Below are 60,451 nucleotides of genomic sequence, written 5' to 3'. Positions count from 1 at the left end.
GTACTCTAGTATAAATGAGATAAAAAAAATTTGTAAAATTAATATTCTTTGCAATCGATTTTAAGTTTGTGATATGCTCTACATTATAAAATATATGTATATAGTAATACATTTTATTTTTAGTATTTTAACAAAACATATTACTTTTTAATAAATGTGATTAACTGTGTTATAGATTAAACAATGGATAGGTTGCTGGCGTCATTGTTTCTAAATATCTTATAAAATTTGTGAATTTATGTTTTATTAACTAATATTTACGTCTAAACGAAATTTGAAATAACAAATTTTTTTTTTTGAAAGAAATAACAAATTTTTAAAAAAGGGATTAAGGCCAAGTTAGGAAAAATTAGGAAAATTGTGTAAAAAGTGTTTTTTCGATTATTTGATCGAAGATACGTGAGTCATGTTAAATATGCTTGTGAATGTTCGAATTCTTTGCTACGCGGGCTAAAATCCTCTTAATTATTACTCCTTCCATCCCATAATAAACGTCCTCTTTTTTTTTCAAGTTTTTTTCACGCATTTCCAAGCTTATAAAAAACATACTTGTAGACATTATTTTCTCGTATTTTTTATTTTGTATTAAAATTTGAACTTCCTATTTTTATACAAAACAAAAAATATGAAAAAATAATATCTACAAGTATGTTTTTTATAAGTTTGGAAATGCGTGAAAAAAACTTGGAAAAAAAGAGGACGTTTATTGTGGGACGGAGGGAGTATGTTTTTTTATATTTCGGATATGATACTATTAATTTGTTTTAGTTTTACAATTAAAATATATAAAATATTATATTTATTTTTTCTGCAATTTTTCTATAAGTCAAGATATAATAAAGAAAACTCTCACAATTATATTAAAATTACAAAAATATTTATTTGAAGATTACATTAAATCAAATCAAAACTTCCACATTATACATTAAAGAAAGTACATAAAGTTGAGTCGAAAAATATGTAATTTTGCCAAAAACATAACATTCTTCAATGACAAAATGTACACAGGTCAAGCATCTATTCTTGACTAAAAACTTGATATTTCATGAAATATACAAAGTATTAATCTCCAAATCGGAAAAACCAAAAGAACAATGCTCATTTTAGCTCAAAATAATAAAATAAAATCTCCAACATTATACACTAAGCAAAAGTGAGTGAAAAGATGCAATTTAGATGAAAACATTATAGTATAGGATAGGATAACAGAAAATACAATACATAGGTCAAGACTCAAACATTTATCCTTGACCAAAGAGTAATTCTTATATGTCAGTTCTCTATAGTCTCTGATGGAAAATAATAATCTATCAATAAACTGTAAAAAACAGTAAAACTTGTGTAATGTCACTCAAAGGATGTATAAACCTTAGCACCAAAACTTTAAGCTCTCAACCGTGCACGTACAAACTCAATTGTCTTCGTAACCAGTTAAAGTGCGACACATCCAGGACTGTAAAGAACAATGAGGTTTATTATTTCAAGTTAAAACATCTTCATGCCTCCCTTTAACCAGGTGAGCTTGTTTAATATAGGTTGTAAAGTAAGAATGCAATCTCCAGGTTGTATCCGGATCACCCTCATCCTGACTCCCCTTGTTTAGTTTAGCTGTTTTGCACAAAGAGACATGCATTCTCTTACAACTGCATCACATTTTTTTAGCAGCTACATTAGCGACTGGCAATTTATGGGAGAAATCAGCTTTAAACAGTAAAGTACCTGTACTTGTGGAATGCCAAGCCATAATGGAGCAGTGCAACATATTCTAGTATCTTAGATCAGAAAAATCCGTCGCAAATGAAGCATAGAGCTTAAATGCTAAATCCTAAAACTTAAATGCATAGAGTAATATATTTAAGGTCTTCCTACATTAAAAAAATTATGGTATTTTCATATGAAGTATGCCGTATGCCATAGAATTCCACTTCTAATCTATCAAAATTAAATTAAAGAAAAATGGTGGCTGATATACCTTATCAGCAGAGGGATGTAGCACTGACCGTCTGGTTTAGGATTTCCAGTTGCAAGGCGTGCCATAAGCATGTTCTCAGAAATGCCACTTGCATTGCAACCAGTAGTATCAAATACCTCCTTCCTTATTATAGAAACTAAACATTGATGATCCTATAACTTAGAATCTGAGACATCTAAGAATCCTTCATCACAACTAACAGCCTGCATATAGCTAAATTGTCAGTTCAGTATTATGTACCAAACAACCATATCGTTACAGCTAGAAAACAAAATTAACTCGGTGTAACCTGCACTTTGTTGCAGAGTATGCCATAAAATTGATCAGCGACCTGAAAATCACTCAAAAATCTGAGACTTATACGGGGCATAGACATAGATGAAAGAACATGCTTCAAGCTCTTAGCATAAAATATGTACAGTACTACAATTGGAGAAATTATGGTATTTTTAATTATATCTCACTTTGACACATGTAATTGTTTTTTTATAAATCTCATAGCACATGGTAGGGCAACAAAGATACCTCCTCTATTTTTAAATCTCATCAAGTTCCAAATAAACTGGTGTGTCTTCCAAACCATTCCCAGTATGCCTAAGCCTGTTTTGAGCCAACCTACTCATTACAGCCAAACCTGAACAGAACACAACAATCCAATCTTTGGTCAAGAAAGTACATATACTTATTCCTAATAAGAAAGATTGTGATTAGTTCAATATTGCGATGTTTAAAACAAACTTATAAATTGTGATGATACATATCCCTATTTACAATGATATCATGATCTAAATTTCAAATTCTGATTAAATTACATTTATTGGTGATAGATATTCCATTTGCCCAGAAAAAGTTGTAGATGAATTAGAAAAAAATGTAGATAATTTTCAAATTATGATTAAATTACATTCATTAGTGCTAGTAGAATCGGAAAATAGCATCCCCTGAGCACAGAGTTTAAATGTGGTGCAAATAAATATCTGATTAGTGAATTTACGCATAAAAGAAAACCATAGTTTTGATAATAAAAAAAAAAGCACACATGACCATTCAAATAATCACCAAACAAATAAGTAAAGTACAAATGGATCATCGTATATGAGTATTGCGGATTATACACCTTCAATGCTCCAAACTTTAGATATGGACTCAATTTGATCTACAGAAACTGTATCAGCCTATAATACACGTTCCAAAAATTTTCATATAAATCTCTATAAAAACACATGATCAGTGGCTCCTTTAGGCCAAATTTTTTTAGGTTAAGCCTTAATTTACAGAGATACAACTCCATGTTCCAATTCACATCTAGCTAGAGTTTTAAAAGAAACTTACCACCTTCATCAAGCTTTCTCAGCTTCGCCTTAACTTGCTTGGAGAGCTCGAGGTAGCACTGTGGAACAGTGGTGCATTCCTTAGGAAGGGTCGCGGCCTGGAAAAAGGGAATAATCTCTTCCTGCCAGTAGATGCCTTTGTATTCTTTCTTCAAGTCAACAAAGGGATTGCTTGCTTTGCTGTGCCAGATGTATGGCAGACCTGTCTTCACTCCCAAACCCAGGTGGTCACAAATCACCTACACATGTCAAATGTTGGTAGATATTAGGTAAATACAATCTGAATATAGGTGTCTCAAGTAGTTTAAGTAGTTTAAATGCAGGTGCGGTTATATTACCAAGTTTTAAATATAACATCTAATTTCTCAGGAAACATGGAAATTAAGACTACAGATGATCAGTGTCGGCAACCAAAAAGAAAATTAAAGAATAGTGACTGCTATGTTTACATGTAACAACCTTTGAAGTCTTGAGAAATATTAATATTAAGACTTCAGACGATCAGTTAAAGGGAGATATGGGTGTAAAGGAAACTAAACAATACCTTGATGCACCAGCCAGCCCACATGTCATCGTAACGTCTAATTGGCTGACCATCTCCCATGAGTCCAAAGTATATTGCAGGCCCAATGAGTTCACGGTCAAATCCCATATTCATACCACACATCGGGAAGAGAGCTCCCTTCGGCAAGGTCATCACTGCATCAACATACCAAAAAAGAACAGATGTTACATCCAGACGTTACAATCAAATTTCAAAGTAAAGATAACTTAACTTTGTACCTAGTGTTTCTCTCACTGGGCTTCACCAGATGAGTGGGGGCATCATAATCGGGAATGTTAAGCCAAAGACCATGAGAAACAGCAGTTGGGACACCCTCACGCATACTGAACGGGTAACCTTGGACAAAGTCGGCAGGGTCATCCAGGGTGTTGAAGAACAATGGAGTTGAGGGGCTCAGCAGGTTCTTGATGTGCTGCTCAAGTGCATTGATCTCCTTTCCTGATGGATCTTTGGCACTTGGCTTGGCTAAAAGCAGTAAAACACCTGAACTACAAATGTTCATCAGTGACTCCATAATTCTTAAATGGTTGATCTAAGGTGCACAAATTCTCTGCACAATTAACTCCAGTACAATAACACATTAGCATTGTTTATACTTTGATGATCCTCAATCTTAGGATCTGGGACATCTAAAAATGCTTCATCACAACTAACAGCCTGCATATAGCATAAAACTGATCAGCACTTTGTTGCAGTGCTTATGCAATATGCCATAGAATTGATCAGCGACCTGAAAATCATTCAAAAATCTGAGACTTGTAAGGGGCATAGACATAAATGAATGGACATGCTTCTAGCTCTTAGCATAAAATATGTACAATACTACAAATGGAGAAATTATGATATTTTCATACCTTTGACACATGTAATTGTTTTGTATAAACCCCAGGGCACATGGTAGAGCTAGTTAGAATATGCATACCAGAAAAGCCAAAACAAACATCATTCTGAAATAAGAACACTAACTTAAAAATGAAGAAACTTACCTAATATATAGACCATCAAGCCACTATTCTGAAATAAGAACACTAACATAATTGATCTTTACCTATGTAGAATATGAACTAATTATATTTCACACTTGGTCTTATTCCAGGCTTATTATTTTTCTTCCTCTATGCTGCTAAGACATCACGTGCGATATTGGAATTTTCATAAAGTTGATCAGAGACTCGAGACAATTCCCCCTGGAGAGTCATATAAATTGCATAAAGTCCTCCATTGCCAAGCCTATTTCTCTTACTATTTCTCAGATCCATTATTCTTGTGCATAACGGATCTGATTAATAGTAAGAGAGCGTAGTCTATTTCTCTTACTATTTCTCAAATCTGTGGAAAGAAGGGATTTTAGAGGTTCAGGTGCATGCTCCTCATAGGGGAGAACGACATATCCATTTTTGCAGCACAATGCAAAGGTGGGTGGTGCATTCATATTAGATTTGTTGTTACGCTCCTGATTCCACATGACAAAATAGCACTTGGAACACAACACGGATGGCGGACCTAAAGAGAGATATCCTTCCCAAAGATCAATGTTGTTGTCTTCATAGATGTGTTCACCTGTGAATACATAGTATATTTCGACATTAGTACAACATTAACAATATTTTTGACTGATTAATCCCGTCTTTAACCGATTCTTTTAGAAAAATATTTTTTTCACCGATTAACGCTTAATCGAGACGGTGACCAACCCAACAGCAATTAATCGGCGATTAATCCCGATTAATCACCGACTTTTAGAACAATGATCCTTATATCATACTGAACACCTATCAGTCATAGTGAGGTGGAGAAAACGCACAAAAATACCACATGCCTGTGCTCCAAGCCTCCAATGCAAAGAGGTTCTTATTCTTAAATTTAAAAAGCAAATGCAAAAATAGTGCTCAACGTTCTTTAAAAATTTTGAAAACTCATCATCTCTCTCTTTTTTTTATAAAAAGTATCAAGTAGCTTTTAACATTTTATTCAAAAATATTATATTTTATTTTCCTCCAATTTTACATCAATTTTTTTTCTATCTTTTCATCTTTTTCTCTCATTTATATGAATAAAATATTAATAAAAATCAACTACAAAGAGGAGGAGTATTGGAGTTTTCATTTTTCATTTTTCATTTTTCAACGTGTTAAATTAATAAAAGTCATATATTATATTATATTTAAAAAAATGATTTCAGAGGGCCATTGAAAATCCTCTAAGCTCCTAGTCTCCTACTCCAAGTTGTTGAATATTACTATACTTGTGTCTCGAATATTATAAATATATTGTATATGTACATTAACCGATTGTTTAGTATTATAAAAATTGGAATTGGACATAATAGATTCAGCTGTCGATTCAAGATTGATTGAAAATCAGAGATTAATTAGAAGAACTAATTTAACTGAAAATCAAATGTATTTTAATATTAAAATATTATTTAATATTTATTATATTAATTATTTATAACAAATATATATTTATTATATCATAAGTTCTACAATTGCTCATATTTAAAGTAATATATTATTTTAATTTTAATAAATTATTATACATACCTCAATAAATAAAAATTTAAAAGAATCCATCCAATTTCAAAAAATTGAAACAGTCGGCAAACTTATAGGGAATTAATTCAGGATTAATCGGTCAAATAAGGATTTTTTTTAAACAGTGATTATATTATTAAATTTTAATGAAATGGGGAGTATAATTGTATAACTACTATTAGTTTTATTATGCTAATTTAATATCTATGTTGGATTTTTAATTTTTAACTTAGACGAGAAGTTCCACAATTATATTATTGTTAATTAATGGATATACTTCCCTTCATTGTGTATAGTGCTGTAATCCGATCCGGACAGCTCGTGAGATCGCCCGGCTCGAACTCGTTTTGATGGGCTCGGTTCGGCTCGTTTAGTTAATCGAGCTCGAGTCGGGCAGAGGCTAAACGAGCTGGCTCGGCTCGACTCGTGAAAATTAACGAGTCGGATTCGAGCAGCATTTTAGGCTCAATTGAGTGTTAAATTAAATGAGCCGGCTCGCCCGACTCGTTAAACTCGGCTCGTTTAGTTAAACGAGCCAGCTCGACTCGACATGTGAAAATAAACGAGTTGAGTTCGGACAAAAATTTAGGCTCAAAACCGGCTCGGCTCGACTAAATAAAACTCTGCCCGAATTATGTCCGGCTCGAAACTCGGCTCGCCCGACCGAATAACAGCCGTAATCGTGTATATAGTATGTGTTATAAACCAGACCGTTGTTGGTTAAAAGAAGGCTTCGTGCTGTGTCCTAAAGCGTGAACTCTATATATAGTAAACTCTACTCCACCAACATTCTGACTCTCAGGGTTTTGCCCACTCTTCTTCGCACATTCTCACTCTTAGCTTCGCTTGCTCTTTTTAGCTTGCTCTTCTTCGCTTACTCTTCTTCACGATGTTTTCACCGATCTTTCCCGAAGTAGCGATTTTCTCGGAGGTAGCATTCGATGACTCTCTGCTCTTATTTATCTATACATCTCTGTATGATTTCGTAAGTTGTTTGAGATTTGATATGTATGTGTTGTTTGCTTTCGTTGCTTCAATTTCATGTTTAGTGATTATTCGTGAGTTTCCGTAGTGTTTATTACATTTTGATTTTGTAATATTTTGCTTATGTATAAGGTATGTGAATATACATCTCTGTATGATTTCGTAAGTTGTTTGAAATTTGATATGTATGTGTTGTTTCCTTTCGTTGCATCAATTTCATGTTTAGTGATTATTAGTGAGTTTACGTAGTGTTTATTACATGTTGATTTTGTAATATTTTGCTTATGTATAAGGTATGTGAATATACATCTCTGTATGATTTCGTAAGTTGTTTGAGATTTGATATATACATGTGTTGTTTGCTTTCGTTGCTTCAATTTCATTTGTAGTGATTATTCGTAGTTTCCGTGGTGTTTATTACATTTTGATTTTGTAATATTTTGCTTATGTATAATGTATGTGAATATACATCTCTGTATGATTTCGTAAGTTGTTTGAGATTTGATATGTATGTGTTGTTTGCTTTCGTTGCTTCAATTTCATGTTTAGTGATTATTCGTAGTTTCCGTGGTGTTTATTACATTTTGATTTTGTAATATTTTGCTTATGTATAAGGTATGTGAATATACATCTCTGTATGATTTCGTAAGTTGTTTGTGATTTGATATGTATGTGTTGTTTCCTTTCGTTGCATCAATTTCATGTTTAGTGATTATTAGTGAGTTTACGTAGTGTTTATTACATGTTGATTTTGTAATATTTTGCTTATGTATACATCTCTGTATGATTTCGCAAGTTGTTTGAGATCTGATATGTATGCGTTGTTTCCTTTTGTTGCTTCAACTTCATGTTTAGTGATTATTCGCGAGTTTCCGTAGTGTTTATTACACGTTGATTTTGTAATACTTTGCTTTAAAGTGTTGGTTTATAGGACACTTTTTAGTCAATTATATATGTATAATGTATGTGAATATACATCTCTGTATGATTTTGTAAGTTGTTTGAGATTTGATATGTATGTGTTGTTTGCTTTCGTTGGTTCAGTTTCATGTTTAGTGATTATTCGTGAGTTCCCGTAGTGTTTATTACATGTTGATTTTGTGATATTTTGCTTTAAAGTGTTGGTTTATAGCACACTTTTTAGTCAATTATATATGTCTTTTGCTACACCAAGATATAGCTGTCAAGCCAAGTGTAAATATGTATCCAGTAGTTGAGCGTCGAGTGTCACAGTCACCTGAATAATCTGCATCGCAGTAGCCTACAAGCTCACAATCCTCATTCTTCTTGTATAGAAGACCATAGTCAATGGACCCCTTGATGTAGCGAAGTATTCTTTTAGCTGCTTCAAAATGTGGCTTTGCTTCAAAATGTGGCTTTCTAGGATTCTGCATAAACCTGCTTATCACACCAACGGCATATGATATATCAGGTCGTGACAAAGTCAGGGAGATAAGACTACCCACTAATTGTCTATACACAGTTCCAAATTTTAGCTCCTGCCCTTCTTCTGAACATAATTTACTATTAGGAACCATCGGAGTAGGGACTGTCTTACATTCCAGCATTCCAAATTTTCCCGGTAGATCTCTTGCATATTTGAGTTGACAAAGAAATAATCCATTTTTTGTTTGCTCAATTTCAAGCCCAAGAAATGCTTTAATTCCCCTAATCTTTTAATTTGAAATCGCACTGACAAATTGCTCCTTGTGCGTTCTATTCATCTATGTCATCACCAGTGATGATTAAATCATCTACGTACACAAGCAAAATGGTAAGTTTGCCTTGTTTCAGTAGAAAATTCAGTGGGTTCCTGGGCACCCAGACCTCAAGCTGTAGGTCCGCCCATGTGTCTTCCAATCTCGATAGTTATAGTGAGTTTCTCCATTGCACTTGTTGTATGGTCCACCATATTGTGTTGACAACGTTCCTGACTGCCTGGCTCTGATGCCAAATTGTTGAACAAAGTAGACACTTGCAAACACTAACAAGATTGATACACTACACACAAGAGAACTTTATTGAAAAACCACTCCTTTTACTTCTCTTTTCTCCTCCTCTTCTTTCTCTCACTTACAAAACTGCACTGGTTTACAGATTTATATATTGCTTCTGTGAAGCTTCTAGTACATTAGTAATAACTAAAAGTGATTGTGCTTAACAGATGGATATTTTAATGCCTAGAAAGCACTTATTTAATTATTTCAAAGAGTAAGCTGGAAGCTTCTGGATAGAGAAAGAGGTGATGAACTTTAACATTTTTGTATGCAGGATATGCAAGAGAATATTGCATTTGTGCCAATGGCCAGAAGTGGCTTGGCAACGAAAGGAAATATCGTTCAGCTTTGTACAAATCACCTTAAAGTCGATGTGACTAGTGCTGATGAATATTTTTATCAATACAGAGTACGTAAATTTCTCTCAATTAGCATACTGTGCTTCCAATGTTTTATTTTCTTGTTTCGTTTTGATTTGTCTTACAGTTAAGTGTAAACGGTATGCATATGTACTTCTTCAGGTTGCCATTTTTTATGGAGATGGGCGTCCACTTGATGGTAAAGGTGTAGGGAGAAAAATCCTTGATCTTGTTCATGACACATACAAGGCTGAGTTGGATGGGAAGGATTTTGCGTATGATGGTAAAAAGAGTTTGTTTACTGTTGGAGCTCTTCCAAGAAACAAGCTGGAGTTTACTATTATAATTCAAGATATCTCATCCAGCGGGTTCTCTCTTCTCAAATCCGTATGGAGGCCATTGCAAAGACTGAGAAATTCTTATCCATCAAAGACTTACAAGGTGGAGATATCTTATGCTGCGAAGATTCCAGTGCAGGCCATTGCAAAGACTTTAAATGGTCAGAATTTGGAGAAATCTCGGAAGGCCCTAAGGGTTTTGGATATTATCCTCAGGCAGCATTTAGCTAAAAAGTATGTTCTTGTTCCTTTTCTTTCGTAGATCTTGTCATTCATTATTGATCACTAATACAGAGAGCTGCAGGGGATTCCTCCATGTTTGTGGACTTCATTCGAGTTTCTGTACCTCGCAGGGAGGCTTATCATTGAATATAGGTATATTTGATTATGTTTCTATATAAGAAATAGCTTGTACAACAGATTATATTATTAACTAGCTTTGTTTTGTGACTATCAGATGTATCCACCAAGAAGATTTTCGAGACTCGGCCTGTTGTTGATTTCCTCACAGCGAATCAGAATGCTAAGGATCCACTCTCTCTTGACTGGGAAGAGGTAACCCAAAGTTCACTACATTCTCTAGTTCTATAACTAATTATTTGTGGATTCTTTATTTCCCCCTCTGTCCAGGCCAAAGGAGTGCTGAAAAATTCAAAGGTGGAGACCAGTCCAACTAACACTGAGTACAAGATTACTGGACTGAGCGATAAAATCTGCAAAGAGCTTGTGTATGTTTCTGTATTTCCATCTTTTATGTGAACTTTTCAATAGATGATTTATGTTTGTTTCGTGATCTTCTAGGTTTCCAATGAAGCTTAAAGGCAAAAAAGATGAGAATGGGGAGCCACAAATAATTAGAATCAGCGTGTATGATTATTTTGTACACATCAGAAAAATTCCACTAAGTTACTCTGCTGATTTGCCATGCATTGATGTTGGAAAACCTGATCGACCAACATATATCCCTCTAGAGGTAAATCTTTTCCCCTCTTTATTATTTACAATTTCAGTATATATGAATTTCTGACATTACATTTGGCTTCAATTTTTCTGTAGCTTTGTTCACTAGTTTCCTTGCAACATTATACAAAAGCTCTGACCACTTATCCATGCGCGTCGCTTGTGGAAGGATCAAGGCAGAAATCACAAAATAGGATGATTACTTTGACAAATGTAATTCTTTTGTATCAACCTTTTGAGAGATCATATTGGTGCTGTTTATTTTCCACTAATTTCATGTTGTCTGCAGGCTCTAGGTATCATGAGCTTTGCTGATGAGCCTTTGCTGCGTGCTTGTGGTGTTTCACTTAGCAATAACTTTACTCAAGTCCAAGGGCGCATTCTTGCAGCACCAAGGGTACATCCTCCTGGCCCCTGTATCATGTACTTTTATTGATCTGCAAGAGTTGGTTCATTCACTTTCTTACGTGTAAGTTACTAAGTGTTTCTTATGAGTTAATGTTAAGTCTATGTAGGAGATCAATAACATCCAAGTAATATGTCGTACTTTCTATTGAGATATATTAGACAGTAGTCTTAGGGTACCTTAGCAATCTTTATTAATTAGTTAGTAATTAGTCGAAGGGCGCATTCTTGCAGCACTAAGGGTACATCCTCCTGGCCCCTGTATCATATACTTTTATTGGTGTCTTTGGCTATGTTTTTTTTTTATAGAAGGTATATGAGTTAATGGATTCTTGGGGTATATTTTATTACAGTTGAAAGTGGGAGGTGGAGATGATATTCTTCCCTGCAACGGGCGCTGGAATTTCAACAATAAGGTTTGCCTTACTGTAGAGTTCTTAAAGGTTTATATGTGTCATTCATATGGCGCAAAATTTATGTGAGTTTGATGTGCAGAAACTTGTGGAGCCCACAACAATAAACTATTGGGCTGTTGTTAACTTTTCTGCTCGTTGCGATATTGATTGTCTTATAAAAGACCTCATCAGATGTGGTAATTTGAAGGGAATGGTAAGTACAGTTCTTTAATTAAGACTGCCATTTATTTATAATGCTCTGATCTTAACTGCTAATGCTAAATATATTCTTCTTTATTTTTGTTTCTAATAGAACATTGCTCCTCCTATCGATGTGGTTGAGGAGAGTTCAGAGCATAAGCTCTCACCTCCTTTTGTGAGAGTTGAAATGATGGGGCAATCATTATTTTCGAAGATCAAAGAAAAGCCACAATTTCTCCTCTGTTTACTTCCTGAGAGGAAAAAGTCCCCTCTTTATGGTTTGCCTCCCCTTCATTTATTACTCTGGGCCTCATAATTTGTTTAAATTTTCTCCCGATGTTTCAAATTTGCTAATCCATCTTGTATTGTTCTGAAAGGTTACTGGAAAAGGAAGAATCTGACTGTGTATGGAGTAGTTACACAATGCCTTGCTCCTAAAGAAGTCAATGATCAATATTTGACGAATGTTCTTCTTAAAATCAATGCAAAGGTTTTCTTTATTGCCGGATTACTGTTGTGATATTCTGCTACAATCAATTTTTGCACTCACACACTTTTGAGTTATTTTTCTGACATTCTCTTCATCGTCTGGGAAGCTTGGTGGTTTAAACTCAAATTTATCAGTTGAGCTTTCTCCTAGCAATCCGTCTGAATCAGAGGTCCCTATGCTCATTCTTGGGATGAGTGTCTTCCATGGCTCTCCTGGGCAGTCTGATGTTCCATCCGTTGCTGCGGTTAAGCACTTCTTTTAATTATTTGCTATCTTCTAGTCTCCTTTTAAGTAATTCTATTGTTCTAGGGGTGATATCTTCTCTTCTATGTATTATTTAATGCAACATTTGTGGAAAGGTCTTTTTAGCTTTGGAATTTGAAATATAGATAATGGGAATGGAAGATGTGAAGTGTGGGATCTATTTTACCGACCATTTGAAATTACAAGTTGGGTTCAGTTAGGTATCATTTTATCTATATTTCTTTCTTAATATTTACACAGGTCGTTAGTTCAAGGTGTTGCCCACTGATCTCAAAGTATAGGGCATGGGTTCGTACTCAGTCCCCGAAGGTTGCAATGATTGACTCTTTGTTTCAAAAAGTTTCTTACAGAAAAGATGATGGGATTATAAGGTGGATTTATTTTTTGATTTTATTATGTGTTTATTAATTGAACTATTGTATACAAGCCATTATGTGATTTAATGCCAGCATTGAGTATATTAGGGAGAATATGTAAGAGAGAAAGCTTCTCCGTAATTGCAGGGAACTTTTAGTGGATTTCTGCACAAGTTCGGGAGGCAGAAGACCTGATCAAATCATTATTTTTAGGTACCTTTTATTTAATCAGGATATCTTGTTGTGTATTTCATTGATTGGATGATTGTCCCAGATTACTTTCTCTTGCTTCGATTTAATTTACTTTAAATATAAAAGATTTGTCCTCCCTTTCAAAAACATGTCGAGTAGGTTGTGATGAACTCTTATTTGCTCAGTAACAAAAGTTTGTTTCTCACTTTCATGATTAGGGATGGCGTTAGCGAATCTCAGTTTGACAAGGTTTTGAATGTTGAACTGAATCAAATCATCAAGGTGTGTGTATTAATATTCACTTATCTGTTCTGTGTTTTATTCTTCTTGAAACGGGTCTTCTAAAATATATTTGTAGGCCTGTAAGTTCTGGGATGCAAATTGGTCCCCGCAGTTTGTTGTTATTATCGCACAGAAGAGTCTCATACCAGGTTTTTTCGGCCTGAATCTACTGAGCATATTGACCCTGGTAAAATGTTCAAGATTCTTAAATAGTCCATAGGCTTTAATATCATGGTTTGTTGCATAAAACACTAATCTCTCTATGTGCAGGAACTGTGATTGACAATACGATCTGTCATCCCCAAAACAATGACTTTTACTTGTGCACTCAGGTTGGTATAACTTGTGCTCCCTGTACTAGTTTCAATTGTTTTTAAATTGTAGTTTACTGATTCCAAGTGCGTCAGATGCATGAGTATATCTAATTCTCTTTATTATAATTTCGTCATATTTTCTGTGTACACTCTTTGTGTTGCGTCTTAACATTATCTTTCATGTCAATAGGGCACTACAAGGCCAACCCATTATCATGTTCTGTTGGACCAAGTTGGTTTTTCCCCTGATGATCTGCAAGAGTTGGTTCATTCACTTTCTTACGTGTAAGTTACTAAGTGTTTCTTATGAGTTAATGTTAAGTCTATGTAGGAGATCAATAACATCCAAGTAATATGTCGCACTTTCTATTGAGATATATTAGACAGTAGTCTTAGGGTACCTTAGCAATCTTTATTAATTAGTTAGCTGCTCTATATAACCTCATTTCCCATTCCTCTTGTAACTAACTTTTACACAATGTAGTTTCTGTGAGTACATACACTTTATTGTATTCTTCTTCTTCATTGCAATACAAGAGTTTGCTCATTTCTTCTTCATTTTAGCTGATAAAACATGAATTGTAACACTTTCAGGTCCCAGAGGAGCACAACTGCTATCTCCGTGGGTCTGTACATATAACATATTAACCCAGTGCATTCACTTTCTCAATTTGTATTTAAATGCAATGTTTGGTGTATCTTCATTCTGGTACTGATGTTGATTTTCCCTTTGCTCCAGCTGCTCCAGTATCTTATGCTCGCTTGGCAGCTACTCAGATGAGGAAGTTCATGCCTGAAAAATCTTCTAGCCAAATCCCCCAGTTGCCGCGTTTGCATAAGGATGTGGGCGAATCAATGTTTTTTGTCTAAAGATTTTTTCCAACTCCGGGAGATGAAAATATAGGACCAGCTAAAAACCTTCAAGTTTAAACCAATGCACAGTATAACAGCAATAGCATGTAATCTGTAAATATCTTGTCCTAAAAGCTTTACTACAAATTTGCACACATGGCCAAAACACTGTAGATGCAAGCTATACATTTGAAGTTGCATAATCCTTAAAAGCATGAAGACCAATAATATTTGTATGCTGTAGAGTCTTCTCCGGTATATAGCTGCTTCATGTCAATTCTAATACTACTTAGCTGCAGCACAAGGAAATACCCACCCCACCAGGTGTGATCTCTGTGGTTGCTGGTGTCTCCATTGCCAAGCCTGAAAGCACAGAACTAATAGGTAAGCTTTTTATGTGGTATCAGATCTTATGATGCTAATTACTTGAATACTTCCGATATATACTACCGGTTAAGAACAATGACCAAGCTGCTTCTTTCAAGGACGAGATTTACAACCACAACGAAATTGACAAAGATATTCTCTATACAAACATAACACTATATATAAAAGGATCACAAAGTGTCTCTTTAGCACCGTTTGTCAGCACTCCCTACCGAACTAAATTGAATAAAATTTAAGATAGAACTATGGACTCGTATCAATATCAAATAAACTCGGACATGCTTTTACAGTCAGTACCTCCTTAAAGGGAAATGTAGGAGTCCTCCAACAGTACACCTTGGAATCTTTCCTTCCTCGACTTGAATTTGCAAATTGACCAGAATTATACAAGGCAGCAATTGATTAAGACGGACAGTAATCATCTCAGTAGCAACTTACATGCCTGTTGCCTGATGTGTGTGTGTGTAACTTCTTATGTAGATTCATTGTCCTCGGAAAACAGCCCGGCTGCTTCTCAGCAGTGTCAGAGTATACATTCCGAAATTTACAGTTCCTTTCGTCTCCATTACTAACAATCATCTTTACAATATTCCGGTTTTGGTGTATTCTCAGGCAATAATAACCTATATAACGTAGTCGTTTCAACACTTATAAGTGCATTTCCATCACTATCCCGCAGAGTTTTTACTGTTTCTTGAGTTTTGAGACCCGCAATCAGAGGTACATGTTTCAACTGATTTTTCCTTTATAATGGCCTTTTCAGACAATGATGTATAATTTTTAGAAGGATCCCTTCCAGGTTCGGTGGTAGAGTGTTGGCAGGGCCGGCTCAAGAGACTTTGGGGCCTTAGGCGAATCAATAAAACGAGCCCTTAATTTTTTTAAAAAAATAATATTTAATTAATAATATAAATACAAAATTTTCAATATTTAAATATTACAAACATAAAAATACCCACAACACACTACTATATATAATATTTTATATTTAATTTTATCGATTATGTCTCGTAGTATATAAAATTAATATTTTAATCTATAATTTGAAATGTAAAAATGATTGAAGTAATATATTAGAATTAGGCATTAATAAAATCAATAATTTATTCTAAATAAAAATATATAATTATATTAAACTTAGAAGCAAACACAATTAAATACTATATCTATTAAAATTAAATTGAATATATAATTTGTATATATTTATATAATTTATTTAGAATTCTATTTCAAAATAAGAATTCATGAAAATCAGGTTAGAACCGGAACTTATATTCACCATATATATTCAATATAGTTACATCTCATAAAACAATCATTTACATATTTTTAAGTTTTGAATTCAAGTCAAGTATTTATAAAGTTAGTAAAAAAACATGATTAATACTTCTAATACTAGTATTTTAATTATTTTTTTGATAAAATTGATCACACAAAAATATTCAGTTTTTCTACAAGATTTAATTATTAATTTTAATTTTTCAATTCATATTATGAAATTATTTTTTTCTTACATATACTTATACATATACATACTGATAGAAATTAATTTTGGGGCTTTTTACTCTGGGGGCCTTAGGCGATGGCCTAAATAGCCTACGAATAGCGCCGGCCCTGAGTGTTGGTTAAATTCTGCGTGAACAACTAAACAAGCTGAATGATGATTTCTTCACTTTCTTGGACTTGGTCTCAGAATTGCTACGCATAAGATTAATCCTCATCTCAGAATTCTACTGCAAAAGAGCTACAGTAAGCCACGTGGTCTGGTTCTTAGATGTCCTCAGTTGAAAATTTACTTTTTTTTATCAAATTTATAAAAAACCCAGATATTTCTAGTTTTAAATTTATCAAATGTACTTGTTTTTATCAAACTTTTTATATTGTTGGAAATCAGGTTGAGTTGTCTGTGAAACGTGAACAATTAAATTCTGAGTTAGGTCCGATTTACTTGCGATTAATGATAAAAAATTTAATAAATTGTTTCGAGCAATTTTATTTCTTGAAATATATGAAAGTACTGTTTAACGATAACTTAGTCCAAACAAGAATTTCTCTTATCATTAAGCAAAACCCCAATTATCAAAATATCAAAATTTGATTATTATTATATAATTTTTTTATTTAATAATAATTACAATATACAACTATATTACGAAAAGACTTATATTGATTAGAATAATTTTTTATTTTAATAATAATTATTATTATTGTTATAGTATTATAAAAAGATTTCTATATTGACTAAGATTTTGTGGTGTATAATAATTATTTAATTATATCGAGCACAAAATATATTATGAAAAAACTCAAACAATTTAATTTACAAACAACTCTATATAAATATTATTATATATTATGAAACAACTTTGATATTGACTAAGATAACTTTTCAGTATTATTATTATATTGATATGAAAAGACTTCTAATTTATTAGACTTTTGTAATGTAATAATTATTTCACCAACAAAATTATTCAATTTAATTAAAAAATTTAATTTATGAAACAATTCTATGAAAACCCTATCATATTTCAGAATTCAAATAAACAAAAAGTAATACCGAAATATGATTATCATCATAAATTTTTTTAAAAAGAATTTATATGTTAGTGATTCCAAAATTGTTGGTAATTTATATCGGGAGCAATCAACATCATAAATCATTAAGGTAATAAATTACAAATGTGTACTTCATATTATTTAAAAAATTAAAAAGATAGGTAAAAGCCAGCTTTTCTCTGTGGATATCACAAAGTCGATTTCATTTACCTAGTCATCTGTGATTCGAATATTACAAGTATTTATCTTTAAAAAATTTCTGAGAATTTTTAGATTAGTTAAAACAATGACAAACGACAATAACAGGTGATGAAACCAATTGCTGAAGCAGGCTGTCACTCTTGTTTGCTCCAACGACTAATGTATAAATTCTTATGCACAAGTCATTAGCTTCACTTACCAAAATCTTCGAAAATGAAGTTTCTACTTTTGTTTGCATGTTTGGCTTTTCAAGCAATCTTGATTTCTGGAAATGGAAGGTCCACTTACATTGTTCACATGGACAAATCATTGATGCCAGAGGCTTTTGCTAGCCATGATCTTTGGTACTCAAACACCATTCATTCTGTCAAGGCTCAGGATCTCGAATCGTCTCCATCTCTGGTCTATACTTATGATCATGCGTTTCATGGCTTTTCTGCATTGCTATCGAAAGATGAATTGGAAACACTAAAGAAGTCTCCAGGGTTTGTCTCAGCTTATAGTGACAAAAATGTTACACTTGATACCACTCATACATTTGAGTTTCTTTCTCTTAATCTTGTTACAGGTCTATGGCCAGCCTCGGATTATGGGAAAGATGTTATTATTGGTGTGATTGACACGGGTATTTGGCCCGAGAGTGCAAGCTTTAAGGATGATGGAATGTCTGAGGTTCCCTCGAGATGGAAAGGGACTTGTGAAGTTGGACAAGAGTTCAATGCTTCAAATTGTAATTTGAAGTTGATTGGAGCTAGGTACTTTAATAAGGGTGTTTTTGCTGCTAATCCTAACATTACTCTGAGTATGAACTCTGCTAGAGACACCGAAGGACATGGGACACACACGTCCTCAACAGCTGGTGGAAACTATGTTGAAGGGGCATCATATTTTGGCTATGCCTCAGGAACTGCACGAGGGATGGCTCCGAAGGCAAGATTGGCTATGTATAAGGTTATTTGGGATGAGGGGCGATATGCTTCAGATGTTCTTGCCGGTATGGATCAGGCTGTTGCTGATGGTGTTGACATCATTTCAATTTCCATGGGCTTTGATGATATGCCTTTGTACGAAGATCCTATTGCTATAGCTTCTTTTGGAGCCATGGAAAGAGGTGTGCTTGTTTCTTCTTCAGCAGGAAATGCTGGCCCTGATCCTGGATATCTGCATAATGGTATTCCATGGGTCTTAACAGTTGCAGCAGGCTCCATTGATCGAACGCTAGGCGGAAACTTGATTTTGGGAAATGAGTTGAGCCTCACTGGCTGGACCATGTTCCCTGCAAAAGCCTTGGTGAATGATATCCCTCTTTTCTACGACAAAAATATTTCTTCTTGCGATTCTGCTGAAAAGTTATCAACAGTTCCTGCTAACGCTATCATCGTTTGTGAAAATAAATATCCGCGGCTCTTGAGATGTTGTCTTATGTTGCTAGCGCAAACGCGGTGGCTGGTGTCATTATATCCGACGATCAATCCTTATTTGAGTTTAATGACTTCCCCTATCCTGGAATCGTTATTACCCCGAAGCAGGGACTTGATGTGATCAAGTATGCACAAACAACTTCAAAACCATCAGCTACCATCACGTTCCAACAAACATTTGTTGGCACAAAACCTGCTCCTGCAGTTGCTGCATACACTTCAAGGGGTCCTTCATCTAGTTATCCGGGTATTTTGAAGCCGGACATCATGGCACCGGGCACATTAGTCTTAGCAGCATGGAATCCAACTACTCCAACATCTAGTATTGGAGCTAACATACAATTGTCAAGTGATTACACTGCAGTTTCAGGAACATCTATGTCCTGTCCCCACGCGTCGGGTCTTGCAGCTCTTCTAAAAGGCGCGCACCCTGAATGGAGCCCTGCAGCAATTCGTTCTGCAATGATGACCACTGCAAACCCTCTGGACAATTCACAGCACCAGATCAAGGATATAGGCTCAGATTTCAATATTGCAACTCCCCTGTCAATGGGAGCTGGTCAGGTTGATCCTAACCGTGCCCTCAATCCAGGGCTTATATACGACGCCACAACACAAGACTATGTCAACTTACTCTGCTCAATGAATTTTACCATAAATCAAATCTATACCATCACAAGAACCAATATTAGTTGCTCAAGCCCATCTTCTGATCTAAATTACCCGTCCTTTATCAGCTTGTATAACAGTACTCTGGCTACTGGAGGAATAACAACGGTACAATATTATTCAAGGACCGTCACAAATGTGGGAGACGGTGCAGCAACTTACAAGGCTAAAGTGTCCGCGCCAAAGGGTTCAGTTGTCACAGTTTCACCAGATACACTAGTATTCGGCAAGATGTACGAGAAATTAAGTTACTCCGTAGCAATAGCTTTTACAGGTGACAAGAACGGAACTGTTACATTTGGTTCACTCACCTGGACTGACGAGAACTCGAAATACAGTGTCAGGAGTCCGATCGTGATATCACCGATGGTGAATGCGTGGGAATAAGAAAGATGTCAAGCTACATTTCATTGCAAGTGCATTTCATATTTTTCGCATTTATGTAGTTTGTTTCTGGCTAAGGTACATCAGTACAAGCCTTTAAGAATATTACTTTATTTCGCATTTATGTAGTTTGTTTCTGGCTAAGGTACATCAGTACAAGCCTTTAAGAATATTGCTTTAGAACTGTATTCACTGTATCGAATTGCTAGTATAAGATCAAGATTATGAATCTGGTAGACAAGGAATCTAACAGCATAGGCACGAAGAAAAAAGAAGAATCATATAAGGTGTCGTAAGCTACAAATCTCTACAAAGAACACGCAAATTAATGTTTTGAATCTTCTGATCAGAACAGCAAAAAATGGCAAAAGAACCAAACCATTGCCAATAAAGTTCCTTACGGTTGTGCGATTCTAAAAACGTTGTAACACCGTGAATTAGCGAAAAAAAAAAAAACGTTGTAACACCGTGTCCCAGGTCATGGGTTCAACCTGGCTGAACATGAAAAACTCATTTGTAAGTCTAGTCATATTAGTAAAAAAAACGAGCAATTGAAAGACAATTGAAAGAAAAAGGTAGGCTACGGATATTCAACCGAATTAAATTGAATACCTTTTACCGAACCCATTTTTTAGATTTGATTATGAGTTTGGTTTTTACTTTTAAACATTGATGGAATTTGATGTTTTGATGAACCAAAATATAACTCAAATATTCAAAATCTTGATTCGAATCCAAATCAAACCGAAACTCGACCAGACCAAATATTATAAATATTATTCAAAAATGGTTTTTATTGCAAGATGGCAAAATGTGTGTGATAAAAAAATAATTATATTGCTATTTTTTTTATCACATATTGTTTTTAATCAATCACATATAACTAATCAATTAAATATTTTTATTTTTAATTAGAATTATTAATATTTTGTATTTTATTTTATAAATTAAAATTTATATTCTGAATTTCAACATTTTATTAAATTTTATAATTTACACGTAATTTGTGAGTGAAATGGAAAAAAATATAGACATAATATTAAATATGATATAAATTTATTTTTAAATACAGAACATTTATCTTTTTATAATAAAATAAGACATAAAAGTTTCAAAAAAAGACATAAATCTAATATTAAATAATATTTCTAAGAAAGGAAAAGTATCATCAAAAAATTTGTTTGTTCAAATAATTAACATAAAATCCATACAATTTTATATTGAAACATGATGCTTTTTTCCTTGTGTGTAAAAACAAATAATACATTTTATTTTTAATAAGCTGAATTAATAATTTTTTTAATTATGAATTATTGTAATTTTTAATTCAATCAATCATACTTTAATATATTTGTAATAATTTAAAAATATGTTAAGTTGGTGCATCAACTCCAACATTTGTGACAGTTCTTGAATAATATTGTACTCGTGCTGTTGTAATGTTGTTATTCCACATCCGCAGTAGCCAGAGTACCACTGTTATACAAGCTCATAAAGGACGGGTAATTTAGATCAGAAGATGGGTTCAAGCAACTGGAATTGCTTCTTGAGATGGTATAGATTTGATTCCTCGTAATATTCATTGAGCAGAGTAATTTGACATAGTCTTGTGACAAGAAAGATAAGGAAAATCATTAAACTCTTTTAGTTCTTGATCGACTGATATAATGATACCAGCAACCGCGTTTGACTTGGCAACATATGACAACATCTTAAAAGCTGAGGAAAATTTATTTTTACATACAATGATAACGTAAGGAAAATTTATTCCTTACGTTTGACTTAGTAACGCTAATCTCTTAGCAGAATCGCAAGTAGAAATATTTTTGTAGTAGAAAAGAGGGACATCTTTCACCAAAGCTTTAGCAGGGAACATGGTCCAGCCAGTGAGGCTTACCCCATTTCCCAAAATCAAGTTTCCTCCAGATGTTTGATCAATGGAGCCTGCTGCAACTACTAAGACCCATGGAATAACATTATGCAGATATCCAGGATCCAGGATCAGGGCCATCATTTCCAGCTGAAGATGAAACAAACACACCTCTTTCCATGGCTCCGAAAGAAGCTATAGCAATAGGATCTTCATACAAAGGCATATCATCAAACCCATGGAAATTGAAATGACGTCAACACCATCAGGAACAGCCTGATCCATACCAGCAAGAACATCTTCAAGAAAGTTCAGTCCCCTTACACACTCCATTTTCAATGAATTTGGTAAGTGAATCTAATGCATTTTGCACAAGTGCTTATAGTCTGGCCGATGAAACAAACAAAACAGGCCTGCTTCAGTACTCAGTAGGATTCATCACCTGTGACTGTTGTTTGTCTTTTTCTACCTACAAGAAAAAAATTTGAAAATTTGTTCTAATCATATAAATTCTACATTCGGAGTATATGACTAGGTGAAGAAATCACCACATTAGGACAGTAGTAATAAGTTAAAATCAACTTTGTGAACAGATATAAATGGCTACTATTTAGATTTTCTTACTAATGGCAAATAAAATAAGGTGACTATTCTAACTGATAGATAATATAACAAATTTATTGGCATAAAATTACTATACGTAATTCATAGAATTATTAAAGAAGTCATACAACCTTGTAAATACAAGTTTTTTGTTTAAAAGAAAAACGAGAATATTGTCCCATAATTACCACAGCATCATCTGCTCGTCAGTCGGCATGTGTGTTTACTTTCATCAATCGAGCCCATCTATCTGTTTGATGTGTTGGATTTTGGACCATTCCGGGCCACTACCCTTCCTGTATCTTTCTTTTATTATAGGACATCCACCTATCCACAGGAACTGCAAGTTGTCATGGAAGTTTGGCAAGCTTTCCATATTTTCACACTTCACAATAGATAACCTCTCCAGAAAAGGAAGCTTCGCTAGTGAAATGGGAAGAGATTTCACTCCCTGAAACCAGTGTATATGTAATTCACGCAAGGAAGGGAAGATGGAGGAGAGATAATCATCAGGTTGCTCTTCATCCACTATCCACTTTAGCTTTTCCCACCCCCACACTGTGAGCTCGATTACATTGGGAAAAGAAAAGGATAAGGGCCATGGGAATTCATCTAAATCCTCCGAGAAGCCTCCCAATGTCAAACATTCAATTGCTGAACTCACACTTTGGGCAAACACCTCATAGTTCGGACACCCCCAAATAGAAAGATCTTTGATGACATTAATAGTATTCAGGTCAGGCAAATCAATCACTAGTAAGCTCTTTAAACCTACGCCGAGTGTCAAATATGTCAATCCCTGTAACTTTCCTACACTCAAAGTTTTCAAAGACACAGAATTGTTTTCCAAGAGCTCGCCCATTATGCAGTTCATACTTGAAGAAGAAGAGCACCCTACTCCGCCACTGATATTCTGCAGTTGTAGATATGTGAGACCGCATGCCTTTTTGCTCAATGATTCCAGTAGCTTGCTGCTGTCCAAGTCTCTGATATGCAGTGTCTTCATCAACGGATAACAACTACCCGGAATCCTTCTCAACTTTGAACATCTCTTAATATCTAACACCTCGAGTTTAGGGAATGCTAGCACATTGTTTGGGTCTTCACCGCTTGTATCCATAGCTGGGTCTACCCATTCTTCTAGCTTTGGCGAATTGCGTAAATAAAGATGTGTCAATGACGGATACATTGTTGCAACTGTTTCTTCTGCCCCATTTTCATTTAATTCACCACTAATGCCACCTTGACTTCCACATAAATGGCTGCTTATAACCTTGACGTTATCCATCCCCTTTATAAAAATCTTTCTCAACTTAGGAAGATGACCCAGCTGTGGAAACTCTTCACATCTTTTACAATTTCTGAATGTGATAAATTCCAAGTTTGTCATGATTGTAATCCAAGTTGCAAACTTCTTTCCCGTAAAGTTCTCAACAGTCAATTCTTTTAGATTTGCATGAGGTTGTAATCCTTCCATCACATCCTCATGGTTGTATTCTTTTTTTCCCATCACATCTTCATTCTTTTTCCAGACTAACTTTAAATGCTCAATATTCGATTTTGTATGCAAACTCGTCTTACTAGCTTCTTCCATATTCTCTACATCACCAAGGGCAAAAAGCCTTAGAGTACCTTGAAGATTTTTGAAACTTCCCAGTTGTCCAATAACACATTGATGATCTCTACTCACAACAAAATGAGGCAGCGTTTGAAGACAACTTAACCTCTCTATCCCAGAAAACATGTCCGAACTCTCAACGTCATTGTAATAACTATCAAAGACCAGAATATGTCTTAAATTGATTAAGTTGCAAATATTTCTAGGAAGCTGTGTTGCGCTCTGGACGCTCAATGTCTGCAAGTTATAGAGTCTTGCAATGTAATCAGGTAATTTATTCATATTGTAGCATCTTGAGATATCCAAATACTTAAGATACTTCAGATTGCTCAGTGAATTTGGCAACTCACCTTCGTAGCTATGTTTTAGAACCAAACCAATCAAGTGCCTCGGGTAAGGCACCAAGTCCCTAACGATGCGAGACTCTGCATATAATACTTGTACTTTCTCAAAATTTCTCCTAAGAATGGGTGGCTTAATATTTGAAATCCCTTCATCAACCCTCACATATATGGCCTTGGAAATATCGTTTAACTCATGATCAGCTTTGACAGTTACCGAATGATGTTTAGATAGATCTAGTGCGAGATCGTGCACTAGATCATGCATCTTGTAGGAATATATGCCGCCTTCATAATTCCTTTCACCATCTTGTAACAAACAATTCCACAACAATATATTAAAGTATTCGCTCCCTATATCTTCCATCAGCTTATTGCTACCTTTAGGGGGCAAAAGGAATCCTAATGCCATCCAGATACATACCATTTCATCTTTCCAGATTTCAGAATCCTTTGGCAAAATTGAACAATATGCAAAACATTTTTTTAGAGAAGAATGAGGTAGATTATCATAAGACAACCTCAAGGAAGGCAATACATCATCATTCGAATCCCACGTTGCACTATCTTGAATCCGCAACCACTCTTGCTCAGACTTCTTAGAGTGCAGTAAACCCTCTAGTGCTTTTATGGCCAAAGGCAGGCCACCACACCTTTCCACCATTTTTCTTCCCATGGCTGCAAATTTCGCCGTCTCTAAAACTCCTCCTCGTGAAAATGCTCTTCGCTTGAACAATTCCCAGCTATCTTCTTCTGATAATTTCTCCACCCTATGAGTAATAAGACATCGCATGACTTCAACGACTTTCTGTTTGCGAGTCGTAATTAAAATCTTACTTTCTCTCGCCCCACCAACCCCGAGCAAGGAATTCCTTAAGTTATCCCACTGTTCTGGTCTCTCGTTCCAGACATCATCTAGGACGAGTAAAAACTTTACCCCCTTAAAGAGTTTTGAAGAATTTTGATGAGTCCTTCTGTATTTTCCAACACGGAAGCAGTTGAAGTGAGTGATGCTACCATTTGATTTAAAATCTTCATGAAATCAAAATCATCTGATACAGTGACCCACATCCTCTTCTTGAACGTATCGGTGACAACATCACTATTGTAAACCATACGAGCAAGAGTTGTTTTGCCTTGACCTCCCATCCCCATGACAGCAATGACTGGCAAATCCTCCGCATGATTTGTGCACACTGCATCGACTAAAAATGATATTTCATCATCTCTTCCCACTATTAGCGACTCGTATTCAAAGGGGGGAGTATTGCGCATTTCCCTGGGCTGCACAGTAGTAGTTAACTGCGCCACAGGCTGAAGTCCGAGATCTCTGGCCAATTGAAAAATATTGTCGAAAGAAGTATGGATAGACTTGATCTTATGAGCAACCTTAGAACGATAAAGTACGCTGTTTTTAGTAGAAAAGAAATGCCCTAACATACCGCGATTTTCAACCTTTCGCCGAGTGACTTCATAAGCAAGTTCATCCATGAAAGCATCAGCTTCACGAGCAACATCCTCCAGCTTGTTGAACCAGCTCTGGACAGCAGACATGTTAAGCTTTTTGCTATCAGCATCAGACAAGAGAGCATCAATAGTTTCCAACCTTTCTCGCAGCATTACCAGATTTTCCTGAAGATTCCAAGCCTGGATCACTTCTTCAGCCGCAAGTGAAACAAGCTTGAAAACCAGGCCACTGGCAAGATCAGTTACAAATGCATCAGCCATGTTTATGAGTATAGGAAAACAAATGTTTGTAATGTATGGAGATTATAATTTGATACTTCAACAATTACACTACGCAGAAGTAAAATAACATGGAAATAATTTGATTCTTTGCCCGAAGAGGGTTCTGCAGACAAGAGTGAATGATGGGTACTAAAAAATCAATTTGTATCAGCAACAACACGGCCAACTCGTCAACTTGGCCGACTCTGTCAACCTTGGCAACTTGTCAACTAGGCCACTTTACACCTACCATAATCCAACAATTTCATGGATAAATATAAACTATAATTTATAACAGTCTCCGATCACCATGACAATAATTCTCAACTGTTTAAAATGAAGTCGAAACATAAATTAATCGATTATTGATGATTTAATGTTATTGAGATTATTAGTTATCGTTATTATTAGACATTATCAAACTAATCTCTTGAAGCTCAAATATAAACAATTGTGATTCCACAGGGCCCAGTGAGAATTGCAGAGATCACAATACCGGCATATTGGTGAGACCTTTGCTGAAAGTTGGTTAAAGACACATGTGCTCCCGTATCACCGCCGAATCCCAGCTTACTCCGCCACCGTCACCGTCTTTGCCGCCACTTGTACCAGCTGAACAACCCCGATTTATGTATATGAATGTATCAACATTCACAAACCAAACCAACATACACAATCAATTGATTTCGATCCCCGCAGTTTGATGAACCCTAACTTCGATTTGTAGAGCACCGACTGAAACCTCTTTTCCAACCGACTCATGTAGTCATGTGTTCTTACGTCTGTTTTTAGTTTTTACTCCCTCCGTCCCGGTTGTCACCGGTTTCGTGCCGAAATTGACCAAAATAGAAAAATAATGAAAAAATAAATTTTTTTACCACCCAACTTATTATTTATTTAAAAATATACAACTGAAATATAATTTTTTCTTTTTTTTCATTAATCTTAGGTTCAGATTTTTTTATCACTAACATTAAGTTCGAACATTATTATTAACATTATGTTATTCTTTTTAGCATCATTGAAATATAGTGTTAGTCTGGAATATCTTTATACGAAACTATATTTTATAAGAGTATCAAAATGCGTGCAAACAGTATACGTAGACCATTGAGTAGAATAGAGGGAGTATGTATTACTACATATGTGTCCTGGGTAGTTTACTATGGAGGACGAGAGTTGGACACGCATTTTGAGTCTCCTAAAAATTTTGGTTTCAAAAATTATTTTATTTTATTTTTTTCTGAATAATATTTAACATTTGAATTTAATGTTGGGTTTTTTCTTTAAAAAAATGTTGGATTTTTTTGGTCACTGACGTTAGATTTTTATTTGATTAATAAAAATATGTAATTTTTTTAGCATTATAACAATATATTGATAGTCTGCAATATTTTGATGATATGATATGTATCTATAACACTATATATAGTCATGTATACGTCCTCTGGGTAAAAAAAATTCTAAGTAAAAAAATTCAAACTCTCGTCCCCCAAAATAAACTACCTAGGACACATATAAAGTACTTGTTAGGTCCTGGAACGATTGTAGAAGGGGGATTGAATACAATCGTCACTTAAAAATAATCGCGGAGGAATAAATCTGATTAGTATACGACTTGTTAATCAGATTAAGATTAATTAGTATAACAATGGTTAAGTCGTTATATAATTAATATGATTCGTTTTAATGTCCACTAGTTCGTAGAATAAATTCGACATGAAGTATTCTAACTTAGCGGTATAAAACAACCGAGTGATCAAAGTACAGAAAACTGTGGATATAACAATAGCAAGTTACAAACAACTTGAAAACTTTTACAATGCTTGAACACTTTACAAATGAAGAAGTGAAGCCATATTTATAGGCAAATCACTTGGAACTAGGTATGACATTAATAGGATTGACATTCTAACTTAAGAATGACATTACAAAGCAAAGACATGCCAAAAGAAGAGAAGGAATGACATATTTGAAGAATGTCATACTACCAGGCGCGATATGACCTTCTTTTCTGGGCCTTCAAGGGTCAGTTGGCATGACATATTCAGACAAAGCCATAAGACAACAGGCGGTATGACTTTTTAAGTCATACAGTCACAAACGGTATGACATATAAAATGTCATACAGCAATACACGGTATGACATGTGGAATGTCATATACCAATACACGGCATGACATATTCAATGTCATGTGGAGAATGTCATAGAAGAGGACAAGGTATGATTTTGTAAAACAAAGTCATATCGACTGCTAAAGTCGGTATGATTAGCACGGTATGACATTATTTAATAAAATCATACCGAGTTATAAAATGTATAAAACCATATGTTTTTAATTAAATATATATTCAATAATTACTCAATTAATTATATTAATCATATAAATTCATAAATTAAATCAATTTGAAGGTGAATCAATTTAACAAATAAATTATACAACTAATTTAATTAATTTGATAAGTGAAATAATTAAATAAATACTTATAAAATCATTTTCCTTCAACAGCAGGGACTTCAGACTTTGTTGAACGTTGTAGATCTTTGTCTTGATTAAACGGCCACCTATAGCTGGTGCAGAACATTTAATCTGAGTAGCTGACACATAAGTGTACTGTCCGGTTCATCTGTGTCTAGCTGAATCAAATATTCTTTATCAAATAAACATTTGAGACGTGGCTTGTTCGTCGAGTCTTTGTCTTCGTAGTTCTTCTTCATAAATAAAAATAGTATGGAATCTTCTGTATAAATAAAGTATTAAAACTTTATATCTTCTAGACTTCTGAACATGCTACAAAAAATTATGTTAGGAATCAATAATTTTTTATGATAACATAAACATTTTGTAACATGTCTTACTTAGAATCTTTATCGAATTTCAGTTGTAATTGTTATATTTCTTGTCTTTGGGAATTATCAACGGATGGGTAGAATAGGATGGCTAATTGTAAATATCCAATGCCATGTAATTTTATCTAAGTGAAGGATATTCAACTGATGAGATGTAACTATTCAACTGATGAAGACTGGATGATGTTTCAACTGATGAAAATCAAGCATTCAACTGAAGACAAAGTGTTCAACTGATGATGCTGAGGAATTCAACTGATGAGACTGGAACAGCATTCAACTGATGGAGTTTGTAATTCATTCAACTGATGAGCCGGGCATTCAACTGATAAAGTCAAGAGCAGTTGAAAGCAACCAGAACTTTCAACTGATGAAGCAAAGAGCAGTTGAAAGTGACTAGAGCTTAAGTCTGACAAATCACATGGATCGAATTACACTAAAATAGACATGGAAGCCTAATTAGGAAAATAAAGAAGAAGCAGAAACATACTTATCTCATGCAGTGCAATCTAGATCAAATCAAGATGATGGTCAAAGATGAAGACATCTCAGAAAGCATGCATAAGACAAAGTTGTGCAGCATTGTTTTTAGATTAGAGTGCATTTTGTAATCTATCTAAAAGCTTTGTAAAACTTGGAGTATATAACCAAGTTAGAAGCATCAGTTGAACTTGTTCAAATTACTTGAGAGAAAAATCTGAGAGTTAGAACTTGTTTGAGTGATGAACCAGCAGCTGTGCGAATTGTAATCAATCCACAGATTCTTCCATATAAAATCTCACGGGTGGATCATTCAATCCACCCGTATTTTTAAATACTTGGTGTTTTCTGTTTTACTGTGATTTAGTGTATTGCATCTTGAATCTTTTAATTTGTAAAAGATTGTATTCAACCCCCCCCCCCCCTTCTACAATCTTTCTTATAGTTGGTGTAAAATAACAAATTATTTGTACACTGAGGTTTGAACATATTAATGAACCTCTTTCAGTAGTGTGCAGCAACAGCATCCTGAAATTCTTCAGACATATAATTTCAATAAATCACTTGACGTTCTTCGTACGGATTTCTTCAACAGTACTTGCTATTTAACTTGCTTTCTTATCAGAGTTGAGTTAGTACCTCTTTAATTACAAATAGGCTAAACATGTGCCTTTGAGTACTACATATAAGGATATAGACATATATCACCACCATTATATTGCAGACTACCACTATATTTTAATAAATCTAACAAGAATAATATAGTGTCAATAATCAAATCCGAACTTAACTTAGTAACAAAAAAATCCGAACCTAACATTAGTGATAAAAAAGAAAAAAAATTATAATTCAGTGGTAGGTTTCTAAATAAATAATAAGTTGGATGGTAAAAAAAAATTATTATCCCAAAAATAAAAAAATATATATCACTGGAAATAACTTTTAATCTACTGATTTTCAATTTTTTAAAATAATGAAAAAATGACTTATAATTTTTGATGAAAAATTAGTTAATTTGATCCACAAAAATAGAAATGTGGCAATTTTATTCCCCAATTGCGGCGCATCACTTGCTAAAAAAAACAATGGTAATAAATGATTTAAAAAAGTTACTGATATATAACGATCTCAGCCTCGAATTTCGAAATAAAACTATTCTGCGGTTAATCAAATTTTGGAGCCTAGAAATATTTTCTAAATTAAAATTTCTAAATTGTCCAATTATACAATATTTCTAAAGATAATATTTCAAACCATTCTAGATTTTTGTAAATAATTTCTGAAAATTATTTTTAAAATGGCAAATGATTGAAATAATCCTTTAAACTTTTTAAATATTTTTGAATTCAATAAAAAATATATAAATACCGAAATACTTGAATATATTGATAATTTCAATTAGATAAAAAAATTTCGAGCTCAGATAAATACAAACTTTGATTTTGAAACCAAAGGACAATATTAATTTATTAAAAACAATAAAATAGCTGAAATTTTAATTTAATCGCTCAGACAGAAAATAAACAATTAAAACTGCACTTTCAACACGTAACATAATTAAGCCAAATAATCATATAACTGCAATAACTTACAAAATTATTTTTCAAAATCCAACAAATTGAAATTAAATATAAAATTTTATTTCTTCTCTTTTATAAAATTAATAACATACTAATAAATAATTACTGAAAAATTTGAGTCGATTACGATCGTGACAGTATTATCACTACCTTATTTTTCGTCTTTATCACAATCTTATGAAAGATAAAATTTGTTAAATTATATACTAATATGAATTTGGTAAAAATAATTGAGCTCTTTATTTATTTGAATTCTAGAACTTGATAATAATTTTTAATGAGTCTTTTTATACTTAAATTATTTGAATTTTAAAAATCAAAATGTACAGTTTTGTTTCAAAATGTACAGTTTTGTTGGCGATACAATCATGCTGATGGAAAATGGTTTCAAAATCTAACGGGGGTGTATTCGATTGGGATTTTGATGCATTGTTTTTAGTTTATGGATTTTAATGGATTGTATGGGATTTTGATTTTGTGCGGATTCTTGACGAAATGTCACAGAGTTGATAGGATTCAAGTACAATGCTTCAAAATCCCATTGAAATTGGTGGGATTTCAAAAAACTTAAAATACACTGAAGAATGCCACAAAATCCATCATTTTATGAAATGAAAAAAAATCCATCAGCATTTGAATACCATCAGATTTTAATGGATTTCAAACAATCCCAATCGAATACCCTCAGAATTTTAAAGCATAATTTAAAATCCCAATTGAATACCACCAGATTTTGTAGCATAATTTAAAATCCCAATTGAATACCTCAAGATTTTAATGGATTTCAAACAATCTCAATCGAATACCCTCGGATTTCATGAATGCAAAAAAATGCTTTAAAATCCCAATCCAATACACCCCTCTAAATCAACATAGAAGTCTTTTAAAAAACTTCTAAAGGGGGTTTCACAAAAAATCAAGTTAAGTTCTAGGTCAAAAACAGATATAACATTCAAAAGGACATCAAGGTATTCTACCCCTAGCCAGTCTTTAGCAATTTCTTCCTGGCCTTCGTTGGTGATCCGCTGTTTGAAAAGGCCATACCTCTACCTTAAACCATATCAGTATATCACCATGCTGGCAAACTTAATGTTGCCATGGAGTCTATAAAACAAGATGCAAGTCTTCCTAGACCACCATTTCCGAGTGCTGCATCTTTTTCCTTGCAAAATTCGATTTTATTATCAAAGTACACTAAGCACACGCGCACACACACATATCAGCTTTATTAACGTTCGAGATGTTTATGAGTTGGATTACCCGTTCAACAATTTCTTCAAGTTCATGACCAATTTTGTTTAAAGCATCAGCATATGCATCTTGAATGGCCAAATTAATTTCCTATTGCATTGGTCAAAGCTCTGTCTCGGAGAAAATGGACAGATACAAGTCACACACTTCCGACCTCTTACACACACATGATATCAACTAATCTCCGAGACCATTAATCTGCAAAAAAAAAACAAAAAACATTATGATTATTAATGAAAAGTGAACAAAAGTAACAAAAGAGAGAGACAGCTTTTGATTTTGCAAAGGAAGAGCTGAAAATACAACAAAGAAAAGTAACAACAAATAAGGAAAATTCTAGGGAAAATTAATTTAAAGGTCCCTGAACTATTGGTGTTTTATTGTCTGGGTCCCTGAAATAAAGATTCCAATATCCGGGTCATTTATGTTTTCAATTTTCTTGTTTGAGTCCTTCCGTTAATTGAGATTCTAACGGACGTTAGAATCTCGATGACGTGGCAGGATTGTTGAAACGTGTATATGAATTTTATTTTAAAGATCCCTGAACTATTAGTAATTTTCTTGTTTGAGTCCTTTTGTTAATTTAAAATTTATTATGTATTAAGATACTAACATTTAATCGACTTGTAAGCTATTCAATCTTTAGTACAAATTAAGTTTTTTAATTTGTAAATTTTTATTTCGTATATTAATTAATTAATTAATTAATAAACATTAATTTATTTATTGTGTAAATAAACATTAATATATTTATTGTGTTATATTAATAAATATATTAATGTTTATTTTACTGTGTTATATTAATGTTTTAACTCGTGTTTTTATGTATCTTAATCTTAATTTATTGTGTATTAGTTTTTTATATCACAGAATAAATGACATGTAAAAGAGACTTGCCAAGAATATTGTCATAACAAACGCAAAGGTTCTGTTAAAAAAAACGCAAAGGTTATAGTTATATTGTAAAAAAAAAAAGCTCAGAAGACATTGTCAAAAAATCTAATAACAAATCAATTTTGAATTTATTTAACTTAAAAGCTCTGTAACAATTCAATATTAATTTGTCAAATAACTATCAATATTAATTTTGCAAAAATTCCAATTAGTGTGACACATAATATTATCTTTTAGACGTCTAAAATAATTACGAATTAAAAAACTTAAGTTGTACTAAAGATTGAATACCTTCTAAGCCGATTAAATGTTAGTATCTTAATACATATAAATTTTAAATCATTGAAAGGACTCAAATAAGGAAATTACTAATAGTTCAGGGATCCTTAAAATAAAATTCATATACACTTGTCATTAATTCTGCCACGTCATCGAGATTCTAACGTCCGTTAGAATCTCAGTTAACGGAAGGACTCAAACAAGAAAACTGAAAACGTAAGTGACCCGGATATTGGAATCTTTATTTCAGGGACCCAGACAATAAAACACCAATAGTTCAGGGACATTTAAATTAATTTTCCCGAAAATTCTATAACAAAAAATAAAAACAATACAATTTCAAGAGAGAGTCACCTTCTCCTCCTGCAAACAATTTAGGTGTAACTAAAACAATTGCCAACCATTACACACTACAAGTTGCAGGGGAAAACACTTAATGATGAATTGATATGAAACTGATAGGAATTATTAAAAATTATTGGCACAAAATTACTGTACAGTAGTACTCTAGTCTCTAGAGTTATTAAAAACCTCATACAACCCAGCATATGCAAGTTAATTATTTAAAAGAAAAAAGAGATTAATGTCCCAAAATTAATGTGGCATCCTCTGCTCGTCCTCCAGGTGTCATTACTCTCGTCAATCAAGCCCAACTATTTGTTTGATGTGTTGGATTTTGGACCATTCTGGCCCACTTCCCTTCCTGTATCTTTCTCATATTACTGGACAACCAAATATATCTAGGAACTGAAAGTTGTCATGGAACTTTGGCAAACTCTCCAAATTTCCACAACTCCAAATAGATAACCGCTCCAGAAATGGAAGCTGTGCTAGAGAAATGGGAAGAGATTTCACTCCTTGAAAATTGATTATGTCCAATTGACGCAGGGCAGGGAAGATGGAGGTGAGATAATTATCAGGTCGTCCTTGATCCACTATCCACTTTAGCTTTTCCCATCCCCGCACTCTTAGGTTGATTACATTGGGAAAAGAAAAGGACGAGGGCCATGGGAATTCATCTAAATCCTCCCAGAAGTCTCCCAATTCCAAAGTTTCAATTGTAGAATTCACATTTTGGGCAAGCACCTCATAGTTCGGACACCACGAAATAGAAAGATGTTTTAGAGCATCCGACCCTTTGACAACATTAATTGTATTCAAGTCTGGCAAATCACTCACGCTTAAGCTCTTTAAACCTTCGCCAAGTGTCAAGTATGTCAATCCCTGTAACCTTCGTACACTCAAAGTTTCCAAAGACACAGAATTGTTTTTCAAGAGCTCGCCCATTATGCAGTTCATACTTGAACAAGGCAAAGAGGAAGAGGAAGAGCACCCTACTCCGCCACCGATATTATCGAGGTCTAGGCATGTGAGACCGCATGCCTTTCCGCTCAATGATTCCAGTAGCTTGCTGCTGTCCAAGTCTGTGATATGCAGTGTCTTCATCAACGGAAAACAACTACTTGGAATCCTCGTCAACTTTGAACATCTCTGAATAACTAACATCTCGAGTTTAGGAAATGCTAGCACATTATGTGGGTCTTCACCGCTTGTATCCATAGATGGGTCTACCCATTCTTCTAGCTTTGGCATATCCCATAAATAAAGATTTTTCAATGACGGATACATTGTTGCAACTGTTTCTTCTGCCCCATTTTCATCTAATTCACTCCTAATGCTACCCTGACCTCCACATAAATGGCTGCTTATAAACTTGACGTTATCCATCCCTGATATATAAATACTCCTCAATTTAGAAAGATGACCCAGCTGCGGAAACTCTTCACATCTTTTGCAATTTTTGAAGGTGATAACTTCCAAGTTTGTCATGAATGTAATCCATGCTGCAAACTTCTTTCCCATAAAGTTGCCAACATCCAATGCTTTTAGATTTGCATGAGGTTCTAATCCTTCCATCACATCCTCATCGTTGTATTCTTTTTCTTCCATCACATCTTCATCCTTTCTCCACACTAACGTTAAATGCTCAATATTCGATTTTGTATGCAAACTCGCCTTCCTGGCTTCTTCCATATTTTCTACATCACCAAGGCCATAAAGCTGCAGAGTACCTCGAAGATTTTTTAAACTCCCCAGTTGTCCAACATGACACTGATGATCTCTACTCACAACAAATCGAGGCAGTGTTTGAAGACAAGTTAACCTCTCTATCTTAGCGAACATGTCCGAACTCACCAACTCAACCTCATAAGCGACAAGAATATGTCTTAAATTGATCAAGTTGCAAATCTTTCTTGGAAGCTGTGTTGCACTCCGAACGCTCAAAGTCTGCAAGTTGTAGAGTCTCGAAATGTAATCAGGTAATTTATTCCTAGTGAAGCACCTTGAGATATCCAAATACTTAAGATACTTCAGATTGCTCAATGAACTTGGCAACCTATCTAATTCATTACTTCTTTCTAGAACTAAACCAATCAAGTGACTGGGGTAAGGCACCAAGTCACGGACAATGCGAGCATTTGCGTATAATACTTGTACTTTCTCAAAATTTCTCTTAAGAATGGGTGGCTTAATATTTGAAATCCCTTCATCAGCCCTCACATATATGGCCTTGGAAATATAGTTTAACTCATGATCAGCCTTCACAGTTACAGAATGATGTTCGGACAGATCTAGTGCAAGATCGTGTACTAGATCATGCATCTTGTAACAAAAGTCGCCATTCGAATCCCTTCCTCCATCTTGTAACAAACAATTCCACAACAATATGTTAAAGTATTCGCTCCCTATATCTTCCATCAGCTTATTGCTACCTTTAGGTGGCAAAAGGAATCCTAATGCCGTCCATAGACGTACCATTTCATCTTTCCAGATAATAGAATCCTTTGGCAAAATTGAACAATATGCGAAACATTTCTTTAGAGAAGAATGAGGTAGATTATCATAAGACAACCTCAAGGAAGGCAATACATCATCATTCGAATCCCACGTTGCACTTTCTTGAATCCGAAACCACTCTTGCTCAGACCTCTTAGAGTGCAGTAAACCCCCTAGTGCTTTTATTGCCAAAGGCAGGCCACCACACCTTTCCACCATTCTTCTTCCCATGGCCTCATATCTCGCCGTCTCTAAAACTCCTCGTGAAAATGCTCTTCGCTTGAACAATTCCCAGCTGTTTTCTTTTGATAGTTTCTCTACTCTATGAGTAATAAAACAGCTCATGACATCAACCACTTTCTGTTTTCGAGTCGTGACTAAAATCTTGCTTCCACCCGCCCCACCAACCCCGAGCAAGGAATTCTTTAAGTTATCCCACTCCTCTGGTCTCTCATTCCAGACATCATCCAAGACGAGTAAAAACTTTACCCCCCTTAGAGAGTTTTGAAGTTTCTTAATGAGACCTTCTGGATTTTCTAACATGGAAGCAGTTGAAGTGAGGGAAGAAACCATTTGATTTAAAATCTTGATGAAATCAAAATCATCTGATACAGTGACCCACATCCTCTTCTTGAACATATCAGTTACAACATCTCTATTGTAAACCATACGAGCAAGAGTTGTTTTGCCTTGACCTCCCATCCCCCATACAGCAATGACAGGTAAATCCTCAGCATAATTTGTGCACACTGTTTCGACTAAAAAGGATATTTCATCATCTCTTCCAACTATTAGTGACTCATCTTCAAAGGGTGGAGTATTGCGCATTTCCCTGGGCTGCACAGCAGTAGTTAATTGCGCCACAGGCTGAAGCCCGAGTTTTATAGCCCATTCAAAAATTTTGTCGAAAGAAGAGTTGATAGACTTGATCTTATAAGCAACTTTAAAACGATAAAGTATGCTATTCTTGGTAGAAAAGAAGTCCCTCAACGTACTACGATTTTCAACCTGTCTTCGAGTGACTTCATAAGCAAGTTGATCCATAAAAGCATCAGCTACACGAGCAACAGCCTGCAGTTTGTTGAACCAGCTCTGGACAGTAGACATGTTTAGTCTTTTGCTATGAGCATCGGACAAGAGAGCATCAATCTCTTCCAACCTTTCTTGCAGCATTACAAGATTTTCCTGAAGATTCCAAGCCTGGATCAATTCTTCAGCTGCAAGTGAAACATGCTTGAAAACCAGACCACTAGCCAGATCGGTTACAAATGCATCAGCCATCTTTATCAGTATAGTTGTATGAAAATTATAATTTGATACTCCAGCAACTCCACTGCGTACAAGTTAAATTACAATGTAATAATGCAGATTCTTGGCCCGGATAAGGTTCAGCAGAAACGAGTGAATATTGATCAGTTCATCTGCAACAATACAACATCGTCCTCAATGACCAGCTACCATAATTATTGGTTTGTGCTTTGGTCATACTTTTTATTTCCGTATTTTTTGTCTGAAAACTGAAAAGTACTTGATTTTGGAAAAGAATTTTTGAAATTGAGATCCTCAACAAATAGTAAATATTTTATTTTCTAGGAAATCATGTCATTTCAGAAGTCCTTTCTGGTCTTTGTGATCATGTCCCTACTCACATGTTCACGGCTTAGCGTTGTCCAAAGTGGAGCATTGCTGTCAACCATAGCTAATGAATGTGATCAAGGACGTGAAAGTGGAGCAATGCTGGTCTTGTAGTAAAAGGGGTAAAGGTCAATCATATATGCACAACTTTTCTTTCTCGTCTTTCTCCATATTATTATCCCCTCGCCTGACTTTTATTTCAGTCCCTTTACACACTCCATTTTCGATGAATTTGGTGAGAAGATGTTTAAGCACTGGAATTTTGTTTACCCCTGAACACAATTGTAAAACCAACTTCTTCTTTGAGTCGTGGCCAAACCTGCATGAATTTGTTCGTTTTTACTTTACGTATATGGGACTTGAGTTAACACCCGTATTGCAATACCCACTCTGCAATACTTTTTATAACCTATGCAAATTATATATTTTGGTATTGAAATCCTACATATTAGCGTGCGAGGATGCTTGCATTGCAGCCTAAAAATAATTTTGAGTGTAAAATGATCGCTCTGCAGAAACGAGTCAACAACCGATCGATAATGACCATTAAAAACTCCAGAAAAATGACAAAACTCTACAACTTATGATTTTCTGCAGAAAACTTATACATGTGATAAACTCCAGGTCAGTCAACACATATTATTACCTTCAAAATCCATTTGTTTCTTGCATTGTCACATTGTGAGCAGGTTTTTGAAGATGACGAAGGTCGATATTGATAAATTATTGCTGGATAAATTTTATGACCATGGATTCACCATCGGTGATATCACTATCGGACTCCTGACACTATATTTCATGTTCTCTTCAATCCAGGTAAGTGAACCAAATGTGACAGTTCCGTTCTTGTCACCTGTAAAAGCTATTGCTATGGAGTAACTTAATTACTCGTACATCTTGCCGAATACTAGTGTATCTGGTGAAACTGTGACAACTGAACCCTTTGGCGCGGACACTTTAGCCTTGCTGCACCATCTCCAACATTTGTGACAGTCCTCGAATAATGTTGTACCGTTGTTATTCCACCAGTAGCCAAAGTACTGTCATACAAGCTAATGAATGACGGGTAATTTAAATCAGAAGATGGATTGGAGCAACTAATATTGGTTCTTGTGATGGTATAGATTTGATTCATGGTAAAATTCATTGAGCAGAGTAAGTTGACATAGTCTTGTGTTGTGGCGTCGTATACAAGCCCTGGATTGAGGGCACGATTAGGATCAACCTGGCCAGCTCCCATTGCTAGTGGAGTAGCAATTTCAAAATGACTTCCAATATCCTTAATCTGGTGCTGTGAATTGTCCAGAGGGTTTGCGGTGGTCATCATTGCAGAACGGATAGCTGCAGGGCTCCATTCAGGGTGTGCGCCTTTTAGAAGAGCGGCAAGGCCAGAAGCATGAGGACATGCCATTGATGTTCCTGAAATTGCATTGAAATCACTAGACAATTGTATGTTAGGTGCAATACTGGGTATTTGCCCGAGTGGCCTATCGGGATTCCATGCAGCTAAGACTAATGTCCCTGGTGCCATGATGTCTGGTTTTAAAATACCAGGATAACTTGGTGAAGGCCCCCTTGCACTATATCCAGCAACCGCAGGAGCAGGCTTCGTGCCAACAAAGGTTTGTTGGAACGTGATGCTAGCTGTAGGTTTTGAAGTTGTTTCTGCGTACTTAATCACATCAAGTCCCTGCTTGGTGCTAATTACGACTCCAGGATAAGGAAAATCATTGGACTCGTATATATGATCGTCGGATATAATGATTCCAGCAACCGCGCTGGAGTTAGCAACATATGACAACATGTCAAGAGCTGCAGAATATTTATTTTTGCAAATTATGATGGCGTTGCTAATCCCTGATAACTTCTCAGCAGAATCGCAAGTGGAAATATTTTTGTTGTAGAAAAGGGGGACATCTTCCACCAAGGCTTTAGCAGGGAACATGGTCCAGCCAGTGAGGCTCACCCCGTTTCCCAAAATCAGGTTCCCACCTAGTGTTCGATCAATGGAGCCTGCTGCAACTGTTAAGACCCATGGAATACCATTATGCATATTTCCAGGTTCAGGGACACCATTTCCTGCTGAAGAAGAAACAAGCACACCTCTTTCCATGGCTCCGAAGGAAGCTATAGCGATAGGATCTTCATACAAAGGCACATCATCAAAGCCCATGGAAATTGAAATGATGTCAACACCATCAGCAACAGCCTGGTCCATACCGGCAAGAACATCTGAAGCATATCGTCCCTCATGCCAAATAACCTTATACATAGCCAATCTTGCCTTCGGAGCCATCCCTCGTGCAGTTCCTGAGGCATAGCCAAAATATGATGCCCCTTCAACATAGTTTCCACCAGCTGTTGAGGAAGTGTGTGTCCCATGTCCTCCGGTGTCTCTAGCAGAGTTCATACTCAGAGTAACATTAGGTTTAGCAGCAAAAACACCCTTATTAAAGTATCTAGCTCCAATCAACTTCAAGTTACAATTTGAAGCATTGAACTCTTGTCCAACTTCACAAGTCCCTTTCCATCTCGAGGGAACCTCAGACATTCCATCATCCTTAAAGCTTGCACTCTCGGGCCAAATACCCGTGTCAATCACACCAATAATAACATCTTTCCCATAATCCGAGGCAGGCCATAGACCTGTAACAGGATTAAGAGAAAGAAACTCAAATGTATGAGTGGTATCAAGTGTAACATTCTTGTCACTATAAGCTGACACAAACCCTGGAGACTTCTTTAGTGTTTCCAATTCATCTTTCGATAGCAATGCAGAAAAGCCATGAAACGCATGATCATAAGTATACACCAGAGATGGAGACGATTCGAGATCCTGAGCCTTGACAGAATCAATGGTGCTTGAGTACCAAAGATCATGGCTAGCAAAAGCCTCTGGCATCAATGATTTGTCCATGTGAACAATATAAGTAGACCTGTCATTCCCAGAAATCAAGATTGCTTGAAAAGCCAAACATGCAAACAAAAGTAGAAACTTCATTGTCGAAGATTTTGGTAAGTGAAGCTAATGAGTTCTGCACAAGTGTTTATACATTAGTTGTTGGAGCAAACTAGAGTGATAGCCTGCTTCGGCAATAGGATTCATCACCGGTTAATTTCGTTTCTATTTGTCTTAACTAATCTAAAAATTCTTTACGGTAAGTTCATGTAATATTCGAATCCGCATATGACTAGGCAGGTAAATTCATGTATAGAAGACGTGATACTCCTGTCAACAAATCACTCAAACACTTGATACAGTGAATTAATTTTTTTTCTGGAAAATTATTATAACACTAAAAAAATCACTTAAATTATAAATTCTTATTAGAATAAAAAATATGTTGGTATTTTGTAATAAACTTTTTTAGCATACGTGTATAAACGATAAAAATATTTTTATGAATTTTGTGTTTTTGCAATTTAATCTAAATTTTATTACAATGCCTTCACCATCGGTGATATCACTATTGGACTCCTCACACTATATTTCGAGTTGTCGTCAATCCAAGTGAGTGAGCCAAATGTAACAGTTCCATTCTTGTCACCTGTAAAAGCTATTGCTATGGAGTAACTCAATTTCTCGTACATTTTGCCGAATACTAGTGTATCTGGTGAAACTGTCACAACTGAGCCCTTTGGCGCGGACACTTTAGCCTTGTAAGTTGCTGCACCGTCTCCCACATTTGTGATGGTCCTTGAATAATATTGTACCGTTGTTATTGCACCAGTAGCCAGAGTACTGTTATACAAGCTGATAAAGGACGGGTAATTTAGATCAGAAGATGGGCTTGAGCAATTGAAATTGGATCTTGTGATGGTATAGATTTGATTTCCTGTAAAATTCATCGAGCAGAGAAAGTTAATGTAGTCCTGCGCTGTGGCATCATACACAAGTCCTGGATTGAGGGCACGGTTAGGATCAATCTGACCAGCTCCCATTGCTAAAGGAGTAGCAATTCCAAAATTTGTGCCGATATCTTGAATCTGATTTTGTGAATTGTCCAGAGGGTTTGCGGTGGTCATCATTGCAGAACGGATAGCTGCAGGGCTCCATTCAGGGTGTGCGCCTTTTAGCAGAGCTGCAAGACCCGATGCATGAGGACATGACATCGATGTTCCTGAAAGTGCATTGAAATCACTAGACAATTGTATGTTAGGTTTGATAGTAGATGATGGAGCATTTGGACTCCAAGCAGCTAAGACTAACGTCCCGGGAGCCATGATGTCTGGCTTCAAGATACCTGGATTACTAGCTGAAGGGCCTCTTGAAGTAAATTTAGCAACTGCAGGTGCAGGTTTTGTGCCAACAGAGGTTTGCTGGAATGTGATGCTAGCTGATGGCTTATAACTTGTTTCAGCGTATTTGAGCACATCAAGTCCTTCCTTCGGCCTGATTAGAACTCCAGGATACGGAAAATCATCACTCAAGACTGATTGTTCATCGGATATAATGACAGCAGCAACAGCATTTGAGTTTGCAACAATAGACAACATATTGTATACTGAGGAATTCTTATTGTCACAAATAATGATTGAGTTACTGGAAACTAGCGATATCTGCTCTGCTGAATCGCAAGTTGAGATCGTTTTGTTGTAAAGAAGAGGGACATCTTTTACGAAGGCTTTTGCGGGGAATGTAGTCCAGCCAGTGAGGCTTAACCCGTTGCCCAGAATTAAGTTCCCGCCTAATGTGCGATCAAGTGTTCCTGCTGCAACAGTTAGGATCCATGGAAAACCATTGTGAAGTGACCCGATATCAGGTCCTTCGTTTCCTGCAGAAGAAGAAACAAGCACACCTTTTTCCATGGCTCCGAAAGAAGCTATAGCTATAGGATCTTCATACAAAGGCATTCCATCAAAGCCCAAGGAAATTGATATGACATCAACGCCATCAGCAACAGCCTGATCCATACCGGCAAGAACATCTGCAGCGGATCTTCCCTCATCCCAGAGGACCTTGTATATGGCCAATCTTGCTCTTGGAGCCATCCCTCGTGCAGTTCCTGAGGCATAGCCAAAATACGATACACCTTCAACATAGTTTCCACCAGCTGTTGAGGACGTGTGTGTCCCATGTCCGTCTGTATCTCTAGCAGAATTCATACTGATGGTAATGTTAGGATTTGAAGCGCGAAGACCCTTATTGAAGTACCTAGCTCCAATCAACTTCAAGTTACAATTTGAAGCATTGAACTCTTGTCCAACTTCACAAGTCCCTTTCCATCTCGAGGGAACCTCAGACATTCCATCGTCCTTAAAGCTTGCACTCTCGGGCCAAATACCAGAGTCAATGACACCAATAATGACATCACTCCCATAATCCGAGGCTGGCCAGAGACCTGTCGTAGGACTAAGAGAAAGGAAGTCAGCTGTACGCGTAGTATCAACTGTGACCTTTTTGTCACTATAAGCTGAGACAAACCCCGAACTCTTCTTCAACACTTCCAACTCATCTGCAGATAACAACGCAGAAAAACCATGAAATGCATGATCATAAGTGTAGAGAAGTGACGGAGAAGATTGATGGTTCAGAGAATCGACAGAGTTTATGGTGGTGGAGTACCAAATGTGATGGCTAGCAAAAGCCTTCGGCATCAGTGACTTGTCCATGTGAACAATGTAAACAGACCTATCATTTCCTGAGACTAAGATAGCTCGAAAAGCTAACCATGCAAAGAGGAACAAAAGGCTAACTCTACTTACAAACCACATTTTTGCAGATTATAGTGAGTGAAACTGGTCTGTTTTACACTAGTATTTATAGATTACTCGTTTCAGATACCGAACAAGATCACACTATCCGTATTGTTGCTTACTCTTGTCATCACTCAGTTTGAACCTCGATTAAGTAATAATCAATAAAGTAGTATCCTTACCAAAGTATCAAGAATCAGTAAACTATGACTAAAATATCTTCAGAGAATTGTTCAAACACATAAACCGAAAATGACATGAATATATAAACTACGTTCTGCTAGAGAAATTTTTTCGCTACATGGTATGATTTCGGCATATTGATCGTCAATCAAGCATCAAGGATAAATGTACGAACGGCTAGTAGTATAAAATGCAGTTTAGCTTGTCGTTCCCTAGGGAAGACAAGAATACAGATAAAGCAAAGGGAAATCTCAGCTTCGAGAAGTATAAACAGCCGATCAATGTTTTATAAACTCATCACAATAGCATCGAGCTGCTGAAAAATGATTTCAAGAACGCTTATTACTAAACGAAATTTGAATGCCCAGAGTAATCAGAGAAGTAAAATGCAAAGCATTGCACGATATATAACATAACATGACAGATTACTACTGCAACCTTCTACATGAAAAGCACCATGCAAAGCATTGCACGATATAACATAACATGACAGATTACTACTGCAACCTTCTACATGAAAAGCACCGGAAACTTATGTACATGGGTCTCGGTACCAATGTGGAACAGCAATGTGGAACGCGAAAGGAGAACTTAAACCCAATTATTTGACGACCCAGGGGAGGGGGTGTTTGATCCCTTTGTGATCAAGAGGACTTGTGACCAGAATAAAGCTAAACAGTAAATTAAAGTAGAACCTTTCAATTAAAGTACAATTCTATCTTAACATAAAATATATAATAGAAAATAATTCAACTTTCTACTTATCTTAATAAATTTAATGAACTCTCCACAACGGAGATGAATACAGCAAGAAACTAAATAGTACATGAAGACTTTAACGAAGGTACAAGCAGGCAATTCTGCTTGGGTAAACATATCATCCACCTAGCTGATTCAAAGAACCAAGCAAGTGAAGATGTGTGTTCAACCATAAAAACTTACACAGATTGTATAAACCAAGGTCTATGACTCTATGCCTTATCTTTACTACACATTGCTGTTGTCTTGCATATGGGGCACAAATTCTTGCACACCAGCCATTGTTTGATACACTCTGCGTGAAAACCATGTCCGCAGTCCAGCTCTCCAAGTTCATCTCCGGTAGTGTACTCATCCTGAACATGTAGACATCATGTAGATGACATAAGCATAGATATTGCACAACATAATAGTAGATACATACATATGCCGAGAAATTATGAAGAAGGTAAGAAAGATCAGTACCTGACATATGCAGCACGGTTCTGGCTCCTGTGATTCTGTTGTTTCTGATACTGTATACTTACTTTGCTTTAGATGACTTGAAATGGTTTCCTCACTAACTCCGGTATTCACATTCCCAATGCGCTCTTCAAGAGCCAATAATTCCTTAAAACCATATAGATTCACTGTCAGGAAATTATAGTTAAAGAACTTTGATGGAAAAGGTTTGGATATTATATGCTACCTCGTATGACATGTTATCAACATCTAGCCTCATGTCCCTATGCCTGTCATGATGATCACCCATCCCAAAGAAGACAGACTGATCAAGGATCATCAAATCCTAAAACAATTATTTGAAGGACCAAGGAGTTATGCTTGGATTAATACCAATATAATGACTAATGTGATGCAATAAGATAAACAAGATTGGTAACGTACCTCAAATCTGAAGCCCTCCCCCCTGCGCATGAGATCCAAGACATCGTGAATCTGCATACAAGATATAGCTCTTAGATACAGTTTTCCAAACTTCCACTTGCTCCAATAATCGAAAAATATTTCTTGGTGAGAGAGAAGCAAGGAAAATTGAAATCATACACTTGAGATGAAAGCAAAAGTTGCTGTAATCTGTAGTAAACGATTAAATTTAATTATTATATCTGTATGGGAAATTAGTCTAAAATAGCAGGACCATAGAAAAGGTACCTATGGACTGACACAGCACCAGAGATTACATTTGTAAAAAACAGATTAGTGCATTTTCTGTCTGTAGGTTATAAGGAAACCATATATAATACTTTTGGTCCACTTTGTATGTGAAACGTATATTAGTATAAAGGCCAGTGTTATTAAATGTAATATGCGGACAGAAGCGCAAAGGTCCCCTGGAGCATAAGCGCAATGCGCGACGTGAAATACGCGGATTCAGTGAAGACAAATATATATACATATAAATGGTATATAATATAGAATATTGTTAATTTATAGATAAGAAGACATTTAATTAATAAAGCAATCAATTCATTATCATATAGATCCAAAGTAGCACAATTTAAAGTCAATCTAACAAAGAAAAGCAAAGGTAGTCCATTATTCTTCTTCCTCTTTGTCATCAAGATTCACAAAATTATCTTCATTACTAATATGATTCGGATCCTCAACAAAGTCTTCTTATTCATCATCGTCCTCATATCGTATGTATATATACAAAAATTGTATGTATATATAAATCAAGATATGTGTATCGGTATATGAGCGTGTATCTATGTAAGATGAGTTAAATCTTTCTCTCTTTTGGTACTTCTCGTTCTTGTATGTACATCTGGTTTGTATCTATTTTGTTGGCTGCTTTAAGGGCGTGTAGGGTTTTTTTTTTTTGACCAATTTCCTTTAAAGTTGACCCATCTTCACAGAAGAACGCTTATGTTGCACTTTTTGAACTGCGAATAAGCGCTCATGACACATAAAAGCGAGCGCACCATTGAAGGTGCATCACATCTCTAAAGCGATATGCTTTAGGTGCGCATCACATCGCATCTCGCATATGCGCACTTTTAATAGCACCGATAAAGACTGGAAGTGGACAAGGCACTGGTCGGTGTGCAACTGTAAGGCACGTTAGAGATTAGATTGTTAATACAATTATCCTCAACTTTCAAAAAAAAAAAAATTAAGACCACTCTTCATAACTGTAAACAGTTAATACGAGATAGTAAAACATAAAGGTGTTGGGCTCAGGTAGCATGACATATCTATTAATCTGAGATCGTACATATGACCCTCAAGACAGGAAAGTAAGAACAATAACAGTAGCTACCCAGGTAGATGACTGGTTAATTACCTTCCTTTCTATATGTAATTTACTTATATATTTGATTCTTTTCCCAATAGTAGATAACATAATTATTATGGCAATTTTTTATATATACATCATTTGTTTGCAATGAAAGGTATACGAGCCTTCAGAATAGTTAGAATTAAATAATAAAAAGAATAATCAAAACAAAGTTGACTACTAAAATATTGAAAGGAAGGATATCAGCTACTCTCTATTGAAAAAATAAATCCCGGGGTAAGCCTATATATATAGGAGCGCACACCGGAATAAATCAGCTCTTTACTTTTTAAAATGTGTTAACTAAAAACCAAAATCTAATTAATAGGAAACTAACTTTGCAATAATGTAAAAGAAAAACAAAATTCAATTCACATGGAGACATTGACACTAAGGTAAAGAAAGTAGAACAAAGTATCAGGAAATAAATTTATGACAGAATATGAAAAACACTAATGAAAAGATAATGTAGCTGGCTCTTCTAATACAATTACTTTATCTGAAAAATCAACCAAAATAAGCTGATATTGGATTGTATTAAATGCAACGTATACAAGGACTGAAAGATCACATTGATGAAAAACTCTGCCATGGAAATATGTTAATGTGCGTGTGTGCGTGAAATTGAGGGTTATGGGAATTTAGCACTTCCAGAAAAAAGGTTAAATGGTAAGATATATAATAACTTTAGGACACACCTCAGTAATGATCCTGCTTCTTCCTTCACTTGCAGCAGCCAAAGTTCGGAGTGAACGGGATAGTCCAGAAGCACCATCAACATGTCTGTCCAACAACATTGCTGACCTTGAGTGAGACAAGTGACGTTCCTGGCCTTCAGATGGCATCTCTTGGTCGGAATCAGAAGTGTGTGAATGAGGTGGAGAAATGTTAACGTTCTGGCCACCAGAATCAGGACCAGAAGATGATAACAACGATCGATGAACTAACCCTGAGAGACTTCGCGGATAATGTGGAGAATTTCCATCAGGAAACCAGTTGTGCCTAGAGCCTTGATGACTACCAGCTGCTGAGCCACCCCGAGAAGAAGAAGCGTCATTTCCAGAAATGCCATTACTTCCACCACTGACATTCAAGTCAATTGGGCTTTGCACTGAACCTCTCCACCTAGAAGGATGTCCTCTCCACCTAGAAGGAGCTCTAAGAATGGGATGCTCCAATCTATTTCTTAACACAATTCCTGTGCTCGATTCTTCAGGAGATGCACCATTTCCCTCAATCGCAGAAGTTGATGAGCTTCCAGCTCTTGAGCTGGAACTTCTGGTCCACCTGGAAGATTGCAGATTCCGACGCATGGCAGGAACATGATCCAGAAGGGACTGAAATTGGGAATTTGAATCTTCTTCTGGTTCCAAAGAATTGCCACCAGGAAGAAGCCCCGGTGCCTGACGGGAAGCAGAAGTGCTAGATGACCCAGCAACAGTTCCAACTGTGAGCGCATTAGAGGGTAAAAAATCCTGTTGCTGTGAAGAATTGATCCTTAGCCGGAGATTTCTACGAGATATTTCGGTGTTCCCCGCCACATTTATAGCAGGAAAGCTTTCAGATAAAGCACCTCCAACACCAAGTCCTAGTCTTGGGTTTACCTGCTCAGACTGATTGACACCAGCAGTGTTTTCTGAAGGATCTGATATAGTTAAGCCGTTGCTGGTATTACGGGGAGCAGGAATAGCACGCCATACACTACTTTCTGCATGCTGAAAATAATTTGAACTCCCACTACCAGAAGATTCTCCAACATTCTCTTCCGTAGCTTTTCTTTTGCGAAATAAACGACGACCCTCCATTAAAGAGCTGGAGCCTATATCACTGCCCTCCACATGTTCACTACTTTTCAAGTCAGATGGGCAAGAACTGCTACGGTTAGATATCGGTAAACTTTCTGAACCAGACCTAAATACAAGAGGACGTTCCACTATCTGACAATCATCAACACCCTGTCCCTCAGATCCTGCATTTATGTTAAGATCTTGAGATACGAAATTAGAACTAGAGCTCTGCATAAACAAAGGACCATTAGCAATCTGACTGCCACTTAGATTTACATTATTTAAAGATAGACCAATGGCTGATTCATGGTGTCGGTTTTCTAAACCATGCCCAGTAGATACCCAGAAATGTTCCGCTTTTTGTTCATTATGACTAATCTGATTCCGTACAACACTTGGACCGGGCTCATCCATCCTCCGTGATCTCAAATTTCGTCTGTCAGAGACTACGGAATTCGCATACAAGCTGCCTGTATTACTGGGCGGGACATATTCTGAAAGCTGATCTGGCACAGAATTGCGCACATTATTCCAGTAAATCTGCTGATCAATCCCTTGCTCGCTGGGTGTAGACCCCTGATCAAAGCTTAATGATTCCGTCAGAGAACCAATAGCACTACTTTGCCCTTGCATTAGGCCGATTATTTGTTTTACTTCTTGAAAACTAGCAGGAACCTTTTGGCAGTTCTGTGAGTCACTAAATAATGACGAAAGAACTCAATATATTTTGTACAAGAATGTCAAGTCAAATGGTAACTAAAAGTAAGTCGGTCTTCAACTATACATGTCAATATAAGCACCGAAACATCACAAACATCAGAAGCACAAAACAAAAACCAAAAATTTATAAACAATTGCCAACATAAATGAGAAAAGTTGCAAGTATTCAAAGAGTCAAGGTGTGCTTCTCCTCCAATCGAATATCGAATCTATTCTACTAAAGCAACAAAGCCCACAGCACTATTGCATTCATTAAAAGAAAATCATATGCACCAAGGAGGATGACTGTGCCATCCACTATAAAAATCGTGAATCAAGATGACCTTAAACTAAAACTATATAACTTAAATTCATCTTATTCCATTTCATGATTGTCATCATCTAATGCATCAACTGTGTACAAGTGCACAAGATAGTTAAGACAACTCTCCCCATTTCAGTTTCAACATTCCAAATCCTCATCACTAAAATTTTCTTTTGTAAAATTGACATTACTAAAAACTACACACTCATAAGCACTAGACACAAAATGGCCTCTTAATAGAATGATAAAGATGCAGATTAGCCCATTGCTACAACCTAAAACACAATCAAAAACCAATCTTTTCGAAACTTCTTGATAAAGCTCACAACTTTAACCACCATCAAGACTGAAACACTAAACAAAATCCAATCATTACCTCAAGAACACCATCACCCACCTTCAAACCACAAGAAAACCATCCAAAACCCAAAATCGAAACAAAACAGCCAATTTTCATATCAAGAACCATGAATTAAACAAAATTCAAGAAAACCCGCAAACAAAATTACAAATTTATCACAAAGAAATGAGTATAAGATCATACCAAGATCAAATGATAGATCTACTGTCTGGACATGAGATTAAAATCCATAAAAACCCAGATAAACACCTGCAAATCACAATCAAAAACACCCCTCCTATCTCTCCTTGCTCAAAAATCTCTCTGATCAAAGAGACATTGAAAAGAAAGATGTGTAGAGAGGAGAAGGGGAGGAATTAATAAAAGATGAGATGAAAATGAAATGGTAGGTATGGGTTTGTGACAATAGGGCTGTGAGATTAAAGGCAAGGCAGTGAAAATATTTAATTTACCACATAGCCCAGATGAAATTATGGGTTATTTAATGCAAAACAGAGGGTTAAATGGGATTTTTTAGCAGATTTTTTTCCAAACGGGAAGAGATAAAAATGAGATTGTGTTTAGAATCTAATCTAGAGTATAATGTATTGGAAATGTAGTTGAGCATGTGGGTAAATAATTCAGTACGAGTCATTTGACTATTTGGTTTTGCTTACATATACACAATAAAAGGAAATATATCCATAACAATAATTGTTGAAGTTCTCGTCTAAATTAAAAATTAAAATTTAAGATTATTGATCGTTTCAATAAAATTTAACAATATTATCGCTTTCTAATAATTTCCGATTTTACCTATTGATTCTCCGATCAATTAGATTTTTAAAATTGATAAATTCTTATAAATAATAATTAATTGAAGTATGTATAATAATTTATTAAAATTAAAATACTATATTATCTTAAATACGAATATTAGTAGAATTTATGATATAGCAATAAATACTTCCTCCGTCCGAGCAGATTGTTTACAATCTCATGTAAAGGTATAGTTCTATAATTTTTTTAATTATTTTTTAAATAAAAATTTAAATAACAAACTTTAATTCAAGAAAAGATTAAAAATTATTATGAAACTATATTTTATAGGAATCTCATAATGCAAAAATCGAGGTAAAAAACACTTGCGGGGACAGAAGAAGTATTTGTTAATGATAATTAATATAATAATAATTATTATATGTTGAAATGTATTTAATATTAAAATATGTCTGATTTTTGATCTGTGATTAATTTTTTCGATTTTGAATTAATTGTAAATCAATAGTTCAACTGATTAGGTTTGATTTGCAATCCCGTAATAGTTACTACACATATATAATATATAATATATTTATAATATTCGAGACAGTAATTTAATAGTAGTATTCAACACCTTGGAGTTGGAGCTTAGTTAACACAGCTATGTTGTATTTTTTCTGTCCACCCCACCTTGTTGAAGGATAGCTGTTCAATATGATATACGTTCATGAAAAGAGTTTTTCATTTCTTTGAAGCTTCGTGTTCTTTATCATGTCAAATAAATGAGACTCGTTACATAAAATTATTTCTACCAATTGCAATTTTAAAAATTTTTGAAAGCGGACAACAAGATTTTGGATAAACTTCTGAGAAATTGAGAATTAAGCTAAAGAAAAGGGGTGACACTATAAATTAAACAAAATGCCTCTTCAATCTCAGACAAACACTAGATAGATATATGAGATTCGTCCAACTCCATGCTCATTCCACCAACTTATCCAGCGATCTTAGTGTGCAAGTTTAGACTATAATCTGAAGTTAGAACAGTAAAAACACAGATTTAAAGTACAACTTTTTCCAACTCTCTGTAGTGTAACGGGCTGCGATATTAAACACTCCGTGAAGTACAACTTCCGCGTGTTATTCAGAATACCTCCATCTGATACGAGCTTTTTATACCCACTGCAAGTGAGGCAAAATTACCATTTTTGCATTCAGGTTTCAAATGCGAAATGCTAAACTTTGGATCCTAGTCGCAAGAGCAAGTCCAGCAGGTCAAATGTGATAATTGTATGAACAATAGTACTCACTAATCACTATATAGCAATTGTTAGAACTTAGAATACAATATGATCTGGATAAGCTCTCCGTACAGTATGATCCGGATGAACTCTCCATACAAGATGATCCGGATAAGCTCTACCCCTACCGCCTTGAGGTTTTGGGAGAAATTTTGTATATATAACAAATGAGGTTTTTTTTTAACGAATGACATGCTTATTTGTCACTTTTAACTGAAAAGAGCAAAGCTTTATAATGCAACACCACAATCCCCCAGCATGGTATTTACCGGAACGAAGTTTAATCACTGTTAAGAAGAAACGCAAACATACATACATACATCCAAAGATTACTAGAACTCTTAGAAGTCTAGAACCAAAACTAGAAAACAACTATCTTTTCGGAAGAACTGTTCATTCACGAAATGACAGATGTTTTCTCGTGTCTTACTAGTGCACTGAAAAGCCAGAGATTGATAAACATTTGAAATAAGTGTGCTGCTCAATCAACAAAAATATTGAAAGGACTTGATAACTTGGCTCCTAGACATTGCTGAATCCACATATGGAATTACCACTGACCAATGCATTATGCTGAATGCTGATTATTAGCTGATCTGATGCCCTATAGAGAAAGTCGCACACTTCATCCACAAATGCACGACACCGCAGCTCCGTTAATGGCCTAGATTATTAGAAGATTCAGAGTCAATACCAATTCATTTCAAAATGCAATGATTTATGCAAGACTTGGTTTCATCCTAAACTAATATCAAGGGTCATGACTTGTGAAGTCAAGGTACAAATTCAAACATATACTCTTTAAGACTAGTTGTGCCTTTGATTATTAAAGTAAGAACTCTGGCTACAATAAATAAGAACTCTAGCTACCTAGGATAAGATATCCTCCATTTATCGTATTTCATTATTGATCTGATCAGAAAATCTAATCATGCATTTATGAAATTAATCACCAGGTATTTACTATTAGTTTGTTAAATCAGCATGGGCATTATAAGTTAAGACGATCTATCAGCCTATAGGAAAACCCAAATGAAGATAATCATATCTCAGCCAAAAAGTAAAAGTGGAGCTTGATGTTTAAAATTCCGATAATTTGAATATATGTAAGAGTTAATTGCAAAACGAATCCCTTTGGTTTGGACAAACTGCACTTTATTACCTAAACTTTAGGTAATTGCACAGTGCATCCTTTAACATATTTTAGCGCCACATGTTGAACCCTTTTTGCCCCATTTTCGTCTACTTTGACCTATCACTGTGTTAAATTAGAGTAAAATAGCCTTAAGAACATATAACATATCATTTTAGTTAATTCTTAAGTCTATTTCATCTTTTTAATTTGCACGGTGATAGGTCAAAATAGACGGAAAAGGGCCAAAATGGTTCAAAATGCAGCGCCAAAACATGTCAAGGGATGTATTGTGCAATTATGTAAAGTTTAGCTAACAAAGTGCAATTCGTCCGGACCAAAGGGATGTGTTTTGCAATTAACTCTATATGTAATGAATTTATAAAGTCGAGGTCAACTGAAAGTATGAAACACAAAGTTAACATGGTGATAGAATCTTACATTAAGCACGGAAAGATGGATGATGCCCTAAATGCTATAGTGCATGGCAGGTGAAGCAGCCACTTAAAGAACTAATCTGGCGAGTCCTGCGGAAAGATATAAGCTTATGGGAAGTTGTGGAAGCTTGCTGGGCTGAACTGACTACATCAGAGCTCCTCATTTTCCGGGCTTTCTTCTCAGCTGCTTTGAACTTTTTCATAATCTTCTCCATAGATGATGATCTCTTCTTTTCTAGTTTCATCTTAAATAACCCGCTTTGTGTTAGAGAGCTAGCAAATTAAATTCCTTGTCGTTCACTTTTTAGTTTTGTCCATGTACATAATGGTTTTTAGCATGTAATATAATAATACAACAGAAAACACATAACCCGAAACTTATTGGTCTACAGAAGCTGATTCCCAGCAGATATTAGAAATTTGGAAAAGTACCTCCAGTTTCCGTATTGCTGCCTCCGCTTTTGCCTTCTGCAGGTTCTCCCAGGCAGCAATTCTGGCTTCCTCTCTCTTACTACTGAAATAATTACATTTGCAATTATGACAGAACTCGACAGACTTGCAACATATTAATAAGAGGAAACAGTTCTTGAGGATAAGGGCAATGTTTTGATTCTGAGTGTTTCTTTAATTAAATATAAAGGTATGGGAAAGCAATATCTATACATACATGGAATTGTTGCTTGCAGTATCTGAAACTTCCCAATTTGTGGACTGGATTTCTAAAGCTTTCTTTTTCCAGTCATCACAATGTCCTGAGCCTTCTCCAGTAGTGTGAAATTTACTGTTCTTGCACCACTGACTCATGGTGACTCTTTCATCAACCTGCACATCCCTGACGTGTTTAGGGAAATGGGAATCCTGCCACTCCACAATGGGTAACACACCGCTAGTTGACGAAGCAAAAGAGTGCCTTTCTTTGAGAGATGAGTGTGGACTTTTCTCGGGGCTCATCTGAGTTGCCATATCCCTTTTTGAAACATCCCCTGAAATGTTCTTGCCCTCATCTTCAGCAGTGTCATGTTTCCTATCTGCATTGGATTCGGGCAACAAGTTACTGTAAGAAAACTGGATACTATTTGTGGAATGTGGACTTGAAAAATCACAAATCCTTATTTGTGAGAAAAAACTTGTTATAATGGCAAATACAAAACCGAACTGCTTTGTTTTAATCTACTTAATTGATGTGATAACTGATAAACAAAGAAAGTTATGAGTTCTAAGCAGAAGCCGAAGCCCTCATCAGTTCTAGGTGAATTGACAATACAGACCTTTAACGTAGGGGAATGCACGGGTAAAAAATTGTATGCAGCTAGTGGTGAAGTACAGATCATATATATATAAAAACAGATAATCAAATAAAAAGTAAAACAATAAATATAGTCCTCTTTCTTCCATAATTTTATTTCTAACAGCAAGTCTGCAACCTATCATAAATTTGAAGACTCATTTAGCTCTTTTAGCATCAAAGGTGAATAGGTGATATATACATATCAAAAATGACATCAGGCTTGTTCTTTAACATATTGTTATCAAGACATGAGGCAAGTTGCAATAGTTTTGTGGCAATTCTGAAATACACATCGTATGTGAGACAAGCAAACCAAGTCACAGCAACTATTACTTAATCTCAATGTCACTTTAAAAATGGTCAAGTAAATGAATCCATCACATCTAAATTACAACTAGTTTCATAATTAAAAACAATGAAAACCACTCGAGAATTTATAGTTTCAGATGTTAAATCGAATATAACTTGATACTAGTACTGAAAGATAAGAAGATAAATGCTGTACAACAAATTATATATGATTTGAAAACCAAATTTTGATGTTTTAGTAATTTTAGAAGCAAAAGATATATACGAGCAGTACCGTCAGAGCTTCGCAATGGTGATTGACATAGTGTTCCGGAGCAACCATGTAGACTGACTGATCTTCCTATACAGGGTTCCATACGATCATAGAAGGTTTCATTCCCTCTATACCCTATGTCACGTTGAACCGACAAACTATCGGCAGCAATCACTCCAGGTGTGAATGGAGAAGCCACCATAAAATTTTCAACTATCCCTCCATCAAACATGTGCACAGCTGGAGAGTACATTGAGTAGTATGCAGTTCTAGGAGGACCCAAAGGTCCACTCTTTGCTTTGGGCCGTCTATGTGGCTGCGTAAACGAAGGCCGTGATGAGCTATCTCCTGAAACTGGACTAAAGATCCACCTCTCAGCATCTTCCCATTTGGAAGGCAATGTCCTTACATTATTATATGGCAGCAAGACATTATTAACGTGTCTCCTGTTCGTGCTTGTAGGCAAAGCTACACGTTCTGAACTCCATCCTTTCTGCATTACAGTGCTTGTCTGACTAAAATTGGGTGCCCCGGGACTAGGAAGTGTACCAGTTGGTCGGGTCACAGCAGGACTTTTTTTAATGACTCCGATTCGCGGGGAAGAGCTTGTGACATTTGTCAAGGTATTGTTCAGATCCAGCGAAGTAGGTGTTCGCCTGTCTGATTTCTTTAACAAAGCCTCAAATTTGGACCTTCGAACTTGACAGTCTGAATTTTTCATCAACTTCAGTAAGGAACTAAGACTCCCTAGATTTTAAAAAAAAAACAATTATTACGTATTTAGGCATTTTTACCTTTTAGTGCTTGAGAGAAGGAGCTTCGTGCTGAATCTAGTACTTGATTTTCATCATCGGTTTCTACCTTTGTGTCTTTTCTTTCAACTGTGCATTCAAAATAGAAAATAACACCAAACGAATAAGTAACAAGTTGAACTTGATAGGCTCGCAGACACAAATTCAGCTGCGATGTGATTAATTACCTTTACTTTTATCGACTTCTCTGGACTTGAGACTATTCTTATTAACCGTAGATTCATTTGGATGTAAATCTGGACCACTAGACGAACTCTCGCCACATTCATGTACAGCCAGATGCTGCTGGTTCAAATTAAATAAATATATATACATATCTTAGTCGACAAAATTGGAATTTTGGCACTAGATATGCCTTGGATGTTCTGTCTATAATTAGACATGAAAATCCAACTGCTCAATTATTAACAATCTAATCATTTAAAAAAATTATTTCTACTTTGATGTGATGTCAATTCAATTTATCACATATCATACATACACATACCAACAAAATGTCATAAATCATATATGCATGAAGCAGAATTAACATAAAAGAAACGCGTTCAGATCTATATAAAAGCATAGACAAAAGTTCATATACAACACACACATATATGCAACTCGAAATGAGCTATCCAGTACCAAATCTACACTAAATCATCAATTCTCTGAGAGAGAGAGGGAGCGAGGGAGGGAGGGAGGGAGGGAGGGAGAGAGAGAGAGAGAGAGAGAGAGAGAGAGAGAGAGAGAGAGAGAGAGAGAGAGAGAGAGAGAGAGAGAGAGAGAGAGAGAGAGAGAGAGATGGACATGAACTATCGAGTACAAAATCTGAGCTAAATTATCACTTCTCTCACGATATATACATACACAATATATACATATATAGGCGCCAAAGATAATCGATACTCCGAGATGCTAAAACAACAAATGTGAGCTCAAATTGTCACAAATTTACCGAAATTGGAGATAGAACAAGCAGAAATTAAGTGTGAGTGTGTGTGTTTGGGAGAGAGAGAGAGAGACCTGAGACGATTCGGAAGCGAACGAGCAGCGTTCAACGCTACAAGAAGCGGAGGAGAAGAAACTTGACTCGGCACTGAAAATGACCGAGTCAGGACTCACATCGCGAGCTCCACTGAGTCCCGAGCTCGCCGAGTTGCTGTGATGTTGAAACCCTAGCTCCGGCATTGTTGATCTGTGTGGTAATGCTCGCCACATTTACAGTCTGTTATATATACACACACTACACACACATTAACCAAGTTGTTAGCTTTCGGAATTGATTATTTGTAATTTATACGTGTTCTGTACCTGCTTTCAGCAGTTATAAAGAAACATTCCTAAATTACTTTATAAGAATGCACTTTTTAGTTTTTTAAGATGATATTAGAATAATTGTTAATTATTAGGAAAATTTAGTCGATTTAATGACAAGAAATTAAAAAAGATAAAATAACTTGAGCAGAGGAGTGATTTATGTGGTGTATAATTCATGATGTCCATAAATTTCAATTTTTCTGTTATAAATAAATAAATTTGAAAATCTTCTCACCTGCAGAGACTAATCGATTACGAGAGACACGTGTCCTTCTTAAAAAGAAATTATATCTTTTTATTATTATATATTTTAAAGTTTTAAAAATACATAAATATTTTTAAAAAATTTGTTTGATGATAACACCATAAATTGGGTGGAGTGAAATAAGATGTATTTTACTTTTTAGAGCATGTCCAATGGTACTCTTAAATCACTCTTCAAAATATAATATAACATTTGGCTCCTAGTGAGTTAAGACATTGAAAAACATTTCAACTCCAATGCTCCTCTTTATACTTGCTCCTTATTCATATTTTATTCATAAAAAAGAGAGAGAAAGTAAAAAGAGAATATTGTTGGAGGTAAAGTTGGAGGGAAATCAATATTATATTCATGAAAAAGAAGTTAAGAGCTCTTACATGCTCTTTAAAACAAAGGAGAGATGGTGAGCTCTTAAATTTTTAAAGAGCTTCTAGGAGCCCATTGGAGCTCTAATCTTTGCTTTGCTCTTTAAATTTGAAGTTAAGAGCTCATTTAGAGAGCCCCTTGAATATGCTCTTATATGAGTAATGTCATGGCTTAAATTCGCAAGAAAAGGAATTTATTATCAGACAAGACTTATTATAACATGTCCCTATAATTAAAATGAATTTATATATACTAAAAAGAAAAGTCAGCTAGTGAGTGAGATCTGCATGTCAAAGGCAACATATATAGAATGACAGCTTGTAAACCCCTGCCCTCGTGCAATTTAACATGGACACCTTGTGTGTGTCATATTATTGGCGCCATGTTATTTGACGCGGTTTTTAATCCTCTACTTCTTCTCCAGTTTCAAAACATGATACATATGTGTGTCGAGTCTATCGACTACCGATGTCTTAATAAAATGTTGGTTGCAGCTGATTCGGAACTTAAACACTGTTTTATCAAAAACAAGTAATTAAAATTATATATACATATATGTATTTTTAAGAATTAAAGTAATTATATTTTATAACACGTTTGATATGTATGATTTTATATTTAACGTAAAAATCATCGATTCTTTACTTTTTTAGTAATAGTTGAATTCCTTTTATCAAAATCTAGATCCGTTTTGGGAAGTGGAAAATGTTAAGTGAAGTTTTGCATTTGAGTATTTTATTCTAAAAATATTATTAAAAAATTAATTTACTGAAAAAAATATCTCAAAACTATTTTTGACTCTTACTCAATATCTCATTAATATTTATTTTTAAACCGAATTCTGATTTATTATTTCAACATATTTTGCGGTTTAAAATCAAAAAATACCGATTTTAAACCCGCGCAAACAGCCTCCGGTCATATATAGGGGCGGATCTAGGAAGAGGTACGGGGGGACACGTGCCCCCCCTAAAAAATTTTTTTATATTTTTTTCACCATTCTAAATTTTACAAAATTATAGAAGTGCCCGCCAAATTTGAAAATATATAGGTGTTTCGAAAATTTGCTTGGTGCCCCCCTAAGATTTTGTGTCTAGATCCGCCCCCGTCGTATATACTCATAATTCACATGCAGACTAGTCGTGATAGGTTCTATATCAGACTCGATTATCCAAAATATTAATATATCGAGATGAACCGAGCTCTTAAAATTCAAACTATGATCTGATTTGGGAAACGCAAAATGAATTTGAATATGAGGTCAGATAAATACAGTCTGGCCCGTTACAGCCTATATGGGCTGAATTATCAAACGTGACAATCAATCAAAGGACAGCTAAAGTATGCTGTGCTTGCGGCCCGACAATCAGTCACTAGTCATGTAAAGGCCCAGTATACAATCACTACTCATGCAAAGGCCCAACCAAAAAAGTTCTTTGTTTGTGTCGGGACAAGCCAGCTAAACCCATTTCCACTCGATCTGAAATTAGTTTTGTACTTCTTCTAAAAAATAAAAAAAAATTGTTTTGTACGTGATGAGAAATTGTCTAACAACATATCCGTTTGCCAAATAAAAATTTATCATAATAAGAGTTTATTTTAAGATAAGAATGTGTTTTTTTTGTTTTTTTTAAAAATAAATATTAAGAAAGTATCTGAAATTCATTATTTAAAAAAACAAGTAATTATTCTTAGAAAAAAAATTATATATAAATATCAGGTTTACATATTTATTTTTAGAATTCTTATATCCTTTTCATAGTTATTAAAAAGCCTGTG

At 35.3% G+C, this 60,451-nt stretch overlaps 6 protein-coding genes and 2 pseudogenes across 11 annotated transcripts; 2 read left to right on the top strand and 6 right to left on the bottom strand.

Annotated features, from left to right (window-relative positions):
• Window positions 1-9,441: 9,441 nt before the first annotated feature.
• On the top strand, window positions 9,442-15,265 carry LOC108213339 (protein argonaute 4-like; annotated as a pseudogene).
• A 2,878-nt stretch (window positions 15,266-18,143) lies between these two features.
• Window positions 18,144-20,601, top strand: LOC108212009 (subtilisin-like protease SBT3; annotated as a pseudogene).
• Window positions 20,602-22,067: 1,466 nt separating this feature from the next.
• LOC108214444 (putative disease resistance protein RGA1) lies at window positions 22,068-25,637 on the bottom strand. The gene is made up of 2 exons (XM_017386438.2): window positions 23,074-25,637; window positions 22,068-22,751 (listed from the first exon to the last, which is right to left on the bottom strand). The coding sequence occupies exon 1, from the start codon at window positions 25,635-25,637 to the stop codon at window positions 23,118-23,120; it is 2,520 nt and encodes an 839-aa protein (XP_017241927.1). The 3' UTR covers window positions 22,068-22,751; window positions 23,074-23,117.
• Window positions 25,638-25,777: 140 nt separating this feature from the next.
• Window positions 25,778-27,385, bottom strand: LOC108214445 (putative disease resistance protein RGA4). Of its 3 annotated transcripts, XM_064090485.1 has the most exons (3): window positions 27,069-27,385; window positions 26,287-26,818; window positions 26,008-26,174 (listed from the first exon to the last, which is right to left on the bottom strand). In XM_064090485.1, exons 2-3 carry the CDS (start codon window positions 26,570-26,572, stop codon window positions 26,143-26,145), a joined length of 318 nt encoding a protein of 105 aa, XP_063946555.1. In that variant the 5' UTR covers window positions 26,573-26,818; window positions 27,069-27,385; the 3' UTR covers window positions 26,008-26,142. The 3 variants fall into 3 exon arrangements, with proteins under 3 accessions (XP_017241928.1, XP_017241929.1, XP_063946555.1); XM_017386439.2 differs by having other exon boundaries at window positions 25,778-26,818; window positions 27,069-27,378; XM_017386440.2 differs by having other exon boundaries at window positions 25,778-26,540; window positions 27,069-27,377.
• A 7,113-nt stretch (window positions 27,386-34,498) lies between these two features.
• On the bottom strand, window positions 34,499-38,164 carry LOC108214443 (putative disease resistance protein RGA4). Its single transcript, XM_017386436.2, has one exon. The coding sequence runs from the start codon at window positions 38,024-38,026 to the stop codon at window positions 34,622-34,624; it is 3,405 nt and encodes a 1,134-aa protein (XP_017241925.1). The 5' UTR covers window positions 38,027-38,164; the 3' UTR covers window positions 34,499-34,621.
• Window positions 38,165-38,983: 819 nt separating this feature from the next.
• On the bottom strand, window positions 38,984-44,229 carry LOC108212007 (uncharacterized). The gene is given in 3 exon segments (XM_017383741.2): window positions 38,984-39,344; window positions 39,347-41,375; window positions 41,834-44,229. Coding segments are annotated over 3 exon segments (4,515 nt in total). The 5' UTR covers window positions 44,096-44,229; the 3' UTR covers window positions 38,984-39,120.
• A 733-nt stretch (window positions 44,230-44,962) lies between these two features.
• Window positions 44,963-50,887, bottom strand: LOC108214803 (probable E3 ubiquitin-protein ligase RHG1A). Its single transcript, XM_017387002.2, has 6 exons — window positions 50,656-50,887; window positions 47,999-49,784; window positions 45,905-45,955; window positions 45,708-45,806; window positions 45,485-45,628; window positions 44,963-45,375 (listed from the first exon to the last, which is right to left on the bottom strand). The coding sequence occupies exons 2-6, from the start codon at window positions 49,718-49,720 to the stop codon at window positions 45,232-45,234; spliced, it is 2,160 nt and encodes a 719-aa protein (XP_017242491.1). The 5' UTR covers window positions 49,721-49,784; window positions 50,656-50,887; the 3' UTR covers window positions 44,963-45,231.
• A 1,856-nt stretch (window positions 50,888-52,743) lies between these two features.
• Window positions 52,744-58,030, bottom strand: LOC108210680 (uncharacterized). Of its 4 annotated transcripts, none has more exons than XM_017382065.2 (8): window positions 57,751-58,030; window positions 56,913-57,030; window positions 56,728-56,814; window positions 55,955-56,641; window positions 54,751-55,111; window positions 54,516-54,594; window positions 54,088-54,328; window positions 52,744-53,178 (listed from the first exon to the last, which is right to left on the bottom strand). In XM_017382065.2, the coding sequence occupies exons 1-7, from the start codon at window positions 57,943-57,945 to the stop codon at window positions 54,122-54,124; spliced, it is 1,734 nt and encodes a 577-aa protein (XP_017237554.1). In that variant the 5' UTR covers window positions 57,946-58,030; the 3' UTR covers window positions 52,744-53,178; window positions 54,088-54,121. The 4 variants fall into 4 exon arrangements, with proteins under 4 accessions (XP_017237554.1, XP_017237552.1, XP_017237553.1 ...); XM_017382063.2 differs by having other exon boundaries at window positions 54,516-54,597; window positions 57,751-58,028; XM_017382064.2 differs by having other exon boundaries at window positions 54,516-54,597; window positions 56,913-57,027; window positions 57,751-58,027.
• Window positions 58,031-60,451: the final 2,421 nt, after the last annotated feature.

This window comes from Daucus carota, chromosome 3 (assembly GCF_001625215.2).
Source record: "Daucus carota subsp. sativus chromosome 3, DH1 v3.0, whole genome shotgun sequence".
Taxonomy (NCBI): domain Eukaryota; kingdom Viridiplantae; phylum Streptophyta; class Magnoliopsida; order Apiales; family Apiaceae; genus Daucus; species Daucus carota.
This window is presented reverse-complemented; position numbering and strand designations above follow the sequence as displayed.

What these genes read in the sequence shown, in the direction of transcription:
- LOC108214444 (XM_017386438.2), bottom strand. Translation starts at nt 25,637, where the DNA reads ATGCGATGTCTTATTACTCATAGGGTGGAGAAATTATCAGAAGAAGAT.
- LOC108214445 (XM_017386439.2), bottom strand. Translation starts at nt 26,572, where the DNA reads ATGGCTGATGCATTTGTAACTGATCTTGCCAGTGGCCTGGTTTTCAAG.
- LOC108214443 (XM_017386436.2), bottom strand. Translation starts at nt 38,026, where the DNA reads ATGGCTGATGCATTTGTAACCGATCTGGCTAGTGGTCTGGTTTTCAAG.
- LOC108214803 (XM_017387002.2), bottom strand. Translation starts at nt 49,720, where the DNA reads ATGCAAGGGCAAAGTAGTGCTATTGGTTCTCTGACGGAATCATTAAGC. An exon ending in TTGATAACATGTCATACGAG is followed by an intron (nt 45,629 to 45,707) that starts GTAGCATATAAT and finishes TATGGTTTTAAG; the next exon opens with GAATTATTGGCTCTTGAAGA. An exon ending in AACCGTGCTGCATATGTCAG is followed by an intron (nt 45,376 to 45,484) that starts GTACTGATCTTT and finishes CTACATGTTCAG; the next exon opens with GATGAGTACACTACCGGAGA.
- LOC108210680 (XM_017382063.2), bottom strand. Translation starts at nt 57,945, where the DNA reads ATGTGGCGAGCATTACCACACAGATCAACAATGCCGGAGCTAGGGTTT. An exon ending in TCGCTTCCGAATCGTCTCAG is followed by an intron (nt 57,031 to 57,750) that starts GTCTCTCTCTCT and finishes AATTTGAACCAG; the next exon opens with CAGCATCTGGCTGTACATGA. An exon ending in CAGCAATACGGAAACTGGAG is followed by an intron (nt 54,329 to 54,515) that starts GTACTTTTCCAA and finishes GGGTTATTTAAG; the next exon opens with ATGAAACTAGAAAAGAAGAG.